The 72,089-nt window shown below is 36.7% G+C and overlaps 4 protein-coding genes across 4 annotated transcripts; 1 reads left to right on the top strand and 3 right to left on the bottom strand.

Moving 5' to 3' along the window:
• Window positions 1-6,770: 6,770 nt before the first annotated feature.
• LOC131953299 (hepatocyte growth factor receptor) lies at window positions 6,771-34,223 on the bottom strand. The gene is made up of 13 exons (XM_059316433.1): window positions 34,134-34,223; window positions 32,906-33,030; window positions 32,235-32,312; window positions 31,926-32,013; window positions 31,230-31,481; window positions 30,300-30,819; window positions 11,954-12,085; window positions 11,417-11,500; window positions 9,763-9,947; window positions 9,223-9,332; window positions 8,829-8,988; window positions 8,413-8,546; window positions 6,771-7,621 (listed from the first exon to the last, which is right to left on the bottom strand). The coding sequence occupies exons 1-13, from the start codon at window positions 34,173-34,175 to the stop codon at window positions 6,988-6,990; spliced, it is 2,544 nt and encodes an 847-aa protein (XP_059172416.1). The 5' UTR covers window positions 34,176-34,223; the 3' UTR covers window positions 6,771-6,987.
• On the bottom strand, window positions 12,792-22,507 carry LOC131953301 (mucin-2-like). The gene is made up of 9 exons (XM_059316434.1): window positions 22,144-22,507; window positions 19,804-19,896; window positions 19,167-19,249; window positions 18,437-18,530; window positions 15,407-15,522; window positions 14,995-15,180; window positions 14,417-14,504; window positions 13,868-14,122; window positions 12,792-13,388 (listed from the first exon to the last, which is right to left on the bottom strand). Exons 2-9 carry the CDS (start codon window positions 19,846-19,848, stop codon window positions 12,828-12,830), a joined length of 1,428 nt encoding a protein of 475 aa, XP_059172417.1. The 5' UTR covers window positions 19,849-19,896; window positions 22,144-22,507; the 3' UTR covers window positions 12,792-12,827.
• Window positions 34,224-38,608: 4,385 nt separating the features above from the next.
• On the bottom strand, window positions 38,609-58,265 carry LOC131953325 (hepatocyte growth factor receptor-like). Its single transcript, XM_059316464.1, has 20 exons — window positions 57,190-58,265; window positions 55,294-55,518; window positions 54,493-54,657; window positions 54,002-54,148; window positions 53,174-53,332; window positions 52,781-52,923; window positions 52,170-52,317; window positions 49,010-49,152; window positions 48,353-48,523; window positions 47,559-47,649; window positions 46,952-47,215; window positions 45,552-45,791; window positions 44,311-44,770; window positions 43,255-43,380; window positions 42,713-42,796; window positions 42,042-42,226; window positions 41,801-41,910; window positions 41,484-41,643; window positions 40,579-40,712; window positions 38,609-39,890 (listed from the first exon to the last, which is right to left on the bottom strand). The coding sequence occupies exons 1-20, from the start codon at window positions 58,087-58,089 to the stop codon at window positions 39,182-39,184; spliced, it is 4,764 nt and encodes a 1,587-aa protein (XP_059172447.1). The 5' UTR covers window positions 58,090-58,265; the 3' UTR covers window positions 38,609-39,181.
• A 5,946-nt stretch (window positions 58,266-64,211) lies between these two features.
• LOC131953303 (pancreatic lipase-related protein 2) lies at window positions 64,212-71,071 on the top strand. The gene is made up of 9 exons (XM_059316436.1): window positions 64,212-64,271; window positions 64,607-64,682; window positions 64,892-65,048; window positions 65,732-65,963; window positions 66,681-66,905; window positions 67,310-67,404; window positions 68,939-69,068; window positions 69,566-69,640; window positions 70,684-71,071. Exons 1-9 carry the CDS (start codon window positions 64,217-64,219, stop codon window positions 70,761-70,763), a joined length of 1,125 nt encoding a protein of 374 aa, XP_059172419.1. The 5' UTR covers window positions 64,212-64,216; the 3' UTR covers window positions 70,764-71,071.
• The last annotated feature ends 1,018 nt before the right edge of the window (window positions 71,072-72,089 follow it).

The following is a 72,089-nucleotide window of genomic DNA, read 5'->3' on the forward strand; positions in this document are numbered from 1 at the left end:
AACTGGTCCCAGATTTCAAAAGGTCTACCTTATATAGGCCTATACCTCTACATTTTATTCCAAGTCACATGTAGATCTAATCTAAAATGTAGGTAAAAAAATAGAATTAATAAGTATTTTCAAGAAATCAAGACAATTCTGAAACTATGAAAACTTCATTAAAGTTTAAAGTCATTAAATTTTAAAAGAATAGTGAAAACTTCTGCACATGTCCAGATAGATTTGTCATTCAATAGGCAATCACTTGCATTTTTAAATTAATCATAGTTTTTAAACAGAATTGAGAATTTGATGTGAGTCAGAATCCTAACTGCATGATTTGCAATGCCAAAGTTGAGCAATTCCAATCTAGCACAGAGAGTCACAGACAAATCTAAGAGAGCACTGGTGTCCATTGAGAGAGTAAAAACTGCTGAATTCAATGTGAATATAGATCTACTAGCCTATCTAAAAGCAGGATTCCATTGTTTATGTCGCCATTTAAGTTTAGTGATAACCAAATTGTTTTGCTTTTTTTAAATTTTTATTTAGATTTAGTTACTGAAAATGTTAAAAACATCGATAATCTTTGTTTACTAGGTGCGAAAAAGTTGCCTCATTGTTAATTAAATATAAGGGCTTTAATAGAATTGTATTTGTGTCAAATATAATATTAGAGATAACTGAATAATTCTCATAAATAAACCAAAATCAATGTCTAAATATATGGGCCCCCTATATATCAATTTTAGGCAAGAAATTAATTTTAAACAGCAGTGTTTGCGAGCAAGATTTGCTATAGGCCTATAACAGTATTATAAACAGATGCCATTTGTAAATTAGAGTGGTTTCCCCTGAATCTCTAACAATAATTTTATTTAAAATGAGTTTGGTTGCATGTGATGAAAACATCGCGTCGTTTACTGAAAAGTTTTAAATTAATACAACTATATTCAACTATATTGTTAAAAGAACAGGTAGGCCTACATTAATCAATAAAACTTTGAAACATTTTGAAACTTTCAAAACTTAAATCCATTCTCCTAAAATGTAAAATAGTTACTAAAATTTAATCATTAATGCGTCAACTTTTTTTCACATTACTAGATCTAGATCTAGACTCACGCTAGTCTCGGCCGATTTTACAATAGATTTACCAAAGAAGCTAGATCTAGATCTAGAATCTAGATCTAGAATGAATATTTCTTTCGGTAAAATCTTAGTTTAGCGTCGTAAATTCCAACGTAGCTAGTAATGTGCGATGAAGGTAACTAATGAATATTTCTTTCATTTGGCCATATTTATGTCATATTTTACATAATATAGAGTAACAGTTAATTGAACAACAAATGACAATCCATGACAAAAAACAATCAATAATATCCTGGAATGAGTTAAGTTAAGTACTAACAGCGGCCATTTTGAAAAACAATATTAGAATAATTTCCCTTGAAATGTCTGTTGTGTTAATTTTGCGGTTTAGGCCTAATATGATTGTTACGTATTGTTTAATTGTAGGCCTATATAGACATTTTCTTATATATATATATATATATATATATATATATATAATATAGTTGAAATGAATAGCTAATACAGTAATAGACCTAATCAGACTTAATAGTGTACATCCAAGACCACAACAATTGTAGAGAGGTCAAAGTTTTGAATACTCCTTTTGCAGTAATCAAATCGCCCATAATTTAAAAAATGACGTCGCTCTTACAGTGGTAAAATTGTTATGGGGTCGTCCATAAATAACGTCACACTCGTAGAGGGGAGAGGGTCCGTAATTTTGTGACGGTGTGTGACGAGGAGGAGCAGAGCCGGCGTTAGGGGGTGGCAAACGGGGCGGTCGCCCTAGGCCCCGCGTTTGAGGGGGCCCCGCGCTTTAGCACTGTCATTGTTATCTGAATTAGTTTGTAAACTTTAAAAAAATGTTTCTGAATTCAATTGGGAAAAACTAAATAGTCAAATGCAGACGTTGTTGATTGTTACAACTGAGGCCACGGTTGATGTTGGTGAGTTATCACCCACCTATCGTGGAACAGGCTGTAATTCGATGCAAAAACAGTGTCAGACCTCCCCTTTGCGTAGGGTACGGTCGCCTGGCATTTGACCTGAGCTCATAAATAAGGTGTAGCTGGCTGTCATTTCCTAATTATAGACATGAACTTTCTCTTGTGAGATCGCGATCATGGCCGGTAATGTTATACGTGGACGCTCTATAAACACAAACCTTCTTTTGAATGACTCCAGTCAGAGATCCATTAACGGAGTACTTGAACTTGGTAACCCTTTTTTTAGGGTATGGCATCCCATAGCCATAGATTTAACTGCACAGTTATCCTTTTAACCCCCCACCCCCACCCCCACACCAACTGCCAACCACCCCAAAGCTCCACACTACTGAGCGTCCATGATAACATTTGAGAATCATTTCTTTTGGATATCCATAAACATAGAGTTTGCTTTCACGATTCGTAACCAGTGTTTATTCACGACTCGAGCAAAGTCGTAAGCTATCAATGTTTTTCTATTTCTTTTTAACTTTAATTACTTTAGTTTTGTTGATATTGTGATTTGTCTAAACTTCTGTGCACTCTCTGTTTTTTAGATACACCTAAAACAATTGACTTTTATATTAACAATTAGTCATTAACAAACAATTTAAACAGCTTTATTTTCCTAATTTTTTGGCACGTGATTGAATTTTCTTAAGTGATTTGATATGGATTACATAACTGTCAAAAGTGATTTAATATCTAAGCAAGGAAAAAAAACAACTAAGAACATTTGGGTAAAAACGTGGGAGAGGTAACCATCCGTTATTAAAGGGAGAAGTTTGGCATTGGCTTATAAACTCCAAAACATGTATGTGTTATTATCTGTGCACGCATATTATATAGGCATATATATATATATATATATATATATATATATATTTATATATGTATATATATATATATATATATATATATATATATATATATATATATATATATATATATATATATATATATATATATATATATATATATATGTATATATATATATATATATATATATATATATATATATATATATATATATATATATATATATATATATATATATATATATAATGGAAAAAAGAGCAGGCCCCGCGCGGATGGTTGGCCACAGGCCCCGCGTATTCCTAACGCCGGCTCTGAGGAGGAGGTTCAGATGGTGTGACGTCACTTTCTTGCATTATAAAAAAAGGAGAGTTTAAAAAAATCCATATATATATATATATATATATATATATATATATATATATATATATATGGCAAGTTAGTAAGTTAGTACACACAAAATTCCGCTGGAAAGTATTTTCATATAACTTTAACTTGCAAGTGTAAATGCAGTGTTATTATAATCCTAGTAAAGTCCTAATATATAAAATTAAAATCCCAACTGCGCTTCTCTCTCACTTTTTTGTCCAAGACTAGGACAGAGACGAAGCGACCCCTTCCGGTGAACTATCTATTTTGCGCCCTACTTTTATGAAAAGTTATTCACGCTCTGGAAAAAACAGACCCCCCTCTTCCATTTGGAAGGTCAGGGGCGCTTTTTACCAGTCACTGTTCCTTACAACTTTTTTTATTTCTGTGTCGCACACTTGACGTAGAAATCAGTTAAATAAGTACTTAAAGCAAACTAGCCTCCTACAGTGTTTCTTCCAGACTTTTTCTCCGCGGGGGGGGGGGGGGGGGGGGGGAGGGGGTGGAGCCTTGAAGAAACACTGGCCTCCGCTGCACTCGAAGTGTTGTATAAAAATGCAGGTTATATATTTTTTGGTCCGATAACACAGTCCACTAAAAACATGACTGCTATTGAAGATTTTCAACTTAATTATTGCGAACCTGGTCAAGAGTTGAAAAAAACTGTAGGCTATACCGCACCGAGTCACTAGTTTTCAAAAGCGTCTGTAAAATGTTAAGTTTAGTATGACAAGCAGAGTTTCTTTCAGGCATTTCTTCAAGTGCCCCCCCCCCCCTACCCTACCCTCTGGAGAAAAGAATGTCTTGAAAAAGCCACTTATAAGACACGTTTCTGATGGTTATTTCTGTACTTTATAAACTTTGACTAGACTAGACTAGAACAACAGAGAATGCATAAACTGGTACGGGTGAAATATGTCGAACTACATCAGCCACACAGATCTGGCGACGACAATAATCTCCTACCCTACAATAATCTCCTACCTTACAGCCAACAGCAGTCACAATTTCTACGACAATAATCTCCTACCTTACAGCCAACAGCAGTCACAATTTCTACGACAATAATCTCCTACCTTACAGCCAACAGCAGTCACAATTTCTACGACAATAATCTCCTACCTTACAGCCAACAGCAGTCACAATTTCTACGACAATAATCTCCTACCTTACAATCAACAGCAGTCACAATTTCTACGACAATAATCTCCTACCTTACAGCCAACAGCAGTCACAATTTCTACGACAAGAATCTCCTACCTTACAGCCAACAGCAGTCACAATTTCTACGACGATAATCTCCTACCTTACAGTCAACAGCAGTCACAATTTCTACGACGATAATCACCTACCTTACAGCCAACAGCAGTCACAATTTCTACGAATATAATCTCCTACCTAACAGCCAACAGCAGTCACAATTTCTACGACAATAATCTCCTACCTTACAGCCAACAGCAGTCACAATTTCTACGACAATAATCTCCTACCTTACAGCCAACAGCAGTCACAATTTCTACGACAATAATCTCCTACCTTACAGTCAACAGCAGTCACAATTTCTACGACAATAATCTCCTACCTTACAGCCAACAGCAGTCACAATTTCTACGACAATAATCTCCTACCCTACAGCCAACAGCAGTCACAATTTCTACGACAAAAATCTCCTACCTTACAGCCAACAGCAGTCACAATTATTTCTACGACAATAATCTCCTACCTTACAGCCAACAGCAGTCACAATTTCTACGACAATAATCTCCTACCTTACAGCCAACAGCAGTCACAATTTCTACGACAATAATCTCCTACCTTACAGCCAACAGCAGTCACAATTTCTACGACAATAATCTCCTACCTTACAGTCAACAGCAGTCACAATTTCTACGACAATAATCTCCTACCTTACAGCCAACAGCAGTCACAATTTCTACGACAATAATCTCCTACCTTACAGCCAACAGCAGTCACAATTTCTACGACGATTATCTCCTACCTTACAGTCAACAGCAGTCACAATTTCTACGACGATAATCACCTACCTTACAGCCAACAGCAGTCACAATTTCTACGACAATAATCTCCTACCCTACAGCCAACAGCAGTCACAATTTCTACGACAAAAATCTCCTACCTTACAGCCAACAGCAGTCACAATTATTTCTACGACAATAATCTCCTACCTTACAGGCAACAGCAGTCACAATTTCTACACTTCTAAACCAGTCACATGTAGGTTCTAAAGAAGTTTTGGCGTGTGGGTTTGTGTAGGGGGGGGGTGATCTTCAGACAGGATGAAGCTCCGCTAAAAGAGTTCCTTTATCAAGCTCTAAGATCTCGCCCCTGTGAAGTCCCTCACGGATATCTTCCTTGAGTGTGTGTGTATGTGCGTATGTGTGTATATATCTGGAGTGTGAGATACCTTCTGTTTTTTATAGTAATGTTGTAGCCCTAGTTTATGTATTAGTTTTTAAGCGAGAGGTGTTCACGGACATTTGATGTGTGTGTTGTGTGTGAGAATAGATGAGTGACAGAGCGTGTTTTAGTGTGTGTCAGTTGGTTGGCGTGTGTGGAATGAGAGACGTGCACGTGTGTTGGGTACTGTAAAATCAAATTTTTGTATTATTTATCGTTATATATTAAACGCCAATTCTGTTATTTAATATCATTATCAGTATTGTCGAATCTATTTTATTGTACTATATATCTTGTGTTATGCATTATCCTCTAGAAGAACCGGACAGCCCCCCCCCCCCCAGGGAGTCCCTCCTTTGAACCTCTGCAGCTTCCGACTAATACGACCTCGTATGATGGAAGTAGGGTGAGGGTTGTAGTTGTTTTTAAAGACATTTTTCCCCGTGGGGTGGGGCACTTTAAACATGGAGAGCGCTTCATACTTCAGGAGCGAGAGATGGCAATTATATGATTGTGTGAAGTAAATATTTCTTTTTGAAATTAAAAAAAAAAATACTTTGCCCCGGGAAAGGGGGGTAGGGGGGGGGGGGGCTACTCATGGGGACATTGCTTCTCTCTCGTAGACGTACCTGATAGAAATACAGGGGAATAAATAAGACGTAGTGAATGTAAACAATTTAATTAATAAATAAATTACACCTAATAGACCCAAGTAGGAATTTTCTGGAATGTCCCATTAAATAGTTCTAAAAACGTGTGCGATGTTCTAAAAATAAATACATGCTTTAACAATAGTATATGTAAAAATATAATCAGTACAAAGAGGCGAAACTATACATTTAAGAACGTTTATTAATTTAAAAAAGGCAATCTTCAAAAATATATATTAAGTAGCAATAATTTAGCTTTCACAAAGTAAACTATCATCAAAAATAGTTTAGTAAGTAAATATAACGCGATAACAAAATAGTTAAAATAACATGATTTTTACCTCAAAAGTATTTTCTATTTCAATTTTGGGTCATGGCTTCAATAGAATACACTTTTTTCCTAGTAGAAAGTGACATTAAATATGGACTAAAAAAACAAACAAATGTTTTAAAAAGTGCATTAATTTGAACACAAAATTATATATATATGATCATAGACAGTTGATGGAATTGTTCTAGTGGTTGAAAACAAATAATGATCTTTTTTCCTATTTTTAACTTTGCAAGAAAATTTCAGTTAGAACACAACTATTATTAGAATATTGTGATTACAAGACGAAATTTTCACAGATAAAAAAAAAAGATAATCAAATTTCTTTTAAAATATAGGTTTGTGATGATTTAAAATTGAGCGACTATTTATTCAGCATGTCTGATTCGTCATCCGTTAACTGCTCGCCCGCGTCAGGCTCTAGAATAAAGTAGGAAGGCTGGTCTACGGGTACCGCACCCACAACAGGGGTGTTCACCGTGCTGATGCAACCCTGTGAGTCTGCTGCATCCGGTTTCGAAATTGCGTTTCCGGTTTCCTGTTTCGAGTGTGTAAAAGATGGCGGAGGCTCGTAATTGTCCACCAGTTGATAAAACGACACTTGCATGCTTTGATCGACATCTTTCTGGGATGCGCACAATGGCATCGTGATGTACACGTTCGCCAGGACCTTGACTTTTGACTCGACCTCTGAACCTGTGACCTTTATACCCGCAGAATCTTCAAGTTTTGTTTCAGTATTTTCACAACTCTTTTCATTCACATAAGAAACCGATTGTTGCAATGGTGCATTGTTTAGGTTGAATGTTAGAAAGGAGATATTGTTGTCCAAAGCGGATGTTCTATCGCCAGAACCGGAAGAGCCTTCGGCGTGATCAGTTACGGAGTTGGTGGTTGTAGATTCTGCTCCGATAAACGACAAAAGTTCTTGGCGGATTTTTTTAAACGTGGGTCTTAGACGCGGGTCTTTGGCCCAGCAGAACATCATTAGCTTGTACCTGTAATCAGAGAGTGTTAATGTTTGAAGCGTTTGAGCAAAAAAGTAAATTGCTGCTGGAGTTAATGAAATCGGTGCTATAACTGTTACTGTGTTGTCTGTTTGCGACTTTGGAAAAAATCGATGTTTCAAAGTTAAAATTAGGGTTAGGGATAATGTTGATCAAATACCGATGTTTCGCTTTTCGGTATGAACCGATCTATTGTTGATATTTACTTATAGAATTACCATTTGTTGGTTTCTTTTTGTTATAAAATAAACTATTTGGTTATAGAATGACCTATTGTTGTTGTTTGGTTATACAATGACCTATAGTTAATTTTTGTTTCACGAAGTTCAAATAGATGTTGGTGTTTGTTATCGACCTATTCCTTATGTGTCGTAGAAACATTCTTGATGTTCATGTTTGGTGGGTATTGATTTAAAGTTGATGTTTTTGTATTGCTGGCTTAATTCTGTTATTTTTTTTGTAGCAGCAAATCTAGCGCTGATGTAGTGTGTAGACTGAAATAATGTTGATGTTTGTGTGATATTGACGGACTTATGTTGATGTTTGTGTGATATTGACGGACTTATGTTGATGTTTGTGTGATATTGACGGACTTATGTTGATGTTTGTGTGATATTGACGGACTTATGTTGATGTTTGTGTGATATTGACGGACTTATGTTGATGTTTGTGTGATATTAACGGACTTATGTTGATGTTTGTGTGATATTAACGGACTTATGTTGATGTTTGTGTGATATAGATGGACTTATGTTGATGGTGTGTGATAGTGATGAACTTACAGCTCGTCTGGGCAGAAGAACGGGGCCGGCAGACGTCGACGTCGTAAAAAGTTGATGATGTCCCAGCCGTCAACACCAGGGTAGGGGGTCATCCCTCGGGTCAACATCTCCCACAGAACCACACCAAGTGACCACTGGAATGGATGACACGTAAAACTACAACAAATGTGAACTAGCTTATTCTAATACTACTAACGATTTATCAATTTACAATGTTCTGTATGCAGTATATGGTAACTATGCTATTCCTATGGTCCTCTGCTTCCATTTAACAATAACAAATAACCATAAAGCGGCTCATTATATCAACATATTTGCTATTTTTTAAATTGAATAAATAAATAAAAAATCCGAGCTAATTTGGTGTGGCAGAACAACCAATCTCATTTTAAAAAAGTGTGTTGTATGTAACCTACCACATCAGACATTGTACTGTAAGCCCCCTTTTCTATACTCTCTATAGCCATCCACCTAATTGGCAGTTGCTTCTTGTTGTCGCTGGTGTAGTAGCCTTTCTCATAGATGTCCCGACACAGACCAAAGTCGGCCACCTTCACACGATTCGAGCTGTCCAGCCTTTGTACAGTACATTACATAACTTTGTTATCAGTATTCTTTTTTAATATACATTATGGAATAACAATTATCAACGAATGGTATTTTTTTAATCTACTATTAAATGTAACTAAAAATAGCATACATGATGTTAAAATAAACTCAAAGTAAATTAAATATTGCAAATTGGAAGACAAGCACAAGTTGAAGCAGATTAAAGTTTTTAAAGCACGAAAAAGTAGAAATGGCACGTACATACAGTTCCTAGCTGCTAGATCGCGATGTACAAACTTCAAAGAACTTAGGTAGTTCATGCCGTCTGCTATGTCGGCTCCAAATTTAATGACGTCATGCAGCGTCAAAACCTGATATTATCAACACCATCAATTAATTTTTTTTCTTTGATAATTAAACTGTAGAAGTAATTTGCTTTAAAATGTACTTGATCTCTGTACCTGCTAATAGTTTTTGCTTTAACATGCATCTTTATTGACGACCATCTAATTATGTATCGTATTTTTTAACAACCAACATAACTCTACATTTAAATAAATCAAAATTACAAATAATTAATTTTTAAAAGCTAGTTAAACTTTATTTGAGAAATCTTTAACTTTATGTTTTCATTTTCCAAATCAACACTTGTTTTTCTTTTCATATTTGCTCCTACTTTATTATCCACTTATTCTGTTACCGCTACTAGCTTACCACGTATTCATTACCAACTTACCACCAGGCTGTCACACTGTTGTCACTTACCACACTAATGTCACTTACCACACTATTGTCACTTACCATGCTATTGTCACGGATGTAGGTCAGCAGATCTCCCCGGTCCATAAAAGGCAACACGACGTACAGGTTCCCTGGCTCCTTCTCCGACAGGCCGATTAGACCCAGCACATTTGGGTGCTTGAATTTTCGCATGAACAACGCTTCTTGGACAAACGATTTCAAGTCTTGGCTGCTGGACATTGGGTCTGTGGAGATGTAGACCATTAGCAGTGGACATTGGGTGTGTGGAGATGTAGAGCATTAGTGCTGGACATTGGGTGTGTGGAGATGTAGACCATTAGCAGTGGACATTGGGTGTGTGGAGATGTAGAGCATTAGTGCTGGACATTGGGTCTGTGGAGATGTAGACCATTAGCAGTGGACATTGGGTGTGTGGAGATGTAGAGCATTAGTGCTGGACATTGGGTGTGTGGAGATGTAGAGCATTAGTGCTGGACATTGGGTGTGTGGAGATGTAGACCATTAGCAGTGGACATTGGGTGTTTGGACATGTAGAGCATTAGTGCTGGACATTGGGTGTGTGGAGATGTAGACCATTAGCAGTGGACATTGGGTGTTTGGACATGTAGAGCATTAGTGCTGGACATTGGGTGTGTGGAGATGTAGACCATTAGCAGTGGACATTGGGTGTGTGGAGATGTAGAGCATTAGTGCTGGACATTGGGTGTGTGGAGATGTAGACCATTAGCATTGGACATTGGGTGTTTGGACATGTAGAGCATTAGTGCTGGACATTGGGTGTGTGGAGATGTAGACCATTAGCAGTGGACATTGGGTGTTTGGACATGTAGAGCATTAGTGCTGGACATTGGGTGTGTGGAGATGTAGACCATTAGCAGTGGACATTGGGTGTTTGGACATGTAGAGCATTAGTGCTGGACATTGGGTGTTTGGACATGTAGAGCATTAGTGCTGGACATTGGGTGTGTGGAGATGTAGACCATTAGCAGTGGACATTGGGTGTTTGGACATGTAGAGCATTAGTGCTGGACATTGGGTGTGTGGAGATGTAGACCATTAGCAGTGGACATTGGGTGTTTGGACATGTAGAGCATTAGTGCTGGACATTGGGTGTGTGGAGATGTAGACCATTAGCAGTGGACATTGGGTGTTTGGACATGTAGAGCATTAGTGCTGGACATTGGGTGTGTGGAGATGTAGACCATTAGCAGTGGACATTGGGTGTGTGGAGATGTAGACCATTAGTGCTGGACATTGGGTGTGTGGAGATGTAGACCATTAGTGCTGGACATTGGGTGTGTGGAGATATAGACCATTAGCAGTGGACATTGGGTCTTTTGGATATTAGACGTTTTGGTAATAATACATCTGATGAAGATAAAGGAGTACCCAAATAAATAGCACCATTTTGATCACAAGATATTTAAACTTATACGACTTATATGACTGAATCTAAAGCAATTGAGAAGTGTGCTGGCCACAGGATCACCCTGCATGCTGAGGTCTCTGAAGCAGATGTACTCTACTTCATCTGCCCCATGTGTCGTGGGAATGAACGGGAATACATGATAATGATTCACTAAAGACGACATTTAAAAAAAAACATTGAGTATAAGTTTAAGTTTAAAATTACTTTAAAAATTATATATGAAATGTGTATTTCTTTTTGCTTCAAGAATAAACAAGGCCCCACCTTGGAGAGTCTTTAGAGCAACTTTAGAGCCACATGTCATATTCCCGTCATCAAATATCCCTTCGTACACACGGCCAAAGTTTCCTAAGTAAAAGATGAAGAAAGGGTTTAAGGCCACAGCGGTTGTAAGCCTTAGTTAATGTAAGGGGATTTGATATGCACAACATAAACATTAATGGACTAGTTTGTTATCATCACCATTAGCCACAGGATGTTAATTTTAACACTAGTGGTAGAGACCTAGACTGCTAAACCGAGAGTCTCGAGTTCGAATCCAGGTTCAAATCAGTGGAAGGTCCCTGAGTGCACCCAGCTCTGAAGGGTGCCTAACTTACGTTACGGAAACAAAGGCGGCTGACCACACTATCCCTTCATATTCCGAGCACAATGAATATATATATATATATATATATATATATATATATATATATATATATATATATATATGTATATATATATATATATATATATATATATATATATATATATATATATATATATGGGCTAAGTACGGCTACAAAATGCACTTGTACGAACCTTCTCCTATAGCCTGCCCCACGGTCAAGCGGTCAAGACTGATGATTAGCTTGTCCATGTCATCTTTCTTGTCCGGCTCTATGACAGTATCCAGTACCTGCTTCAGGGTAGGCAACACGTTCTCCCCGCTACCTACAGGCATCGATATGTAGAGAATACATTAACTAATTTTTTTAAAAGTATTATTGATAAAATATGTCACGAGTATGCACCCCCAAGCAGATGAGGCTGGATAGCTGGGGACAACAACACATCAAGGTGGGAAGACTACTAACTCAGAAAAACGTTTGCTTTTTAGTTTATTTTTGGATAACAAAGGCTATGGAAGAAAATCTAGAATTAGAAGCAGACTGAAATGTACGTAACGTATAGTTATGTTGGAGGAAATCTTATTCAACATTACAATTAAGAAAGAAGAAATAATCGATTTGCCTATAGCTATTACTAGACTGGATACTAAACTTCTTCAATTGGATAAAACATTTTGATGATAAAAGTTGCTTTTAAATTTAAATTAAAATGCATTATAAAATAGATTTTCTATTATTTATTTTCCAAAAAAATTGTTTTATCATGGATATAGAAATCATTAAAACAGATCACTTTTGCTTTTCGAATTCTATTAGACACATCTTTTTTTCTAATAAGGTGAAGTGTAATATTAAGTAACAAATTACAATTAGAAATATATCTAGATTTTAAGACAGCCATCTCTAACTAAATCTGTAGTCCACAAACAATACACGTCAAAGAAATTAACTAGATAGAATATATCATGTCGGATGGTGTTAAAGTTTTTAAAAAGCTAGCTAGATAAACAAATTTGGAGGTAATAGTTTTTAAAAAGGTAGCCAGATAAAAAGCACCTTGATGGTTAGTGTTCAAGTTTTGAAATAGATAGCAAGATAAAAAAAATACCTTGTTGAGTACTGTTGCGCCCATTCATCTCTTTCTTGGCTTTAGACTTCGATCGCAGAATGACCAGCAAGCAAACAGCTAACAAAACAGCCGAGGAACAGCCGCCGACAGCAGCAAATATAGACAGCATGGGGTCGCCGACATTCACCTGGTGCCAATGTAGAGTAACCGTGTGGTTATCCTTGAAGTTGCCCAGTGTGATGGAAACATTCACGTAAAGCGGTTCATTCGACGTCTCGTTGTTTAGAAATCTGGATAAATTAGCGCTGAGTTTTTTCAGTGCCTTGGTAAGTGCTTGTTTAGTACCATCAGCAACTGCATTTAGCTGGGAGTCAGTGACCAATTTCGGTGATTGTATCACATGATCAGTGTTAGGGTTATACTTTTGGTTGTGTAGGTTGACTTCCTGACTACTGCAAATTAAATCTGTTGCGCTTGCCTCAAAAACTTCGCAGTTTAAATCTTCAATTTCTATTTTTATATCTTCCATCTGCAACCATGATGGAATTCTATTGCCCTGGTTTTAGAATTATAAACATTACACAAAAGCTTATACATAATTTTTACGTGTAGAAGATTTGAATTAATATATTAGAGACAGTTTTATGTTTTAAAATATAAGTTTGTACAAGCATTAAAGACAACAACGTTTCAATATAACATCCAGTATTAACCTACTAGTTGATAATTTATCCAGTGAAAACGCAAAACTAGATAATTTGTGATAAGAAAAAAAAGCAATTCGACATTAGTTTTCAGAATATAAGACTTCACTTCCCGTAACAATTCGTAAAACGAAAGAGATGCTCTATGTAACAATAAACAAAATATAGGTATGCGCATAGATCTGTAAAAATACAATTACAAATAAATCCTTCAGTGATGATAAAATTAAATTAAATATGCACTCCACATAAAATATATTTTGGAGTAAAAATATTTCTTTTCGTTTGACATAAAAGCAATATGTCAGCAAAAATAGTTTGAATATCCTACCCTTAAAATAAACACAACAAACGTGTCATTGTACTGGAAAACTTTAATTCCGTGTACAAGAAGCTGGTGAAAACTGGGGTTTGGGTGGATCTCGAATGTGACGGTGTGCTTCTCTTGACCGTCGGGCTGAATGACTAGAGGGTAGGTCACAAAACCTTTGGGGGTGAAAAGGTTTTGTGTGATCGACCCAGCAAGGTTGGGAGATCGACATAGTATTTCTGTTGTATCAGCTGGTGAGTTACATTCAAATGTCGTCTGCAAGAGAGAAGGTATAAGTTCAAACACTACAGTAAACAAAATAGTTATAAAATAATCTCTTTATTCCTTGGTGAGCAGAGTGAATATACAATTAGTATAATGCATGTTTTATATCGCAATACATAGAGTATATGTCAATATGTAAACCAGGCATCAAAGAAACTTTAAAATATCATACTACGTGTTCAAAGTCGATTGTAGTTATTTAGATGTTAGAAAATGGATTTTTGTTGGATAAAAATAAAAGACCATACTACGAATGAAATATATGAAACAAAATGTTTCTCTTACGTTGGTTGTGGGTTCATAGCTGACATCCAGATATACAACAGTTCTGCTGGTGAGAGATTGACCTGTGATGTTGATCCACGTACCGCCACTGTTGGGAGAAGGGTAGAGAGAAAACAAAGTGTTCTTTAATACCGAGGTTGTGATAATAATTTTAAAGTTATCTAAATAGATCATGGTTACTGAAGTATACAAATAATATTTTATAGCATTATGTTTTTATAATGTCTTTGTCGCAAACAATTCACTTTGTTTATCAAGATTTTACTATGAAGAACTTATCTTCACTATACCTGCATTCTGTACCTGCATCTCAATTTTATAGAAACTCATTTACAGTTTACCAGCACTATCACAACGCACTTTATTATTAAATCTTTCCTTAACAAAACAGCTTAACTTACCATTAGTTTACCTTTCTATCACAGCTTACCTTAATATCACAGCTACTGCTAACATACCATTACAACGTACCTTAATATCAAATTTAACTTACCATAACAACCAACCTTACCATTACAGTTTACCTTATCTTCACAGCTTAACTTAACATCAAATCCTACCTTAACATCACAGCTTACCTGATCAAACTTTTGTTGGGAGATACAAAAAATGGCGACTGCTGTGTGTTGGTGTTCATTGTGGTGCTGCTAGTCGTGGTGCTGCTGGTATTAGTGCTTCTAGTCGTGGCGCTGGTACTTTTTGTGCTTCTAGTCGTGGCGCTGGTACTTTTTGTGCTTCTAGTCGTGGTGCTGCTAGTGGTGGTGCTGTATAAATACAATAAAACAGTATGATATCAGTTTTGGAATCGTATACAAACCTGTATACACATAAAAAAACCATATACACGCTGCAAAAGCATGTAATCACTAGAAACGTACACACGCTACACGTATCTATACACGGTAAAACATGAATACACCCAACAAACGTGTATGCAGATTACAAACGTGTACACATTGCAAACATATGCACAGGCTATAGTGTATCAACCTTTCTGTATTCCTTTGATCATGTGTTTGTGTGTCGCGTTCCGGTGCTATCGTGATTTGAAGTTCCCCATCGTTTTCATTCGGAGTCCCGTTTCCTATTGCAGGTATTTGGGTTTCCTGTAAATGAAACTTAACTTTTGTCATTACAGACATTGAAGAGCTATTATTAATAGAGTTGCATAGACAGTACGCGCTAACACAAACATTCTTAAAATTTTCGGAGGTGGCGGTGGGGGGGGGGGGGGGCGAACTAAAATTTTCGGGGGGTACGGACGGGACAGACACTGGAAAAAGTATATATATATTTCTATATAAATTCTATCTCGTTAAGGGAGGGGGGGGAGCAGTAGATGTTTTTCGGGGTGGTAGGTGGAGACCCCCGACGAGGTGCCTGGAAGAAACTCACCTTGAGACACATCAGCATAAAAGTCCGCCCCAACCCACCCCTTATTCCCAGAAGTGTGACGTAACTACGGATGGTCTGTAGCTAATGTTTGTTGAGACGATAAATCACAATATGTTTCACATAATGTTTCACATTTTGCACCGACATTTTCTCACATAGAAAAAGAACTTAAGTACAGCTTTCCATTCTTTATATTAAGTGGCGAAGTCAAGTTCTGGCTAATGGAAATTTATTTAAATTAGCGAAGCTGACGTTTAAATTGGTGTTCCTTGCTTCTAAAAGAATCGTCTCTTATATATAAAATAACTATTTAGAATTTTACAACCTCTTCTTTTTATACATACACTAGCGTACCCGACCCCGCGCGTTGCCGCGGGGATAGAAGAAAGTTTGACGCGTGACCTTCTTTTCTAAAAATGAGTTATTTAAATGTAAACAATGCCTGTTCTTGGATCATAAATATCAGGACACGGGTTTACCTACACTACCGCATGAAAACCTTGAGTGTACATTAATCACTAACCCAAATAATATGGTGCAACACACTTCGGTGACCGACTCTGTGTCAGAGACGTAGAGGGGCGCTCTAAAGGCCCCCCCCCCGATTACACTACTGCATTGGCGCTGCGTTCGACCCCTGACTCCTTAAAACTAACAGGCGCCATCGTGCCAAATAGTTTCCTGTTAATAATGATGTCGATTTCGTCATTCGCTTAAGTGACACAAATGAACAGGATTTTACTGATGCAATATGCTAGCGTTACTAATGGTCTATTATTAGACGCTTGATCTCAATTTCTGACTGAATTGTCTAACAATAGATGCTTATTGCATCATTCGCAAAGTGACGAAACTCTACAGTAGGCTCCTCATATTCAAAATTTATTTTTTCATCTTTCTCAAGGTGACGAAACTGTACAGAAGGATTTCCTCGCGTTACAAAGTTATTTTTAGAAGCCTGTTGTAGTTTTACCGCTGAATATAGTAGTACCCCTTACTCGCTATGCAGGACGCTCGATTAACGGATGCCAAGTTCCAACTAAATCGCTCTAAAACTCTGGGTGCCAAACCGTGTATTGACGAAAGTTGTACCCTATATGGCGCCGCCCGTAAGAAACTTTGGTTTTCTTTTTCGCAGAAATATTCTCGGGAGTATTCTCATCTACTCCCTAAAGTTTCATGGCACTCGGATGAACCGCATCCGAGTTTTATTTTTTATATACCGTGTATAGAGAAAAAAAATCGCCCCCCCCCTTCCGGTGGTGCGCCGCCCTTGCAATATAAAACAATATTTTTTGCAGAACCCTACCATTGAGTGATCTAATCATCTCCCCAAAGTTTCATGGTACACGGATGAACGGTGTGAAAACGAAATTTTATATACCGTATATAGAGAAAAATCTCACCCTCCCGTGGCGCCGCCCTTGCGAAATAAAAAATTGTTTTTTTACATAACCCTTTCCTAGAGGGTTATAACGAACTACCCAAAGTTTCATGCCTATCGGATAAACGGTGTCACTGCAATTCACTTTTATTTTTTTATATACCGTAAAAAGAGAGAAATTGGACCCTCCCCTGGCGCCGCCCTTGCGAAATTAAAAATTTGTTCTTTTACAGAAACCTTCCCTAAATTGTTCTAATCATCTCCCTCAAAGTCTCATGGCTATCGGATAACGGTGTCATACCAAAATCGACTTTTATTTTTATATACCGTATATAGAGAAAAATCGCACCCTGCCGTGGCGCCGCCCTTGCAAAATTAAAAATGATTTTTACAGAACCCTTTCCTAGAGTTTTATAATGAACTCCCCAAAGTTTCATGGCGATCGTGTGAACGGTGTCACCGCAATTCACTTTTTTTTATATAACGTATATAGAGAAAAATCGCACCCTACTGTGGCGCCGCCCTTGCGAAATTAAATATGATTTTTTTTACAGAACCCTTCCCCAGAGTGTCCTAATCAACACCCCCAAAGTTTCATGCCTATAGGACGAATGGTGTCACTGCAATTCACTTTTATTATTTTTATATACCGTATATAGAGAAAAATCGGACCCTCCCGTGGCGCCGCCCTTGCGAAATTAAAAATTATTTTTTTACAGAACCCTTCCCTAGAGTGGTATAATGAACTCCCCAAAGTCTCATGGATGAACGATGCCAAACCAAAATCGACTTTTATTTTTATATACCGTATATAGAAAAAAACAAATCGCGCGAATTTGAAATATTTTTTTTCGCAGAAACCTCCCCAGGAATATTCTCAACAACTTCCCAAAGTTTCACGGCGATGTGATCAGAGGTGTAGTAATGCATAAAGGACACACAAACACACAAACACACAAACACACATTGCTTTTTATATATATAGATACATACGTATATATATATATATATATATATATATATATATATATATATATATATATATATATATATATATATATATATATATATATATATATATATCAAATATGTGACTGTGGGAAAAACTACCATCACCCCAGATTAGGTTGTTGTTCCATATTAAAAGTGCTGGCTCAAAGGTTATTAAACGGATTAAAAAACAACACGAAATTGTTATGAACCAGGAACACATCACTAATTAGAAAAGAAAATTGTCTTACATTGTGTGAGACTAGCGAGTTGTCTTTCAACTGGTCAGTTGCTTGTGTCTCTGTGTGAGGTGACACCGTCGTGTTAGTGTGGAGAGTGGTGGGGCTGCGATGGTTGGGGCAGCGAGAGGGGAACAATAGAAAAAAGAACAAGTTTGAAGCAAATAGAGATACAGTTTATCTGTGTGAAATCGGACGTCACTATAATCTCTGCTAGTAAAGGTGACAAGTTAGGAACGATGTATAGAAGTAACCTCGGCATATGAAGAGATAGTGTGGCCAGCACTATGCCCAGCCGCCTTTACTTTCCCTAACGAGAGTAAGGTACCCATTAGAGCTGGGTGGACTCCTGGATGTTCTGAGGACTTAAACCCTGATTCGAACTCTACACTTTCGAATCAGCAGTCGTATGTTCTAGCATTCGACCATACCGTCCCATAAGCTGGTATGGCAGCTATTCAAAAAAATGCTTGAAATTTTCTATGCGATAATGAAGCACGGGATAGCTAAAGATGTATATAATTAATCTCGCTTTTAATTGGTGAATAAAATCAACTTCAATTCAATTTCTGCCAAGATTAGATTTTACAAATATTTTCAGTTGACTCGGTTTTTTAAAAATATTTTTCTAATGTCCGTGTTTTAACTTGATGAGAACCATTACAAGATTTTGTTGGTAGTCTAATACCATTTTCACAATTAAAATTATCTGTTGATGAATAAGCAAGGGGAAGTAACATACCTCTCACTAGACAACGGGTTACTTGTTAGTGTTGAGTTATTAGCTGGTAGTGTGGTATTTGCTTTTGTGGCCACTAACGATGTCTGTATATAAACATTAGAAACAGTTGTGTAAATAACCGTTACTTCAGTGGATTAATATGTTTACTTTATGTCTAGGCTAAAAAAATGAAGTGTTTTAAACTAATAGTGAAGTCAAATTATGTATTATTATAATTATGATTATAAAATAATATTAAAATAATGTATTAGTGAAGTCAAATCATGTAGTTTTTCCGTAAGGTGTTATAAAATAAAAATGTTATTGAAATTGATATTTTTACAATCATATTAAAATAACGTATTCGATTAAATAGAAAACTAAAGTAATTATTTTAATTGGAAGCTAGTCCGCTAACTAAACTTGTCGTATTGTCTTATCAACTTATGCCATGTAAACTGCTTGAGCTTCTAAGCTAGTTTGCTAACTAAACTTGTCGTATTGTCTTATCAACTTATGCCATGTAAACTGCTTGAGCTTCTAAGCTAGTCCGCTAACTAAACTTGTCGTATTGTCTTATCAACATGCCATGTAAACTGCTTGAGCTTCTACCTAGCCACTCAACCCCCCCCCCCCCCCTCCACCCTCCGCCACTTACCAGTGTTAAATAAACGAGAAGATAAAACCTGAAGCTCTTCATCATGTTTGTGTCACGTGATACATAACTCGTATTTAGCTCAAGTGTCCTCAGCTATAGAAAAAAGATTAGAATCCATGCATTTATTTTATATATATATATATATATATATATATATATATATATATATATATTTTGTATATATGTATATGTTTATATATATATATATATACATATATATATATATATATATATATATATATATATATATATATATATATATATATATATATATATATACATATATATATATATATATATACATATATATATATATATATATATATATATATATATATATATATATATATATATGTTTGTATATATGTATATGTTTGTATATATATATATATATATATATATATATATATATATATATATATATATATATATATATATATGTATATATATATATATATATATATATATATATATATATATATATATATATATATATATATATATATATATATATATATATATATATATATATATATATATATATATATATATATATATATATATATATATATATATATATATATATATATATATATATATATATATATATATATAAACACACAAGTAACGGTCCTTTACAGATAGGTTTTTCACTGGCCGGGACCCCAAGTAATAAACAAATGGTATTTTATACAATATGAATGTATTGCGAGAACATACAGAGGCAGAAAGTCCATTTCATCTTTATATATATAAAATGTGACCAATTGTGACCAACGGTGAGGTTAATAAGTAAGAAAAAGTATACAAGTAGCACAAATGTATAGATTTTTATCCTTTTTTTGCCTTATTGGTTATTGTATAGCTTTGCTACATGCTTCATTTGTTCAGGCATTACCTCCACTCGTTTACGCTTTGTCCAAATAGTTTAATACAAGTAATATAGTTTTGGTTCAAGTGCATCACTTATAAAATTTTAGGGTGCTAGTTATTAATAACACGAAGAGCAACTAGTTTGCATAGTGACGCCCTTAGTTTTTTTTCTATCTTATTTTTAGTGTTGGAAGAGATTCCCTCCAACTCAATTAAGTATACGTGTCAACTGGTTTTGTGCTATTTAGGCCGTTGACTCCGATTTCAGCCAGCTCTTCGTTTTGGGTTTGCTTCCATAGCCTTAGTCCAAACAAGAACAAACTACAAGACAGCAGTTGTTTGATTTTGGAGTTGTCTTTGATAGAAGAAACTCGTGACTTATCGGTTTAGCATACATGAGCTTTACCACTCGACCACGCTGACACTCTACGCCCTTAGCAATTCGTGTAGTTTCAACATACATATTCCTATTCTTACATTTTTTAAAAGATTTGACCAATCATTGTCTGCAATTATTTTAGTTTTTTGAAAGATGTGTAGCAAGTTGTTAGCGAAATGAAAAAGCTAAATTATAACTATATAATGTCATTTCTTGTCAAACCGACAGTTTAAAGATTGTTAAGGAAAGCGTTCATTATTGTAATCTATTTCAAGTGGCGGATTTGATGATCTATCCGGTCACTTTAGTCTATCTCTTCCAAGTTTATTTTAATGAATAAATGGCGTCTTTAAGTTGGGTTTTCGAAACTCCATACAACCTTTTGCAATTATTTCGACAACAAGCACTTTTTTCTGTACGACAGTATCAGCAGGGTAGAATGAAAACAGACGTCAATCACACTCGAGACGTCAGTTAGATGGGTGCATGGACGTCAGTCAGAGTCGTTAGCTACGTGGACACATGGACTTCAGGCTCGAGTTAGATATGTAACTCTAGTTTTTAGAGAAAATTTAGCACTCTGCACGCTTGAGAAATCACCGACCTAACTCTTAATCTTACATTTCATCAATGATGAGCAACACGACTAGAGTATAATTTTAAAGTTAAATACACGCAATGGCCTTACACGTAAGACGTAAGAAAACAAATCTCCAAAAAAAGGAAAGAGCGAACCAAAATCGAGTATTGAAAAAAAAATCCCGATTAGCATGATTCAAATGTAAGTCATGATCATACAGTTATGATAAAATCTGCAACAATTAAACCTGGCCAAAACTAATTTCTAAACAAGAATAAACTAAAAACTGTAAACATTTTCAAGCTAAAAATAATGTGTAACAAAAGACAACGTTTTTAGATACGTTTTAGGTAACCTGAGGTCAAACTCTGAAACTCATAAAGATAACATAGGTATGAATATTGTCAAAATTAGTGCTCACCGTCAAGATAATACAACTATAAAAACTGTTCAAATATGCGGCTCACCATTTGGATTGCATATACACAAAAAAAGTTATACAACTCACCACAAACCATTTCTGTAGTTGCTTATTAACATCTGAACCAACCAGTATGAAACACGTTGCCGGTATCTTTCACTATATCCTCCAGCATAAGTTGAAAATCTTCTCTTATATGATGTATTTTAATGTATAAAAAACGCAATATAAATTTTTAATTTCATTTATACAATATCTGAAAAGTATACCCAGTGATATAGCACAATATATAATCCATAAATATATTGTTTTCGACTTTAAACGTTTTCGACACAACAATAACACCCTGAATACACAACTATAACAACAATGTCACTGTGGAGTAGGATGTAAAATAACACATGCCACCATCACGTCACTACTCATCCGCTGACCGGCAACATCACGAACTCTGAAGTGTGGGCCCTCAACTGTCAACTTGATGACTATAGTGTACACAATGTTTTAACAGTTAACTGCGTGGTGAACTTCGCTCGTTAGAAATAGCTCCTCTGGTATTTCCTTAGGATGTTTTCACTGTCTACTCAGGAAAATGTACATCTTACTCTTAAGCACTGTTTCTTGATAACATTTTTTCCCGTGTCGGGCGTTGGGGGCGCGGGGAGGGGGGAGGGGGGGGCTTGAAACTTTCGGGAGGGGATGGCGAACTTAAATTTTAGAAGCGGGTGTGTGTACACTGGATACAAAGTTTATAATTGTCTATTAAAAATATGATATCTATTTCGCTCGTGGTGGGAGGCAATAGACATGCTTCGGCATAATACAATGTTTTACTGAAATTGTTGATGCTAGTTCGGATAACCAGTACTCATAATCAACTCAACACGTCTTTCACTGAATTATTATTCATAGAAGTCTAAGCCAGGAGCCAGCCAGAACGATGGGCTGCCCCATTTTCAGCAAAAGTTTGGTTCGAAATAGATCCTTACAAGTTAGATACGTTCATTGGATTTTAGCTCTTTAATTAGTTAAATTATGCTGGTGGAATCATTCAGTGGGGAGGGGTGGTATTCGTTAACCAAGATATCATTCGTATAATATATATATATATATATATATATATATATATATATATATATATATATATATATATATATATATATATATATATATATATATATATATATATATATATATATATATATATATATATATATATATATATATCTTGTTGAATTACTTCGAATCACCAACGCGCGCCAACAACGCTGACAACACACAGGGAAGTGAATCAAACTGTGAATGAATATCCGGGTTGTTAACGTTAGTTCAAAGAATGGTTCATTATGCGAGTTACGCCTAAAGTTAGAAGTGGTAAGTGGTAAATGACGTTTTGGAATCCGCCATTTTACTAGGTCCAGTGGGACAACAACGTGTTGTATGTAAAGGCAATGCGCATAATTGTTTGCATAACTGGTATACTTTGGTTGTTTTGTTTCGCCCTACGAAACCCATGATCACGATCTGTTAAAAGCGCCTACTACTGTATCTCTCATTGTGTGTATAGATTGGGGGGAGGGGGGTAAATATCAGTATGTTTGTAATACTAAGAATTTTTTAGAGCGAACCCCGTTTAAAAATCAATCATCTTTCCGGGTATTAAAATACTAATTTTCAAAGTCGTTTTATAGGAATTGTTGTTTCATGTCATCTAGATGTTAATTTTAATAAATAATCAGACTGGCTAGAATTATTGATTTGATCTGTATAGAACATGGGTTCCCAACCTGGGGGTCGCGACCCCCTTGGGGGTCGCGACCCCCTTGGGGGTCGCGAAGGGCTTTCTGGGGGGTCGCCAACTGGTAGACTAAACTCTAGCAATAAATAAAAAACATGAATATTTAGAAAAATATTTAAAATTCGGCATTACTAACATCACTGGAAATGGAATAGAGAATAAACAATTTGTAGTGTGCAAAGTTGTTCTTAGTCAGGAGTCTATGAAAACTTCCAATCGTCAATTTGAGACGAGTCATTTGAACACACCAAAAAAAAGATATGTAGTTCTTTTGTCGGCATGAAGCTAGTTGCAAACGTCAGAGACTTGATCGAACAGAACGTTTTTACCAAGAAAACACAGCATTAGTGCAAGCATCATGTGAAGTAGTATTAGAAATTGCTAAGCAAAAAACCTCTCACACAAAGGAGAAAATCTCATCAAACCATGTATGCTGAAGATGGTCAAATTAATTCTTGGGGATTCCAGTGCAGTAAAGATGCAACAAATATCTCTGTTTAATAATACTATGCAGCGGCTTATGTTAAAAGACAAATTTAGAATGAAATCAAGCTTGCACCATTGTTTGATTTTCAAGTTGACGAATCGACAGAGGTGAGTTCGTGTTCGCAGTTGCTTGTCTTTGTGAAATATATTCATTCAGATGTTAGCAAATAAGAGCTGATGTTTTGTGAAGATATCATGGAGAAAATAAATACGTTTTTTTGAAACTGAGGGATTAAAATGGGAAAACGGCTGTGGGGTTTGTACGGATGGTGCGTCGTGTTTCAGTACGCTGGCTGTCAATAGGAAATGTCAATCGTGTTTTTGAATTGAAAGATGAAATCAAGATGTTCTTGGAAGTGTAAGGAAACAAGACCTTTTGATATACTTTAACGACATGATGTGGTTGGAGAGAGTATCATACCTAGCAGATATATTCGAACATCAACATAAGCTTAACCTGATAAAGGAACGAATATTATCTCTTTTCATGATAATCTCTTGGCATATTTATCAAAGCTGCAAAATTGGCGAGGAAAAATAAATATTTGAAATACTGCCATGTTTGAGAAACTCTGCAGTGTGGTGTGACAGATAAAAAATTTAAAGGATTCTGTGCATCTTGAACCTCTTGACGAACTGCGGAGTTATTTTCCCCGAGCTGAAAGAAGAAGAATCTGCATTGTCACCCATTCTCTGCTTTCCTTGATGTTACCAGCATTGCCGATGAATAACAAGATGAATTCTTAAATTTGCAAAATTTAATTGTTAATGCTAGTTAATGCTTGTTAATAGCATGTAATTTTGCTTATCGTATTAAAACAGTTATCAAGAATAATTCATATTGAAAGTCTACTAGAAAATATTAATTTAGTGCTTATTATTTTCTTTACTAATTTCGACTTGTTAATTATATGGGGGTCGCGGGTCACTTACGTTTTATGAAAGGGGGTCACCACTCGAAAAAGGTTGGGAACCACTGGTATAGAAGATTGGAGTGTTTGCTATTAAAGGATCCCCGCTCGATTAAATGGTCTAGTAATTGGCTACTAAACAGATGACTAATGTGGTGGTTGTATCCAAGTACAAAGTTTAACAACGGGAAATATGTAATGTTTTTATTTGTACTTTGGTGAACCTTTTTTTTTTTAAAATTACATTTTATGAATTAATGGCCATCTGTGTATGTGGTCCTCGCTCTACTTACCCCGTCATTATTTCATGTTGCTAAAAATGTTGTTTTAATTCTTTTTTTTTTGTTTCGGTATATTTTGTTATTAATTTAAAAATTATAGATAAATACTGTGAATATTGACCGAGCTCAGTTTCTATTTCACTAAAAACGAATAACTATAAATAAAGCGGGAATTATCGCCTCCGAATTTTCTCGTATGTTAATTTTTACTTTCTTCATAACCGAGTGTAGAGAATGCATTGTAATCGTGTATAAAAAGCTGATAATTTAAACTGGCTTATTTCCTTGATAGAGCAATGTACCACTTCCGGTTACCGGAAATTGTACTAATGTTGAAATGAACCTTCGCATAAAATCTAATAGTTATGGGGCCCTATTTGCAAGTTTGTCTACCTAGCTTTAATGGTACTCGAGATATTAGCATTTGATAGACCGTAAGTAGAGTACGTATACTTTCCGGCTACCGGAAATTACTTAAAAAATTGAAATAAAACTCCAAATATGATTTAATACTCACACATTAAATTAAATCAAAATTAGTGCAACGGAAATCAAATTATCTCGATTTAGATTTTTGCACGATTACAATGCATCCTTTATACATCGCAAACGATAGAGTGGGGACACGTAAAACGGCGAAAAAACTATTAAAATATCATTACATTTTGTAGCACGATTACAACACTTTCGGTTTACTCTGTATACAAGAAAGTGAAACGAATAATTTAAGCATAAATTTACAAGAAAGTGAAACGAATAATTTAAGCATAAATTATTTGGACATGCTAAAATAAATAATGAAATCATTTAAACACCATAATTTTAAATCTTCATTTATTTGGCTAACATAAAAAATAGCAAAATACATTTCATAGAGACTAACACTATATGCACCGTTGAAGAATATATTTTGATAAGCTGAAATTCCACAACAGAATGGTGAAATACACACACTTTTTAAATCGTAACAATACTCTAATAATGTATTTGTGTATGTTATGGAAAGACTTCTTCATAGTTATCAATCACATCGTGATAGACCCTGTCTGCTTTGTCTGTAGTGGGCACGTCTTGGTGAGGTAGATAATGAATATAGTCGTAACCATCTATGGCCTGAATGTAATCCATGTCTAAGGCTGAAGGCGAAGCTTGAGAGTTTGTGCCTTCATCAGCAGCTCCACAGAGGAATCTGCATTCTGGTATGGTCATCACCACGTCGAGATGTTTCTTAACAGTACATGTGTCATTAGTGTAAAAATGTGACTTTCCTTCTGTCTGTATGTTGCCGCAGTTCACGTGAGTTACGTTACTGTCCGTATTTGCTGTCTGGGTTAGGTTTTCTCCTTGCCTGTTATCTGTTTGGTTCAAGCTTTCATCGTTGACCTGACCAATGATTCTCAAAAAAGACCGTAGAAGCTCCTCGAGAGATTGAAAATTTGGCCTGAGACCTGTATCAACTTGCCAGCAGGACCACATGACCTCGTATCTTAAGTAGACAGAAAAAGTCTAATTAGTTTGAGTCTTACCTGATCATAAACGTCACATAAATATTTCAAACATTAAAGCTTGTCCATAAAACCCTCATCCTTTTTTCTACGTTATGCAGTGATTGGGCAAGTTTAACAAAAGTTCATAGCAAAACGTATGTAAAATACGTATACTTACAGCCTGACTGGGCAGAAGTACGGCCTAGCCAGACGACTCTGCTGCAGATGGCCGTGGACTTCAGAGTTCTGTAGACCAGGGTAGGGGATCAGCCCACGGGTCAACAACTCCCACATTACGACACCAAATGACCACTTTAAAATATAGAGAATAATTATTTCTTTCAACATTTAAAACAACACTTATGGACAAATTAAAGTAAATCTGTTTTCATAAATATAAGGATGAACCAAGCTATGATCATTTTTGTTTAGTAAATACAGTACAAAATGACTCACGACGTCCGACTTAGTAGAGTAGCAGCCAACCTCAATACTTTCTGGAGCCATCCAACGTATGGGTAACATTGTTTTGTTGGTGCTGGTGTAGTAGCTAGAGCCGTACACTGATCGGCACAGGCCAAAGTCTCCAATCTTTACACGAAGACGGTCGTCTAGACTATGTCAACACATTACAAAAAATGTTTCTTTAGATATACATACAACTTTGTAAAAAACAACTATTGGAATACACGTTTTCTAGATTTGAAATTTGAAAGTGGTAAGAAAAAACTAACAATAACTAAGTATAACTGTCTACATACTGAAAGCTATAACAAAATCTTACAGACAGTTTCTGGCAGCCAGATCTCTATGAACAAAGTCCCTGATACTGAGGTACGCCATGCCGCTAGCGATATCTGCCCCATACTTCAGGACATCAGAGAACTTTAGAGTCTAGATGTAGGAAATGTGCTTTTCATTTTTTTAAACTTTCAGTTGGATTTAAATTGTATAAATGTAATATATGCACGTGAGCGGTCATAAAAAACGCGTTTAACTTGTAGTGTCGCCTATAGTTTAGAATAGTATAGTTTTATTTGACATAACTGTATGTAACGCCGTGTTCTTTTAAAAATACTACCAATATTCAATAGTTTAATTATCGTCTAAAAACCCTGAATTTCTTAGTAGACACACCTTACGTTCTAAGTTCTCATGTTTTTCACATCATCTGGTTGGTTATTTTTGCATGGGAAAAGTTATATATTTGTGTGATGACAGCTGTGTGAATTTAAGATTTAATGGATTGAATTCTCACTTTCGCTTGTCATTGTCCCCATGTAGATTCATACTTTCACCTACGAACCATGCTCGTTTCAGTTAAGCACCCGCTCTTAATTCTCGCCATGTATCCGGAAGAGGGAGACCGGGCCAGACGGTCAAAAGGGCACCTGAGTCTGTGTCTTCGGCAAATGGAGCGAATGTGTGGTCAGTTCTTTACATAGCCCATTTTACATTCGCAAGTGCCCATGGGTAACCATTAGACTTTTCTGGACTTTGAGGATCAAAACTACAGCCCCAGCAAAGAATATATAAGCATTCGAAAGAAGGCCTTACATGGAGCGATAGAAAGATTTAATAAAATGGGGGTTTCCAAGGGATGCATTAAATTTCTACATAATTACAGACTGGGAAACGTGAATTTGTAGAATAAGCTTCTTCTATTCAGAAGATTTCATAACACTAAACCTAACACTATCTTACCCTAGTGTTCGGACTAAGTTTATGCTCAATTTGTAAGCAAATCAGTTAAGGAATATCTTATTCCGCTATTTGACAAGCGTATGATGTATACGTATGATTATTGACCGTAGTTAGGATGATGTCCTTTCCTCATTGTGAGTGAGACAATCAAAAAAGGTGACAACTGGTATTTTGTGACGATAAGTGACGATATATAAAAAATCCTTACCACAGACTTGTCGCGAATTAGTGTGAGAAGCGCCCCATTTGACATGTATGGTAGAACCACGTAAAGATTGCCTGGTCCATTTTGTGCCAGCCCTACAAGGCCGAGAACTCTTGGGTGTTGAAAGTCTTTCATCACCAAAGCTTCTTGAATATATTGCTTCGGGTTTTCAAAATGGGACTGAGTATCTGTATTTCAATCGGTAAAAAAGCTATAATTTGGTATAAACCAAGCTATTATAATTATTAAACGTATAAAGTCAGTTAACTTTTACCTATCATTGTTTTTATTGCAACTCTAATTGCTTCGGTTTCCGAGTCCTTTGCCAGTAGTCCTTCATATACTCGTCCAAAGTTGCCTTAAAACGTTTATAAAACATTTCTTTTTATAAACACACACACACACATATATATATATATATATATATATATATATATATATATATATATATATATATATATATATATATATATATATATAGATCATTCGAAAGGCAATAGAGACTTATTCGATTGAGTAATACATGTTTTCAGAGCATTTTGAAATTTCAATAAGAATGTATTTCAATAAAAAATGGCATCATGTGTAAGAAAACTCCGAGGCATGTATTTGCCTATGCGCCAACAACTCGTTAAAAAATTGTGTTTTCGACGCGAAGTTAGTTTGATAAAGATAAAGCAGATTGAACGCCGTGAGCAACGCTTGAATTTGTACTGTTCTGTTGTAAGTATTGAAGAGGTTAGAACATCACTGGGAGACGTGCATAGATCTAAAATCAAATTATGACAAGAAATATACAATTCTGTGAAGAAAAAAAACAAGTTTTATTGGCAGATGCCATACTTTTCAGACAGAGCTCGATATAACACATAGTACCTCCACCTCAGAGATGATGTCATACTAACCTTCTCCTATGGCCTTCCCCACTGTCAAGCGGTCAAGAGTGATGATTAGCTTGTCTATGTCATCTTTCTTGTCCGGCTCTATGAAAGAGTCCAGTACCTGCTTCAGGGTAGGCAACACGTTCTCCCGGCTACCTGCATCAATCGATACGTATATAGGCTATGTATAAAGTCAAAGAAGAGTTGATACATAATTTTTAAATAATAATGACGACTTCTCACACAGGCGAGTGGTTTTCGTGTTTTATTATTTTACCCAATTAAAAATGTGTCCATATATATCTATCAAAATAATTTAAACAGCTTGAAGTAGATATTGAATTTTGATAGTCATTTCATTTATTTTGTTGAATTGTGTGCAACATAACTATAAGCAACCTTTAAAATAAGATAACATTAGTAGAAATAGGATTAAATGTAGGACAAATATTACCAGCAGTGATTTAACCTCTACGCCAAATAAAAGTACCTTGTCGGGCAATGTTAAGACCATACACAACTTTCTTGGCTTTAGACTTTGATACTCGCAGAATGACCAGCAAGCAAACAGCTAACAAAACAGCGGAGGAACAGCCGCCGACAGCAGCAAATATAGCCATCATGGGGTCGCTGACATTCACCTGGTGCCAATGTAGAGTAACCGTGTGGTTCACCTGGAAGTTGCCCAGTGTGATGGAAACATTCACGTAAAGCGTTTCATTCGACGTCTCGTTGTTTAGAAATTTGGATAAATTAGCGCTGAGTTTTTTTAGTGCCTTGGTAGGTGCTTGTGTAGTACCATCAGCAACTGAATTTAGCTGGGCTTCAGTGACCAATTTCGGTGATTGTCTCCCATGTTCAGTGTTAGGGTTATACTTTTGGTTGTGTAGGTTGACTTCCTGACTACTGCAAATTAATTCTCTTGTGCTTGTCTCAAGAACTTCGCAGTTCAAATCTTCAACTTCTATTTTTATATCTTCCATCTTCATCCATGTGGGAATTCTATTGCCCTGTTTTTAAAATAAGAAAATTAGATTGTGCAAGCAAAATGCTAAAACAATATTAAAAAGAGTAGAACTGACCCACTAACTCATAAATGACCTAATAACGAAACAAGAACAGATTAAATGCGCTAGAAACTGAGCTAATGTGGGCATGTCACACGAACTAATTGCCAGTCCAGAACAAGAATGCAGGTCACTGTGTCAATACATAGAAAAGCTGAGGGAAAATACGTCATTTGATAGAAGATGTCTAAAATTGGACTAGTCTACCAACATCGGAATAACAGCAGCAAAGCACGAAGACGGCGGAAAATTATGAGAAAATCATCTGCTGTACCGTAACGACTCCAATAAGTGTTAAGGGATGATTGATCAATAGGTAATTATAGGAAGTGAAAAGATTTTGAATATCCTACCCTTAAAATAAATGTAACGAACATGTCATTGAGCAGAAGAACGTTTATCCCGTGGTCCATGAGCTGGTGAAAGCTGGGGTTTGGGTGGATCTCGAATGTGACGGTGTAGTTCTCCTGACCGTCGGGCTGAATGACTAGAGGGTAGGTCACAAAACCTTTGGGGGTGAAAAGGTTTTGTGTGATCGACCCAGCAAGGTTTGGAGATCGACATAGTATTTCTGTTGTATCAGCTGGTGAGTTACATTCTAATGTCTGCAAGAGAGGTTGTATGACTTTAAGTTTAAAATTTACAATATTTAGATAAACACATATTTCATCAGGTAAATAGTAAACATTTTGTGTATTCCTAACTACCGATTAACAAGACATCAATCAATAGTTTAAATTTCTGATCTGTACTTTAGCTATTGTTTTTTATAAATTTTTATTCATTAAAAACTGTCAGCCTTCTCAACGCGATTCAAGGAAACAATCAATAGCCTTAGTGGTGTACAATGGAAAATAAATAAACCGGAAGTTTAAACCAGAAAATTAGATCTTTTTGAGGTGTAAAACGATGAAAAGTGTCAAAATTTCATGCGAATTTTGTGCACAATTACAATACTTCCTCTATACTCTATACGAGAAAGTAAAAACAAAACACTAAACTGAACAATCAATAGATATAACATAAGAGAAAAATGTCTTTTCTCTTACTTTGGTTGTAGGTACAGAGCTGACATCCAGATATACAGCGTTCCTGTTGGTGACAAATGGACCTGTGACGTTGATCCACGTACCGCCACTGTTCAATAATATTTTATACTAGGGTATAAAAGTAATTTTAAATATTATCAAAGTCTATATAAGTTTCAATCACCGTAAAACATTGAATAGCATTAGTTTATCTGTTGCATTGAGTCCCACACAAACAATACTGAGGCATGAACTATTTTCAGTTTTAACATTTGACCTGAAGTATTTCAATACACAAATTACCGCAAGCTTTCTGTCTCCGCATCTTACCTTATCAAAGTCTTGTTGGGAGAAACAAACAATGGCGTCTGAAGTGTGTGGCTGAATATAGCGTAGGTAACCGTGGTGCTTAAGAAATGAATATAATCATACAATTTAGAATTGGTCACATTGAGCATTAAAGGTAACGTGTTTGTTTATTTATTTATTTTAATTTATTATTAAATTAAAAATCTAAAGCTGTCTTTGAACCAACCCTTTATACGTAAATCTCAAACTTCACGTTACATTTAAAAAACCGTATGGATGGTATCAGAATTTAGGTTATATCTTTTTTCATGTTTCATTTGTGTATATTGAACTGTCTTTAAATATATAATAAAGAACCTGGACCCACAAAAATAAATGACTAGTGATTTGTTCTGTTCGGGGCCTTCATAAATCGATGAAAGGGCAATTTTGGGCAAACATTCATGTTTAGTTCCCGAGTTCGTATCAGTGAAGTAATTGCGTCTAGCATCGTTAATAGTCACCTGAGCTGTCATGAATTGTGACTTGTTAATGATAGTCACCTGACTCACACAGGTAGTCACCTGCTATAACACTAACCTCATATACAGGAGGATTACAATAAACAAAAACTGACCAATTAACACGACCTTTAGTTAACTGTGTGATCAAACTACAGACATAAATACACGACTTAGAAATATACTATTAACCTTTTAGTAAGTTCCTGGTAAGATCTCTGTGTTGTGTGTCGTTTAGGTATTGTGGCGTATGTTACTTTTGGCGCTGGTCTTCTTTTTTGTTTAGCCTTATTTTTATCCGCAGCTATTTGTGTTGTCTAAATAAAATTCAACATTAATCATTACAAGATATTGGAGAATGTGTTAACAAGATATGCATTATGATGGCTTTAAGTGTTTTCTTCTTATTTCTTCTTCGTTTTTAAATTTAGTATTGGTAGGGATTCTCTACAACACAATTATGTATTACGTGTTAACTTGTTATGCGTCATATAGACCATTGACTCCTATTTCAGCCTGCTTTTCTTTTTTGGATTTGCTTCCAAAGCCTTTGACCAACCAAGAACAAACTTCAAGGCAGCAGTTGTTTGATGTTGGAGTTGTCTCTCCTAGAAGAGTTGCTGTCCCCAGCTAGCGAGCCTCATCTTCACGGGGCGCTTGTCTTGAAAGAGCAGCTTTAGGGTTACAAAGTTACAGTGTTAATTCAACGCCCTAATAAAACTAATCTCCAATAATTCCCATGCTATTACAGTGCAGAATGGAGTCTAAAACAACAGCTACACTTCCGTGTTGATGCTCGCCCTCTTGATGAGAGTGTCTTTAAACCGGCATAATCTCCACGCTAGCAAAAAAATATTGACCATTACAGTTAACGCTCTCTTGACCGAAGGATTAACATGCTGACCACGCGACAGCCTGTTTATTCAAATAATGTGTTAGCTAGTAAAGTTATTTTACTACCCTTAGTGCCCATCAATAACAAAATATTATTGAGGCACAGTGCAATGGTTGAACATATGCAGGCTACTTGAATGGGTAGTAACTTGGCTAAAGGGTCTTCTATAAATGAAGAAAAGAATGTTGTTGTTAACCCCTCATATCATATATCATCAAACATAGTCAGACACACTCTGATGAATTCACATTTGATCAACCATCCTTACCTAAATGCCTGTTTTTACTTTTTTAAAACAGCTATTTTAAAAAAATCTATTTACCTTGTCCAAGATTTTTATAACAATTTGCAAAAAATATTTTAAAAATGCAAAATGACTTCAAATTTAAGTTAAAAACTGAAGGGCCCCCTCCCCTTCCCCCTGGCCGATCCATCTTTGATTCTCATGTTCATTCTACTACAACCCCTTGCACACACATATACATACACACACACACACACATACACACACACACACACACTTACCAGTGTTAAATAAACCAGAAGACAAAAACTGAAGCTCTTCATCGTGTCTGCCTAACGTTTTCATACATGTCTCTTGTGTTTAGCTCGTATTTAGTTTAAGTCTAGTCTGAAAACTTGCTGTTGAAAACTCACTGTAATCTCTGTATTTACATCGCTTTAAAAAATGCCGCTATATATATTATAAAGAAATCATATATATATATATATATATATATATATATATATATATATATATATATATATATATATATATATATATATATATATATATATATATATATATATATATATATATATATGAATTTGCTTGGTGACTCATTCCAGTGCTCGGGGCGGAATTCAATTTGACCCCCCTTCCTTTTTAAATTTACCAGGCTTTACACCTTGCTTTGTTTAGGTTTTCGAAAAGAATCTGTTACCCTATATATTTAACTATACTAATACTAATTAGTTCTAAACTTAATACTTTTTCTAATTAATCACGAAAACGTTTCAATTGAAAACAAAACTGTGTTCGCTAAAAAGCAAGTCTTCTCTCTTATTTTGCTAGCTTTGATTACCTGAGCGAGTAAAAACGTGTCGGTGCCAAGGCCTGGATCGGGTGGAGGGGAGGGGGTAAGCACTCGACTGCTGTCCCAAAAGTATCGAGTTCGGATACCGGACCCAAGCATGTGGGTCGTACCTCAACCCGTTCAGCCCCGCGGGTAACTATTAAGTTACGGAAAGCAAAAGCTGCTGATCATAGAACTTATCACATTATGTCTTTCATACCGAGAACAAATAAATAGATAAACTCTACTTCACCTGCTCTATGAACACAATCAACTAAGGAGCAAACGTTAGAACTCACCGGCAAAATTTAATTTAGTTTTATCATCAATCAATCTTGTATATTATTCGAAATATCACACAATTGAAAATTGAATATGCTTTTTTTAGTAAGCAATATATGACCATTAAACCCAGTGTTATAACATTTAAAAAAAACATGCACTTTGTGTTCTGAATTACTTTGTTTCAGTAATTTTGTTTTAGACACGACCATACCCCGAGTACACAACTATAACAACAATTGTTGAGAAGTAGGATGTTAAACAACCCATGCGACCTGCACATCGATACGCCACTCATTCAAATGTAGGCCAGTGGTTCTTAACCTTTTCCAGGGTACCGAACCCCACCAGCTTCAAATGCGCAAACACTCAACCTTTCTTAATAATTGTATCGTCCGCAATGACGAAATCCGATAGCCAATTTGAGTCGGGTGCATACGTTGTTTTTAACCGAACACGTGAGACTCACCGAATCTCTGGGGTTTGATCGAACTCAGGCTTAGACCCACTGGTGTAGACCCTCAACTATGTTCTAGTATGTTGGGTGGAGCGTACAAAAAAAGTTCACTGCTATTTGAACTTTGCCTGTTAGATACCGCTACTTAGACATTGCTTTGTTGCTGTTTTTTTGTTTCTACTCACGAAAATAAGCATCCGTGTGTATTTCTCATATATATTTTTCTACGTGGAAGGGCGGGGGGGGGGGGGTGATTTTACATTCCAGGGCATGGGCAGATTCTAGTTAAAGTAAATATTTTTAAGGCGGACGAAACAATTTTATCAAAAATTCAAACAATTTCTTTTGCTGATTGTTTTAACAAGAAGTGATTTTGTATCAATGTTTTAGTCGGTGTTAGCGACGCCCAACGCTGTTTGGGGACTTAAGAGTCAGCTCCCCTTGTTCTATTCTTAGCTGTTTGGCAACTCGTTAGAATCTCTTCTTCTGTGACTTCGTGTGCATTTTCTGTAGGATATGGAGCAGAGCTTTGTCCCAGTGTTGATTATTAATGCTTTTTGATGTTCTTGGCATCAGCTACCTCGGATGCCTAGTGTTCATAATCACCTCAACAGACACACACACACACACACACTCACACACACACACACACACACACACACACACATATATATATATATATATATATATATATATATATATATATATATATATATATATATATATCTTGTTGAATTACTTCGAATCACCAATGCGCGCCAACAACGCTGACACCACTCAGGGAAGTAAATCAAACTGTGAATGAATATCCGGGTTTTTAACGTCATTTCGAAGAATGGTTCATTAGGCGAGTTACGCCTAAAGTTAGAAGTGGTAAGTGGTAAATGACGTGTTGGAATCCGCTATTTTACTAGGTCAAGAGGGACAACAAAAATATATTATGTGTAAAGACAATGCGCAAAGTTGTTTATATAACTGCTGTAGGCCTTCTTTAGTTATGTCTTGTTTTGGCGCAATTTTCGGTTTTTGTTTTGTTGTAGACGCAAATGAAATTCAATAAAAATACATAAGGAAAACGTTATCGCCTTCTATCAACATCGTTGTCTCAGACTTCATCAAGATAGATTAATGAATGAACACTGGTAATAATAATGTTGCCCATGTATCAGACCCCCCACTCACCCAGATGTTGCCCATGTATCAGACCCCCAACTCACCCAGATGTTGCCCATGTATCAGACCCCCAACTCACCCAGATGTTGCCCATGTATCAGAACCCCCCCCCCACTCCCCCACATGTTGCCCATGTATCAGACCCCTCCCCAGATGTTGTCCATGTATCAGACCCCCTCACCCAGATGTTGCCCATGTATCAGACCCCCTCACCCAGATGTTGCCCATGTATCAGACCCCCTCCCCCACATGTTGCCCATGTATCAGACCCCCAACTCACCCAGATGTTGCCCATGTATCAGAACCCCCCCCCCCTCCCCCACATGTTGCCCATGTATCAGACCCCTCCCCAGATGTTGCCCATGTATCAGACCCCCTCCCCCAGATGTTGCCATGTATCAGACCCCCTCCCCAGATGTTGGCCTTGGTGTGCTTAAAGGTGTCTTGGGATTTTAAGGATGGCCCGGAAAATACTTTTAATGGATCCTCGTATATAAGAGTCTATACAACAAAAACCCTATGTACCAACCGACACACTCAACGATAGCCTACGCCTCTTGGATATGCAAATGGAACATATCTTAAATAGGGAAGATTTGTCACCACATGACAAAGTGAAACAATATCTAAAGACACTACAGCTCTACACGACGCAACTTAGTGATTATAGAAACAAGTCACTAGGAATAGCCGATGTGAAACCACCCACCGTGAATACCCCAACGACCGAGGTTGAAAAACCACAAGAAAACATAACGGAACCTAAAAAAGAAACGATAGACATAACAGACTCTGAAACTAAAACAAAATCCGTCTCGCCTGACTCTAAAATTCACCCCTCGAAGAAAAAGAAGACACACGTAGAAAAAACAACACCCTCGAAACGTACCAGAAGTAAGAAAAATAAAACAAGCACTACCAAATGGGACGAGTGGGAAAAAACCAAACACTAAAAATAAACTGGGAGCGATCTCCCCTAAACTTTCTCGAATATTCATATATAAAACAACAGGGGATGGGAACTCGGGCTATAAAATAAAAACTTCGCTGGTAGTCGAAATTCTTTGATGTGTGGAATAATTTGAAAGAGGTGTAGTTAATGGTTGTTGGGAGCCGACATAAAGAACTTTCTATTTTTGTACACGTTCGTTGTGGTGGAGTATTTTAAAATTAAAAAAAAAACAATTAAATAAACAACAAATAAACAAATAAACAAATTTAAAATTAATTCAAATTAATTCAAATTAAAAAATAAAAATTTAAAAATTTAAAAATTTTAAATTTAAAAATTAAAAAAATCAAAATCGAATTAATTAAAATTTAAAAAATCAAACTAATTAAAAAATAAAATTTAAATTAAAAAATAATAATTAAACTAATTAAAAACAAAATAAAATTTAAAAATTTAAATTTAAAAAAAAATTTAAATTTAAATTTAAAAAATTAAAAAATTAAAGTAATTAAAAATTTATAAAATTACAAAATTAAAAAGAAAATAAATTAAAAATTCAAACTAATTAAAAACTAATTTAAAAAATAATTAAAAAACAAACAATTAAAAATTCAAACTAATTAAAAACTAATTTAAAAAATAATTAAAAAACAAACAAATAATCAAATTACGTAACTAGTTACTAAATATTACAAAATTAAAGACAAAATAAATAAAAAATTCAAACTAATTAAAAATTAAACTAATTAAAAAATAATTAAAAACAAACTAATTAAAAACAACAAACAAATTAATTAAAAACAAAGAAACAAATTACGTAACTAGGTCACGGGTGGTGATTACGTCACAAAGTCACCCCCTCACCTGACCTACTGACCTACTGACCGACTCCCCCTCTCCCCCCCCCCCCCTGCTCCTGCGCCTCCTCCCCCTCCGCATCCCCCTCCGCATCCCTCTCCGCATCCCCCTCTGCATCCCTCTCCCCCTCCGGAGTATTTTACTATATCTCATTGTTCCTGTGCTTGGAGTATTTTACTATATGTCATTGTCCCTGCGGCTCCCCTCCCCCTCCCGAGTATTTTACTATATATCTTTGTCCCTGCGGCGCCTGCGCCTGCGCCTACGACCCAAAAGTGACCTAATATACTACTATCAGGCCCCCCTCTCTCCCAGATGTTGCCCGTGTATCAGACCCCCTCTCTCTGCTAGGTTGACCAGATAATGACCATATAACTGCTAGGCTGACCAGATACTGACCACATAACTGCTAGGCTGACCAGATACTGACCACATAACTGCTAGACTGACCAGATACTGACCACATAACTAACTAGACAATGACGACATAACTGCACTTTTATTTTTACGAAAACATTCAGACAGCAACAACCACTTTCCGTGTTATACATACATCAAACACCATACTGTCTGTACAGAAGGAAGTTATTAAAAACCATAAGGAAGAGAATTAATTACTTAGATCGACTTTTAACTTGACAAGGAAGAAACTTGTATTGTCAACATTAAAAAAAAACTTTAGCGTTGAATATAAACATATTTTCAACACTGAACATGTAATAAATTTACAATTCAACACTGAACATCTTTTAAACTTATACATCAACACTAACATCTAACCGCTTGAATCTTTAGCCATGTTTTGAAGTTCATAGTATCTGGCATCGCGATCTAATACCACTTTATGTTCACCCGAAACTTCCATGGAGTGTGTTTCCGAAAGTTCCATTGAGTGTATTTCCGAAAGTTCCATTGAATGTGTTTCCGAAAGTTCCATTGAGTGTGTTTTAGCTTTCTGTTTTGAGGGCTTGGAATGAGATTTCTTTTTGGTTAACTTGGCAAGTTCGTTCGAGAATACGGGTGCTGACTCGTAGTTGTCCACCAGTTGTAGGTATAGCTCTGCCGCGTTTTTCGTGACCTCACGATGCGAGTAGCAGACGGGAATGATGATGGCACAGTTCCTGACGACACTCCTTGCAGTCTCCGCCCCCACCTTTACTTCATCACCATCGAAAGAAGCGCCGCCGGTTTTTCTGTCTGAAGATGGTTTTGTTTTTCTGGATTTCGGTACGGGTTTCGTGATTTCGTTTCTCTTCTGCGAGTCGCCCGTGGAGAGGTTCATGTAAGGTTGGAAGGTGAAGAGGGTGGGGGTCGCAGGGGCGGGGTCGTCGGTGTTTTGGCTTGTCTTCCTGGCGTTGTTGAGGTAGGTAGTGGGCGAGTCCGGAGAGGTTTGACCTATCATGGCAAGAAGTTCACAGTGCAGGGCCTTGAAGGAGGGTCTCAAGTTAGGGTCCTTGGCCCAGCACTGCATCATTAGATTGTACCTGGGGAAATAAGGGTGTATTACATGTTTATAAAACATACAAAGCAATGATACAGTAATACTGTCATTATTATTTTTTTGGTAAAGCTATTTTTTTTATTTTACTCAACAAACAACACACCTATAGAGGATTATATAGAAGAGTAAGGGTGGTATGTTAAGTTTATTGTAGATATCATTAGTTTTTTTTTTAAGAAATGCAAGCGTAAAATTATATTTTAAGACTCTTCTTAACATAAATGATCTTTCCTTAAAGCTGTTGTTAGATCAGGATCAGAGTTATTTGGGCTGAAACAAACGTTGCATTGATTTATAATAAAAGCGGAGGTCGTAATGTTTATACTATGATCAAACGGGCTGCAGAATGGTGAGATAAAAACAAGTCGTTAGCGAAAGCCACCAATGTTGTGTACTCGCTGCGTCTTCCGAATCTTGAGGAATTTCGTGAGTCTGTTCTAGCAAAAATATTGTTCAAAAAACACTAGAACGAACATTTATTACTTCCCTTTTTTAAAAAATATCATCGTTTACTAATGTTACGCTTAGAATTCAAATTAAGCCATTGTTCAAAAATCAAAGTTGTGTGGTAACTAAAATATCTTTGAACGCAACCCAAAAAAGCTAAGTCTATATGTTAATTGTAAATTATTTCAGATATAACAAATGACACAAGCTGAAAGGTGTCTTACAATTCCTCTGGGCAGAAGTGGGGCGGTGGCAGACGACGCTGACGTAAGAAGTTGATGACGTCCCAGCCGTCAACACCAGGGTATGGAGTTACTCCCCTTGTCAGCATCTCCCACAGGACCACACCAAACGACCACTGTGGTAAACCAACATCATTAAAGGTTAAATCAAATCCACACGATTTTACAGGTAAAAAAAATTTAGGTAATTTTATTTCAAATCAAAATGGTATTATTTATATTTAAAAATACTGTTTTTAATAATGTAATTTTCAATAAATAAGTTTAGTGAAGGGTAGATTGCACAACGTTTGAGTGTTGGCGAATTGTTATTATTTTGTTATTGTTCATACAAAACTAGATAAAAAAAATTGAGGCGAAGTTCTTTTATACTTTATAGCTAATTGTACATAATCTATCTCACAGTATTTGTAAATAAACAAGGCTCGACAACTATTGACAACTAAAAAGTTTCAACTCTGTTTTAGCATGACAAGTGCCATGAAGCCTAGAGGTACTTATTTCATGCTATAACCTTTGGACACAATACAACATCTTACTTGGTACTGTAACCCCCATATTTACAACACCTGACTTAGTACCGTAAGCCCCCATACTTACAATATCTAACTTGGTAGTGTAAGCCCCATACTTACGACATCTAACTTGGTACTGTAAGCTCCATATTTACAACATCAGAATTAGTACTGTAAGCCCCAAACTTACAACATCAGAATTGGTACTGTAAGCCCTAAACTTACAACATCTGACCTGGTACTGTAAGCCCCATACTTACAACATCTGACATTGTACTGTTAGCCCCATACTTACAACATCTGACATTGTACTGTAAGCCCCATGTTCTATACTTACAACATCTGACTTAGTACCGTAAGCCCCATACTTACAACATCTGACTTGGTACTGTAAGCCCCATGTTCTATACTCTCTATAGCCATCCACCTAATGGGCAGTTTTTTCTTGTTGTCGCTGGTGTAGTAGCCCTTCTCATAGATGTCCCGACACAGACCAAAGTCGGCCACTTTAGCACGATGGACACTGTCCAGCCTGTTACAGGTATGCACAAAAAGGCAACATTAAACTCTAATGTTGGAATGATGCTGGTCACAGGTCTAGAAATCACATCATAAAGACTTTCGGTCTACTAGAGCTATGTGAAATGTCAACTGAGCTTGGCTCCGCCCACAAACTAACGGCTACTCACATGCAGTTCCTGGCAGCCAGGTCTCTATGGACGAACTTTAGTGAACTCAGGTACGACATGCCGTCTGCTATATCGGCGCCAAACTTGATGACGTCATGCAATGTTAACGTCTGAATTATAGATAGCGTGTCAGTGTGTAGCACAGTGTACGTAATACAATATCATTTTCAGAATTTGTATGTCATGTTTATATTTGTAAAAAAATGTTGATTGTCACGTGGTGTTTACTACGTCTACATACCACGGCGGAGTCCCGGACGTAGGTCAAGAGGTCACCGTTCTCCATAAAAGGCAGCACAACGTAGGGCACGCCCCGCTCTTTCTCTGACAAACCAACCAGTCCCAGGACGTTGGGGTGTTGGAACTCTCGCATCATCACGGCCTCTTGGACAAAACCCTTCAGGTCGATGCTGTGGGACATCGAGTCTGGTTCATGTAAACAAACGCGTCTGGTCATTCACAATTGTCAAACGGACATTAGATTTGTGTTGGGGCTAAGCTGAATATCTAGAAAATGTGGTTCCGGTTTAACTGACTGCGCTGGTTGACTTTGCTGACGTGTATTTTGCTATCGGGCGTTAAAAACACACAATGTTTTTAGAGCCAATATTCCAAACTACTCACACTATCCTATCAGGTAAGGTAAAATAATAATTACAAAATAATCGTAGATCTATATAGATCTAGATTACTTTATTTTCAGTATGCTTAGTTTTGAGTTTTCTGGGCATAAAATATAAACATAAAAACTCCAACCATTTATTATCGTTCAGAGATTCTTTGCTAATTTAACTATCATGCGTCCCTCAAAATAAAGGAGGTTGTAATGGTATTATTTAAACATTATGTCCGCGATTTGTTGGCCAAAGGGCTGGTTCATATACATACGAACAAAGTTGTTGTGTTACAAACCTTGCAAGGTTTTGATGGCGACCTTTAAGGCCGGAGTTGCTGGTCCAACATCCAACAGACCCTCAAACACGCAGCCAAAGTTTCCTGTCAACAAAACATGACGGGAATATAACTAGGACAACTAAATTACTACATTTCTGATATTCGCTTTAGCCTGTTACAAGTTTCATCACTATTTTGTAGCTCTATGGATAATATTGGATGGAGACTATGAGCAGTACTGTTACATACATCTCATTTTCCAAATGTTTGATAATATTGTCTGATCCATTTCCGTGCTAGGAGTACGATTCAAAAATAATCGTTGATAAATTTGGATTCTACATAACATATACAACACATACAATAGATAAGACAGATGCTACATTGAATATATATATATATATATATATATATATATATATATATATATATATATATATATATATATATATATATATATATATATATATATATATATATATATATATATATATATATATATATCACATACAATGTATGACAGCCAACAACTCACAACAAATTAAAACCCATCAACTGACCTGATCCTATTGATTTTCCAACAGTTAATCGATCAAGGCCGATGATCAGCTGGCTGATTTCCCCCAACTTCTCTGGCTCTATCACAGACTCCAGAATCTCCTGAAGGGTAGGTACGGGAGCCGCATCTGGTCGTTAGAGTTTTAGATTTGATTCAATCGTTTGGGAAATAGAAAATACATTTGCTTTACAAGTTTAAATTTAAAAGTTTTTTTTTTTTTTATTTCATGAATTATTAGAACAGCAGATCTGTCTTACAATTTAAGTTAAAGAGTAAACATAAATATAAAGATTTATTTAAAACTAACAAAATACTTTGCTATTTCTTGAGAAAAACATGATAGGTAAAATAGATGGGAGTGAAGCATGTTGCCAACATGAACGGGAAATTGTAAACAGATAATTGGGCGAACAGATATAAAGATGTGATCTGGAGATAATATCAGGAATTTGATCTACAAAGATGATCTACAGTCATGAGACATCTTGAAGAAAATTTGAAGCCACCCATACAGATCGTGATATATGTTTAGGTGGAGCCAAATAAACATGAGACAATCAAGTTACACAGCTACCTGGATAACGCCGTGATACCCAATAAAAGATGAATAAATATATACAACTATATGGAAAAGGCAAATAATTTAAACAACTACCTGGAGAAGGCCGATCAATCTACACAACTACCTGGAGAAGGCCGATCAATCTACACAACTACATGGAGAAGGCCGATCAATCTACACAACTACCTGGAGAAGGCCGATCAATCTACACAACTACCTGGAGAAGGCCGATCAATCTACACAACTACCTGGAGAAGGCCGATCAATCTATACAACTACCTGGAGAAGGCCGATCAATCTACACAACTACCTGGAGAAGGCCGATCAATCTACACAACTACCTGGAGAAGGCCGATCAATCTACACAACTACCTAGAGAAGGCCTATCAATCTAAACAACTACCCGGAGAAGGCTGATAAATCTACACAACTACCTGAAAAAGTCTGATCAATCTAAACAACTACTTCTAAAAGGCGGATATTCTACACAACTACCTTTAGAAGGCCGATCAAAATAACGTCGACTCTTCTGTAAAGCTTTGGCCTTTGACCTCCTGACGAAGCAGAACGTGGCGGCCACAACAATGGCAGCCACAGCCACGGCGCTTATGCTAGCCAGGATAATTTTCATGGATGCTGGCATCGTGGTAGGTTCTGTCTTAGAGCTGGAGGATTCGAACCTCATGTGGCCCAGTGGGTAGTGTATGTTCCCGACCTGTAGGCTCACGTTAAACCTGAAGAAGTTGTTGTCCTGGGTGTAGCATTCTTTGATTGTCATCGGCGGAGTTGTCGGACGTGATGGGGGAAGTCTAGTAGGAGTTGTCGGACGTGATGGGGTAACTCGGGAAGCGGTTGTTGGACTTTGTGAAGGCTGGGTTGTTGATTGCGATAGGGGCAGTGTAGAAGGAGTTGTCGGCCCTTCTTGTAAAGACATTGCGTTTTTTATAGTACTAGTCTGTGGAAAATAGATTGGAATTAAAGTCAAATTAACGGTTTTATATGGTTTTCAAATGTATAGATGGTACTTCTTCATTATGCGAATTTTATTGTAGTTACATTTTTTATAAGTAACTTTCAACTGAATTATAGCTTTGCCGCGTAAATCGTGTGTGAGTTATTTAATCTTGTCGATAGTTAAATATAAACGAACATATTATAACCATTACACAACATAAGAAAATAGACGTAATATAGTTATTAGGATTTGACACTTTGTACCATAAAACCCACCCATAGTTACCGCCCCACTTAACTATATAACACACCCACTCTGGTTACCTCACCACTCTATTTACCTCACCACTCTATTTACCTCACCATTCATAAAATGACTTCAAAATTTACCTCACATTTCCAGATTTACAATGTCATCTGTCTCACCATACTTGTCACTTTTCTCCATTAAAATACTTAACCCCCCCCCCCACCTCCCCACACACACAGCCACTTTAAGCTCACTATCCTGCTCTCCCTTATATCATAAGCTTATCATAAATCCCTCCCCTTAAAGACAATCTCTCCCTTATATCATAAACGTATCATAATTCCCTCCCCTTAAAGGCATTCTCTCCCTTACACTATAAACTAATCAAAATTCTTTCTTGTTAAAGACATTCTCTCCCTTACACTATAAACTAATCAAAATTCTTTCTTGTTAAAGACATTTTCTCCCTTACACTATTAGCTAATCATAATTCCCTCCCGTTCAAGAGTTCTAACACTCTACACACACTCGCCTCATTAAAAAATATGAAGGGCTGTGTCGTCAACTCCTTGTCTACAAAAGTGCTTGTTTCCGTTGGACTTGGAGTTGTCTGTAGCTTTTTCATTTGTAGAACGCAAAGGCTCATCTTAGTGGCCATCTCAGAGCCGTTGCACGTGATGGTGGTGGTGTTGATGTGGGTCACGGGGCATCTGGTCAGCCCCAGGGTCACCTCGATCTCTTGCTTGTCAAGCCAGGTGGGGATGTTCTCACCCTGTCGACATACGTTGATGGGGTTAAAACATGGTACACTCGCTACTTGGATGCCTGTGAGGTTAAATCATTGGCTACAGGGCCACCTAACTGTTAGTTAAAGGCTACTGAATGCAGAGTTACCTGACAGTTGGGTCAATTTTACAGGTTACTAGGCTACATGTTTGTAAGGTCTAGTTGCTACTAGGTTACCTGATTGTAAGGTCTAGTTGCTACTAGACTACGTGATTGTAGGGTCTAGTTGCTACTAGGCTACCTGATTGTAAGGTCTAGTTGCTACTAGGCTACCTGATTGTAAGGTCTAGTTGCTACTAGGCTAAATGATTGTAAGGTCTAGTTGTTACTAGGCTAAATGATTGTAAGGTCTAGTTGCTACTAGGCTCCATGATTGTAGGGTCTACCAGTTGTGTAGCCACTTTGACCGGGTGGTGCCTTAGAATAGAAGATTTTCTGTCCAGGCACTACTGCACTAGGCGAGGTTACCTTTAGCTTTGGCTAACGACACACTTTAATTTATCTAAATTAATCATGTATATCGTTCGGTACTAGCCCGAGGGTCTCGAGTTCGGATCTCGGTCCGGACTTGTGACTGTAGGACGTTCTTGAGTTCACCCAGCTCGCATAGGTACCTGTCTCACGTAGGGGAAAGTAAATGCGGCTGGACAACGCCATCACTTCATATGCAGAGGTCAACAAACATTTGAGCTCTACTTCATCTGCCCAATGAATTTTTACGTCTGAAAAAGGCGTTTTTTAGGGTAGTCAGTGGCGTAGCGAGGGGGGAGGGGGGCGGGGGTGCGGACCGCACTGGGTGACACCATTTAGGGGGGTGACACCAAGGCAAAAGATAGCAAAATATATAGAGAAAAATTGATAATTCCACTTGATTAAGTGATTAATTCGAGTGTTAAATAGTCTTTTAAGAGGTGCAAATCGAAAGTTTGAGGGGTGGAGGGGTGCAAATCGAAAATTGTATGTTTGTCCCCGCGAAGGGTCGCTACGCCTCATGGGGGTGACACCATTAAGTGCCGCACCGGGTGACACCCGACCTCGCTACGCCACTGAGGGTTGTGTATAACTTAATTCATATAATATGCTTCTATTTCAATGATTAAAAAATTGGCAACATTGTTGCCTTTTTTTTTAATGCAGCTAGCTCACCTTTAAAACTATTTGAGAGTGTGCGACCGTTAAAGGTTTGGAAAAATCGTTGAACGATCTGATGTATGGGTCCTTGTGGATCACAAACGCTGTGCTGTTGCGTGTGGTGTTGTAGTTGTCCATTGAAACGACCAGGTAGGTTTTGTTAAACTTTCCCTGGTGAAAATTGCTGTCTTGGTCCAGAGCGGTCGTCTTAAGATTGGGACTTTTGCAGATCATTTGAGACCCGTTGTTGAAGAGCGTGCAATTTGTGAATGGCATTTCCTGAAAAATGAGTATTTTTATGAGTTTTAATTATTTAAAAAAAAATATGAAACTCTAGATTTAACTATGTAGCGTGAACGTGAATCTGGACAGAAAACAGACCACAGCATTGTTTCATGTCTTTCTCTTAAAAAGTGTGAACTCTATTTCACCTGCGCTATTGATCGCAAATGACAATTATTTTAAAAAATAGTTCTTCTATTTTTAAAAAAAAATAGTTCTGGCATAAAACGTAGCAAACAATCTGGAACAAATTAGTTAGTGTTACTAAATAGAAAATTCACATATATACACACATGCACACACACCTACAAACTCACTCTCAAACACACACACAACTCACCAAGACAGATGTAAGCCTGATCCCGAGAATCAGCTGTGGACGTTGAACACTGTCAAGGCTGGAGCCGCTAATTGTGACCTTTGAACCGCCGCTGGGTAATTATATATATATATATATATATATATATATATATATATATATATATATATATATATATATATATGTGTGTGTGTGTGTGTGTGTGTGTGTGTAGTATATGGCGAGGTAATCTAATAAAAGTCCAACATTACAGTTGAGACCTTGCCAGAAACACATATGTCACAGGATGTGACTGATCCTGGGGGGTATCTGAAGTTGTATTTGTAGGATGTCTAGATATCAGAGTGAGGATCTGTATGAGAGAGATGTCTGAGTCGAGAAATGAGAACCGCTGAGCGTATAGAGATGATTTTTAGTGGGAGAGAAGCATGTTAGTTTTAGGCTGATTTTGATTAGAACAAATAATGGAGAAGTTGTCATAAAAACATTGCTGTATGTCCTCTGTTATAGTTTGTGTTGAAAATATTGTTTCACTTATTCAAGTTTCCGGGTTTCTTCTCTTTCAAGATTTTAAATATAAAGCTGAAATGCACAGATAAGTTTATCTCAAAAGCCAGGGCAGGGCCTGGCCGGTACGGTTAGTGTAGATTAAACAAAACACCAAACCAGCTCATAAGAGTATCCACACAGGCAGTGGTTTATCTATTGCTTACATTCAATAATCAAACAATCTCTACAGTTGGATATCTCAAAGTCTTGTCACAATTCGTGTACAAATATGTTAGTGTACCAACCACAATAACAAATTTAATTACCTAATGAAGGAGTTTTTGGGCGAGATACTGTAGACCACTGGATCAGGCAGGAAATGGAACTGTGTTCTGTTGAACGTTTCCGTGAAGGCGTCAATGGTCAAACTGATGTTGGCGGGATTGTGTCGTGTTGGTGATGAGGAGTTGGAGATCCAACATTTGGCTTCGTTGGTGCTGGTGGACGTGACACAAGTTAGTAAACACGCCAGGAAAACGGGGAATAAAATAATAGTTCCATAGTGTGGATAATGTCAACTATTACAGTGTTGTGTGATTAGCACTATGGTCAGCTGTCTTTACTTTCCCCAACTCAAGTCAGGTACTTATTAAAGCTGGGTTGGCCTGAGCCGTGCCACAGACCAATACTTAAGAATTTATCAGAGAAGGATTTGTAACAGGCAATTATTGTACAGCAAAACCAAGCGCTATTTCTTTTGACACGCGTCCTATATACAAGCGATTTAATCACAAAATATACTGAATGTCATCTCTTAACTGGTCCAAATAACCGTACATGTGATAATGAATGTCACCTCTTACCTTATCCAAATGACATGTCCTACTAAATGTTATCTCTTACCTTATCCAAATGACATGTCCTACTGAATGTCATATCTGACCTTGTCCAAATGACATGTGACACTTAATGTCATCTCTTACCTTGTCTCAATGACCGTACATGTCCTATCAGCTAGCGAAATTGTCCTGTTGCTCCCAGAATTCAGAAATCTGCCTCTGACAGTTAAAACTGTCCCCCCAGAAATGGGCCCTTTTGTTGGTAGAACGGACTCAACCACAGGCACCTGAAAAAACGTCAGCCATGATTGTTTAACAAATAGATCCTACATCAAGCAAATAAAACTGCTGTAATAGTCAGTAGCTTAGACCAGTTCTTTCTTCAGCTGGGTAGAGTTTTAAGTAATTTCTCAGGATTGCTGGGCGTTTCTGAGTCCACCCAGCTCGTACCACACAATTCCTTCACATACCGATGTCAAGAAACATATGTCAAGAAACATATGTCAAGAAACATATGTCAAGAAACATTTCAAGAAACATATGTCAAGAAACATATGTCTAGAAACATATGTCTAGAAACATATGTCTAGAAACATATGTCAAGAAACATATGTTAAGAAACATATGTTAAGAAACATGCCAAGAAACATATGTCTAGAAACATATGTCTAGAAACATATGTCAAGAAACATATGTCAAGAAACATATGTCAAGAAACATATGTCAAGAAACATATGTCAAGAAACATATGTCAAGAAACATATGTCAAGAAACATATGTCAAGAAACATATGTCAAGAAACATATGTCAAGAAACATATGTCAAGAAACATATGTCAAGAAACATATGTCAAGAAACATATGTCAAGAAACATATGTCAAGAAACATATCAAGAAACATATGTCAAGAAACATGTCAAGAAACATATGTCAAGAAATATGTCAAGAAACATATGTCAAGAAACATGTCAAGAAACATATGTCAAGAAACATGTCAAGAAACATATGTCAAGAAACATATCTATTTCATATACCACATATACCGAAAGGTCTGTAAAGGGAAGTAACTTATTTTTCTTTACTAAAGTGATGTTCAAGTAGGCTACATTCTTTTCTAAGAAGACTTTGACAATTAAAGCTTTTCCACTCAGAAATGTAATTGATAGCGTCAGTTTGTCTTGCCATGGTCTCTTACGTGTTACAGTTTTCATCATCGGTTTGTGAGGGCTGATACAGATTGACAATAGTAATGATTGACAATTAAAACCATTATTGTTGTCCTTAAAAAGATATATAGTTAAAAATGTAGATGAGTAAGTCGCTTAAAAAATAAACAATTTATTATAATCATTTAAGTAATTATTGATCACGGAAATCGCAAATTAAACCAAATTAAAATATATACTTTTGCAATTAACACGAATCTGTAAATGAACGAAAACGAGGATTGGTCTTTTCGCAGATGTATTTTCCATGGTGACGGCTCATAAGTAGAGTCAAGAAAATTATTTCCCTTATAATTAGCAAAAGGTGGTGATTTTTTTTGTGTTTCTCTTTTTTGTTGAGTAAATAATATTGACATGTCTGTCATAGATCTATTAAATATATCATCATCATCTAATTTAGTTAATTTAGTTAAAACAATCATAAAAATCGTTTTAATAACAAGCGTTTATGTAATAATGCACTAAAAAGGAGAAAATAAATTATACACTACTATTTAAATTACTATATAGAAAACGTGGGTCACTTTATTATCTATTGGATCACTTTAACAATATTTAGGAAGAGATTCACGCTTCTCTGTATAGTTATTTAAATAGTAGTGTATAATTTATTTTCTCCTTTTTAGTGCATCTAATATATAAAGCTCAGTTCTGTATGTAATGCATTTGTATATCGTTGGAATTGTACGAATTTAAGTGTTAGAAAATTATCGTGCGCATTTGTCTAAATTTATGAGCTAAAAAATTACCATTGAAAGTGTTGGGAAATAATTTTCATTTTTCAAATTACAGTAATAATTGTCGGCATGTTCATTAAACACAAGTTTTAAAAAAAATATCATCTTTTACAAAAATTCTAATTATGTCTTTATTTAGTCCTATAGCACTTACTTCCCTTTGATAAATTAGGAAAAACACAATTACTTCCCTTTATAAAATCATTGCATTAGTCGAAAATAATTTACTTTTTAATTACTTTGTTTTGGTGTTGGGAAAAAAAAAAATTACATAATTAGCGGGGATTGATCAAGTGCAAATGTTGTAGGTATTTTACGGATAAGCTTGGAGTATTAAAATTGTTCATCAAATTGAAACAGGCGCGTTCGTTTAAGTGAGTGCAAAAGACTATGAATAAGTTGGGGTACTATAGTCGTTCATTAAGCTAAAACAGGTGATTCCGCCCCGGGCGTTTATGTTCGCGTTAGTGTTTTCTTTGTGTTTAGGTGGGTTTGCGTTAGTGGTTGCGTTTTGATTTGGTTCGTTTTTGTTCTTTCTTTTTTCGTTTTTGTTTGTGTTTTTTTTTTTTTTGGGTTTGTATTTGTGTTTTTGGTTGGTTTTGCGTTTGAATTTGGTTTGTTTTCGTTTGCTTTTTCGTTGTTTTTTTTTTTTTTTTTTTGATGGTATTGGTGTTTGTGGTTGGGTTTGTTGTTAGGTTTTTGTTTTCGTTTGCTTTTTTGTTTGTTTTTTCTTTGTGTTTGTATTGGTGTTTGTGGTTGTGGTTGGGTTTGTTGTTAGGTTTTTGTTTTCGTTTGTATTTGTAATTGTGTTAGCGTTATGTTTGCGTTTTGTTGTTTTGGTTTTGGTTGGTTGTGGTTTGGGTGGGCAATGCCGGGTTTATGATGATTACTAAACACACAGGTAATGGTCTTTAACAGGAAGGTTTTTCACAGAAGCCAGAGCAGGGCCTGGCCGGGACGGCTAGTTATTACATAAAAGCTTGTTATCAAAACGTTTTTATGCAATTTTTTTAGTGCTTTACATGTTTTTATTTACAATAAAGTTACATGACTAAAAACCATTGCGCACCTATTGAACGTGATGACTCGTGTGGAGTAGTTGGATAGGACTGCCTACTACTTTGGTCAAATTTTTAATTAATTCATAAAAAATTAATTAGGCAACTAATTAAGTCAAATTGAAAATCATGATGCATTGTCTTCATGTCTTGACCCACGTACCAATTACGAACCGTGTCTGTCAGTTAGAAGTGCCTGCATTTTCACTTGGGCGTTTCGATCTAGACAGACAGACTGACGACTGACGAGGAAGTGAGTTAAATAAAAGCTTGTAATTACAAACCACGTATTGCAGCCTCGGTTTGCCAGACATCTGGTCAGTGGAAGCGTTCCCGTAGCTCTGGTTTGAGTTTGTGGCCCGTAAATCAATTTTGATGGTGCAGTTGGATAAACACCTTTGACACCTGGCAGGCACAGAGCATCTGATGAACCTGGGGGACAGAATGGGGAGGGGCTAGTACTGGTGTAGGTTGTTTTATCGTCTTAGGTTTATTTACTAAGAGCAGTATTACCGCCTCTAAATGAATAACTCAAGTTTTGAATTTTTAAAACGTATTTTGAACTTGATGCACGCCTAATTCTAAAATAGCAAAAAGTAAAAGCATTATTTAAATATTTTTTTCTTACAAAACTTAAAAACATAGAAATTCTAGCAATTCAAGTTTGACTCTGCGGAAGCCGCTCATACTATCCTTCAAATGGTTCTGAAGATATATTTTTTTTAAATAGCCAAATAGGCATTCCAAGTAGGTCTATGTGTTTGTTTGTTTTTTTTTTTTTTTTTTTTTTTTTTTTTTTGTAGCGGTAGAAAACTACGGTAGTTAACAACTGGCTAATTTCTACGGAACAGGTGAATGTGACTTTATTATACGAGTGTCACACACATCGACTTACGTGTTGTTGACCACTGTCACATTGTCACATGGAATGTCACACACAGACACGTGAGCCCTCGTTTGACTATCAGGGGTGCTGAACTGCTCACCTCGTAGGGTCAAGATTGAGCCGCCCTTTGATGGCACTTGCTGGGGGCTAAACTATCAGGATATACAGGCAAATATATATATATATATATATATATATATATATATATATATATATATATATATATATATATATAAAGATTTTTTTAAATAACTTACGGTAGAAATATTTCTATTAGTATTCCACCAAACTGACATTTATTGAAAAATATTCTCATCAAATTATCAACATAACCTAAACAGTTTAGCGGCCAAATCAACACAAAATCAACTTAAGTCAAACCTAAAGATAGAAAAAACAAACCCTCGAAATGACAGGGGGACAACGTATCCGTTCATTGCCGTATGGTGGTTTTTTGATGCAGGTTTTTCTTGCCAGTATCCAGTAGCACTCGTTCCCTTGGGCGTGGCACTCTGTGCATGTGTTGAACTGCTTGCAGAAGTTGGTGCTCATATTTGTCAGCTGTGGAACATAGTCAGTCATCTCATGTTGACCGAATAGAACATAGTCAGTCATCTCATTTTGACCGAATACAATCAGTCATTTCATGTTGACCGAATAGAACATAGTCAGTCATCTCATGTTGACCGAATACAACATAGTCAGTCATCTCATGTTGACCGAATACAATCAGTCATCTCATGTTGACCGAATACAATCAGTCATCTCATGTTGACCGAATAGAACACAGTCAGTCATCTCATGTTGACCGAATAGAACACTTTCAGTCATCTCATGTTGACCGAACTACACTGTTTGTTTTAGGGCTCAAGTCTGTATAATGTTCTTGTGCCAATCAAGCTCTGATGGGTACCTGACTCACGTCAAGGAAACAAAGGCGGCTGGGCATAGTGCCGACCACTTTATCTCCTTATTGTAGAGGTCATTGAAACAGATAAACTCTACTTCATCTGCCCCGTGTGTCTTGGACAATAAAGGGAAAATATTATGATGGTACTTGCTCCTTACATTTCCAAGCTGCAGTTATCCAAACATCTACCAGACTATGGAAACATTCATTTTATATAGATCGTCACTGCAGTACATGTATATATAGGCTAGATAGTTTCGGCACAGTGTTACATCTAAGTAATATCGTGATTGTGGTCGATAGATCAACAAGGATCTTACCTTATCTCCTGTAGCAAGATATAAGACTTGATTCGATTGGTCAAGTGACCCAATTGCAGTTTTTTGCCCGACCGTCTCTGATTCTGTCCAGGATTTAATGATTGTGTCATTGAGAACGGCGACAAGTAACACATCAGACACGCTAATCTGGAATAAATAATGTGTCTTTAGTAGAAAGTAGTAATCTAAACAGGGTTGCCGCACTGAATCAGAGTTCGATTGGAATGGAATCCTCAAAGAGAGCTACATAGAATGCAGAAAACAAAAGTGAAATAATAAACATAAGAGTTAGACTGTTGCGATACAGTTTAAGTTGATGATTTTGTTTTAGTGTGCCTATAGCATGACTAAATATTATGTAAGATGATGATAAGTCTGTTTGGTTGCGAACTCCTGACGTTCGTGTTAGCCACATCGTATTCCACCTCTAGACCATGTCGACTCATATTAAACATACAACAAGATATATATCAACTGCTGTGTGTCCCTACCCTCTCGATTCTGTTGGAGTCCCCTAGCATCAAAACTTGAACATCAGTCTCCGCGTCAAGTGTGTGGATGCCTCGTATGGTTGAGTTGGATGTGAACATAGGCTCTTTTCTAATTGCTGACTTGAGGCGAAAGTACAGACCACTTCGTTCCGAGGGTACCAAATGCTGGGGAAATAACAAGGCATCGAACTCTAAGATCTTTTACATTGAAATTTTATTTAGTGTGGTGTTAGAAAATAAAGCATTTTTTCAATGAAATCTGTTTTTGTTTTAAATAATAATATATTTAAGGAGTTTCATAGCACAGTTAGTTTAGAAAAATACAGAACAGAAATGTATAATCATGTGTTTTGAGTAATAGTACAAACACAATTTGTAAATTTAACCAGATTTCAGTAATGGGTGGTTTTTTAAAAGTGTTGTTCCCGTTTTCTGCATATCCTTAAATAAGATTAGCAGATTATCTATTTTAAAAGAAAATAGAACGACCGTGAGATAGGTCATCATTGGATTTAGAACTCGATTCAATTTTAGACGTTCAAAACAACATTAGCACAATACAGCACACTAAAGCACTGAACCGTGACGGGAAAGTAACATTAGTTCATGACAACAATACACTGAATCATGAAGTTTAATGTAATACTAGTACAAAACATGAACTTACTGATGCGTGGTTTTATGTAAGATTGGTACACAATAAGAACTTACTGACGCGTGAAGCGTTATGTAACAGGTCAAAAACAAGAACTTACTGAAGCGTGAAGTTTTATGTAACATTGGTACAAAACAAGAACTTACTGATGCGTGGACCCAAGGTACCAGCTCTCCTAAATTCTGAATGTCTATGGCAACAAAAGCTATTTCTTGGTCGTTCATTGTCTTCAGTTCATAGGAACATAAAATGTCCGCCTCTTTTCCATCAGCGGTACCAAACGCCACAAACAAAATAGGATAGCGGTCGGCACTAGGAAATGTTGTTGTCCCAATCAAGCCTAAAGAAGCAGCCTTTAATATGTTGTACATCTAAAAACGAAAATAGATTGTTTTATACTACAACACATAAAGAATAACGATTTTAATCATTTTCTTCCATGAGTCTTTTAATTTTAGAGCAACATTTCTAAAGTTTAAAACATTTTTTTAAACATATGTTAAAAAAAAAAGATTTTAATAATTTTGTTCTAATAGCCAAAATTTAAAATAAGATATCTAGATTTAATTTTTTAAAAGGGCTTATGTTACATTTTTGTTGGTTGAATGCTATTAAAGTAAATCGTCTCTAAAGAATGAAATGACTTTTGTTCAATTTGATATGAATCAATATAGGGATGGTTATGCAGATAAGAGGACGCGTCGCAGGGAGAGGTTTGAACCAGGAACTAACAAAATTCAGATCTATCGCTGCACACAACTAGGCCACTTCAACCACCACACGAGCTGTTGTAGTGGTACAAACCGCTGGTCGTCACGGGAGTGGTTCGTCGTGTAGCACCACTTTAAGTGGCTGACAGAAGGGGAGCAATGGTGGTTAGAACAAGATAACAAGTGTATGTCACGAGGATATATATATATATATATATATATATATATATATATATATATATATATATATATATATATATATATATATATATATATATAATTCTCTTCTGTGAGCCGTTAGAAAACAAGCTGCAAGCGCGCCTTACAGTCCCCTCTCTTCCTCCCTATCGCTACCACCCCCACCCCCTCACATGGTCTGGTGAGCTGTGGTTCACGCTGTTTACATTTTACAATCATAGAGACGGGTTTGGTTACGGCTATTAGGGGCAGATAATTTAGTTTGAAACGATTTTAAACTTAGAGGAGGCAACTAAGAGGAGGCTGCTTTCACGTGGGGGGGGGGGAGGGGTTTTAGTGTTTTTAAGTAAATATTTTCAGTGGCAGCATTGGTACTGTCGAATTCACAAATTTTAAATCACTGAAAAGTAGAAAAAAAAACAACTAAATAGCGGCGTATGATACGCAGCGGGTCGGCTCGTATATATATAATTCTCTTCTGGGAGCCGTTAGAAAACAAGCTGCAAGCGCGCGCCTTGCAGTCCCCTCTCTTCCTCTCTATCGCTACCATAAATTTGGGAATAAATTTGGGATCGATGAGGGGGAGTGGGCTTATAACCAGAGCTGAAATGGAGTGGGCTTATAACCAGAGCTGAGGGGGAGTGGGCTTATAACAAGAGCTGAGGGGGAGTGGGCTTATAACCAGAGCTGAGGTGGGTGGGCTTGTAACAACCAGAGCTGAACGGGAGTGGGCTTATAACCAGAGCTGAGGTGGGTGGGCTTATAACCAGAGCTGAGGTGGGTGGGCTTATAACCACAGCTGAGGTAGGTGGGTTTATAACCAGAGCTGAGGGGGAGTGGGCTTATAACCAGAGCTGAGGTGGGTGGGCTTATAACAACCAGAACTGAGAGGGAGTGGGCTTATAACCAGAGCTGAGGTGGGTGGGCTTATAACCACAGCTGAGGTGGGTGGGCTTATAACCAGAGCTGAGAGGGAGTGGGCTTATAACCAGAGCTGAGGTGGGTGGGCTTATAACCAGAGCTGAGGTGGGTGGGCTTATAACCAGAGCTGAGGGGGAGTGGGCTTATAACCAGAGCTGAAATAAATGTGGGAGATACTCATATTTAATTATTTATGTAGTTAAAATAGACTACCTCGTCTCTACATTCCAAGACAATCTCCACTAAGGATAAAACGTTGCCAGTTTCCACTCGACTAAGAACGACAACTTTCGCCTCATTGCGAACTTGTGTTGAAATGAGGTAGGAGTATTCGCCCCAAGTAAAAGACAGCTTGAAGTCTATGTTGAACTTTGACCTCTCTGTAGCGTTGATGTAGACACCTTTTGGTGTGGACTGGCCGTCCAGAAGATGGCTGATGACGTACATGTCGTTGACGTAGGTGATTTGTCTCAGTGAGATGATCATGGGATCCGAACCTGCGCTGTCCATGTCTCCTCTAGCTACGATGGCCACTGAGGCCATAGTCGTATCCTTCAATGGGCTTGAATTATGTATCACAGGATCAAATGAGTTAAATGTAAACCTGTCCCCATTGCAATTTGCTTGAGAGAAATTGAATGATTGGGAAAGTAAGTTATTGTTATTTACAGGGGGCAGGAATTTAAAAACTGTCGTATGGGTGACGTCCCCTGCTAAAATGTCTGCCCCATTGTCTCCATACAGACACCGCCAGACTGTAATGTCAGACAGACTGTGCAGTGTACACGTCCCTCTGTAGGCTGTACCACAGACAACCAGCCAGCCCAGATTGGCGTCTATCTCCATCACCATCACCTGGTTGTCACACGGTACGGTTTGTGGCCGGCAATCTTCGTCTTTTAAAACCGGTCCAATGGTCAGATTAAATAGAACCACATCCAACGGTTTGGTCAGCTGGGCTACAAAGTTCACTCCCCCTACGTAGACGTACTCATCACTCACGGCTAGTTTTGTTATGGTGGCACCCAGATTTAAGGTCGTGTCCTTTTCTTCTTGACCACCACATAACAAAACCCACTCACACACAAGAACAAAGTACAGAAATAGCTCCATAGTCTTTGTATGAAACGTCAACACTCCTTGTAACACAATTTTTTTAAAAATAATTTTAAAAACATATTAATTCGTCAAAGGTTAAGGCAAAGTGTTGAGGTTCTTCTTTCAAAACTGACAAGAATCTCCATGTAAGCTTTGATCCTCTTAGCTAGTCTACCGTTGCAAGGATGGTTCTTGCCTATATCTTAGAATGCCTTCAGTCTAACTACTTAATCCTATAATGTTCAGTTTAAAAACACATAAAGAATATCCAGGTTATGTTGTATATCCATGAGATAAAAGAAATAAAACACAACATATAAAAATTATGTCCCCGTGTTAGGTCACATAGAACATAACTGACACACGACAGTCCCTCCTTCGCGTGTGTGCTGTAGTCTACTCACCACTAAAGATGGGTGTAAAAAAACAAGATTTAGAGGAGTGTGTCGGTTGTCCACTTAAGATTTAATCACGTGTGTACAGTTCATGCCCACTTAGTGTCGGTGGTTATGTGTGTACAGGTCAAGTCTAGTTTGGATTGGTGTGTACAGGTCAAGTCTAGTTTGGATTGGTGTGTACAGGTCAATTCTAGTGTTGTACATGTGTACAGGTCAAGTCTAGTTTGGATTGGTGTGTACAGGTCAAGTCTAGTTTGGATTGGTGTGTACAGGTCAATTCTAGTGTTGTACATGTGTACAGGTCAAGTCTAGTTTGGATTGGTGTGTACAGGTCAAGTCTAGTTTGGATTGGTGTGTACAGGTCAATTCTAGTGTTGTACATGTGTACAGGTCAAGTCTAGTGTTGTACATGTGTACAGGTTAAGTCTAGTGTTGTACATGTATACAGGTCAAGTCTAGTTTGTATTGGTGTGTACAGGTCAAGTGTAGTGTTGTACATGTGTACAGGTCAAGTCTAGTGTTGTACATGTGTACAGGTCAAGTCTAGTGTTGTACATGTGTACAGGTTAAGTCTAGTGTTGTACATGTATACAGGTCTAGTCTAGTGTTGTACATGTGTACAGGTCAAGTCCTGTGTTGTACATGTGTACAGGTCAAGTCTAGTGATGTACAGGTCAAGTCTAGTGTTGTAAATGTGTACAGGTTAAGTCTAGTGTTGTAAATGTGTACAGGTCAAGTCTAGTGTTGTAAATGTGTACAGGTTAAGTCTAGTGTTGTAAATGTGTACAGGTTAAGTCTAGTGTTGTAAATGTGTACAGGTCAAGTCTAGTGTTGTAAATGTGTACAGGTTAAGTCTAGTGTTGTAAATGTGTACAGGTTAAGTCTAGTGTTGTAAATGTGTACAGGTCAAGTCTAGTGTTGTAAATGTGTACAGGTCAAGTCTAGTGTTGTAAATGTGTACAGGTTAAGTCTAGTGTTTTAAATGTGTACAGGTCAAGTCTAGTGTTGTACATGTGTACAAGTCTTCTTTAATTTGGTGTGTACATGTCAAGCCTACTTGAGTTAGTGTGTACATGTGTACAGGTCAAGTCTATTTAGAATCGGTGTGCATGTGTGTTTAGCTAAATTGCTGTGTTGATGTGTTTTAAAAAACCTATTTCAGGCACATCAAATAAAATGTATATTTTTATTTACAATAAAACTACAAGGATACTTGATTGCAACGTTGTTTAATCGTTGCTTTAATTTCAAATGTTATTAAATACATTGCTTAATATATATATATATATATATATATATATATATATATATATATATATATATATATATATATATATATATATATATATATACCGCAAGCAATATTGAGCTTAGCCAAAAGTGCGTAGTAGATTTCTGTTTGTGAGACGATTATAGTGGGATCTTTAAACGAAAGAAACGGCTAAAGATAATATTAATTTGTTAGTATCCGTGTAATGGACGTTTAAGGCCGTATGTAGTGGGGTGCTTAGGGCCGTATGTAGTGGGGCGTTTAGGGCCGTATGTAGTGGGGCGTTCAGGGCCGTATGAAGGGGGGCGTTTAGGGTCGTATGTGGTGGGGTGCTTAGGGCCGTATGTAGTGGGGCGTTTAGGGCCGTATGTGGTGGTGCGTTTAGGGCCGTATGTAGTGGGGCGTTTAGGGCCGTATGTAGTGGGGCGTTTAGGGTCGTATGTAGTGCGGTGTTTAGGGTCGTATGTAGTGGGGCGTTTAGGGCCGTATATAGTGGGGAGTTTAGGGCTGTATGTAGTGGGGAGTTTAGGGCTGTATGTAGTGGGGCGTTTAGGGCCGTATGTAGTAGGGCGTTTAGGGCCGTATGTGGTGGGGCGTTTAGGGCCGTATGTGGTGGTGCGTTTAGGGCCGTATGTAGTGGGGCGTTTAGGGTCGTATGTAGTGGGGAGTTTAGGGCTGTATGTAGTGGGGCGTTTAAGGCCGTATATAGTGGGGAGTTTAGGGCTGTATGTAGTGGGGAGTTTAGGGCTGTATGTAGTGGGGCGTTTAGGGCCGTATGTAGTAGGGCGTTTAGGGCCGTATGTGGTGGGGCGTTTAGGGCCGTATGTGGTGGGGCGTTTAGGGCCGTATGTGGTTGGGCGTTTAGGATGGGCAGATATTAGGGCGTTTTGGGGGCTATTGGTAGAAGTGCGTTTAGAGCTAAAAGTAGTGGATGTTTAGGGTTGCATGTGTTCTCTTGCGGAGGACTGTAGCATATACATCTGTGCCTATAGTTTACTAGTTTGACACTAGGATAAAACAAAATCCCTGTAATTTTACCTAGACAATAAACCATCAAGTCCAAATTTATTCGTGGCAAGAAAATTTCACAGTGAGTTCAGAACAGGCTGGCAGTGGTTGCCTTTACCGTGTAATTGACAACTCCCTTTTTAAATTTTCTTCTTTATTAGTTTCTACAAAAATTGGCATCATACTTTTACTTTCTTTACTTTAACTTAACAAGATCTTTAGTCTCAACTCAAGGTCTTCTATTTTTGAGTTTTTACTTTCTCGTATATACGAAGTACAGAGAAAGTCTTGTAATCGTGCAAAAAAAATCGAGATTTTTACAAAATAATAATAAAAAATAATAATAATAAAAAAACATAATTTTGCAATCTTGTCCGTATGTCTGTGTGTCTGTCTGTCTGTCTGTCTGTCTGTCTGTCAGTGTGTAAACACGATAACTTGAGTACCGTTACAGCTAGGTTGATGAAATTTCATATATAAGTATTTTATCAAAATCGTAGATCCGTATCAACTTTTGAGCGATTTCCAATAACCGGAAGTGGTACTTTTCCTACTTTGAATTTTTCAAAAGCCTATAAGTTGAGTACTATTTCAGATAGATAAATGAAATGTCACATGTAAGTAAAAGATCTAATTCTCTACCTTCTGTTAAATTTTGAGTAATTTCCGTTGACTGGAAGTAGTAATTTACGCTACTTCCGATTTCTCAAAAAACTAATGTAAATTTTAAAAGTACTAATAATATTGCGCACTATTATGCGCTTTTTTATTTGGCGTTCACTTGGTGTGCAATTAATTTGTCTACGAGATTTTATTCTATTTTTAAAACTTTAAGTATTTAAAATGGTTTAAAAATCATGCCTATAGCCCGAGTTCCCATCCCCTGTTATTTTATATAAGAATATTCGAGAAAGTTTAGGGGGGATCACTCCCGGTTTATTAATTGTTTATATTTTGAATACAGGACACCCCCCACTCCCTCCCCGCAGGTGAAATATTTGCCCTGTCCTAAAATTGATAAAATAATATCAAACAAAAAATATTCATTAACACATCCAAAAAAAATGTTATTTTATAACAAAAAACATATGCCAGATAGGAATGCTATACGAAATATCTGTTTCATTAATCCTACTTTTTTTTAGAAAAACAAAAAACTACTGTGTTGCATAATGAACTGTTATAATATTTCCCCCCCCCCTCCCCCCCCCCCCCCTCTCCACTGCCACCGGCCCGTCCATGCTCACACAACCAACACCGTCTGCTGTCGTTAGCAATCAATTATTACACGCATGCTCTCCCCTAGCGCAAGTATACCGGATGCTGAATTGGTTAGTTCCCCTTTCAGACGAATGTTGAAAACATCTCTCTGTTTAAAGTGTGTTGGGTTGGGTGCAGCGTTAGCAGTAAAAAAAAAATTGTGCCTAGATTACTTTGGTATTTTCTAGTTTATTTTTTTAATTAGGTAAGTAGAGATAATTATGACGATAATTATTAAGCTAAGGCTTAAGACACGTGTGAATATAATTAATTTGATGTATGAATATTTGCTTTTGTTTATGTTGGGAAAAAAAATTAAATTTAAGAAGAACTGCCCCTTTATAAACTTTGAACTTTGAATTCTATAACGTAGACATTATAATTGACTCTGACCCAGTTTATTTTTAAGTTAATGTTTTTGTTCTACAGAGTTCTTTCCCATTTTTTCAACTAATTTTTTTTAATTATTTAAATAGGTTATGTCCCCTGTTAAATCTAAACTCTGCTTGACCCAGAGTTAAGCCCCATGTTTACTCCCACGTGAAGCGCTCCCCTCGTAATTCACGTGTAGTGACGCGGTGGGGGGGGGGGGGTGTTCCACATCCGAGCACAGTTAGCCTGTTCATTCGCTCACATCACGTGCAAGCAGGTGAGTAGTGGTTTATTTTTTTACCTCGCTCTCTCTGAGCTACCTGTGTTGTGATATAAGAACACAGTTTGTTTTTGTTTTGTTTATATTTTTAAAAACATATAAATGTTAAAGCACTACAAGAAATGTTTATTGTTGAATATCTTTTATTTATATATTATAATTCAAATTATATAATTTTATAACTGTTAAATTGATGTTGTAGTTAGTTATTATTAGATTATTACGTAGTATACGAAACAGTGTAAAAATCACAAAATGCTGCGACAAGCAGTTCACTGGGCAGCCATATTGGTCATTTATTCCCTTATCGATCGAAAGGGCACATCTAAAAATAGCGTGGCGTCGAGCGGGTTACAAAATTTGTGGGAATTCTCTCCCCTTGCATAGGTCAGGGTAACTGGTCTGCTGGGAATTCTCTCCCCTTGCATAGGTCAGGGTAATTGGTATGCCATACAACAATATTATAATAGCGGATTTTTTTTTTTCCGATTATTTTGTTGTAATTGCCGAAACGGTCTAGTGAAGAATTGGCAGTGGTTTGTATGGATGTAATTATTTGATAACGATACTTTAATGCAATAGCAGGAGTCGGATATCGTGTTGTTTCCACAGGCGAATCCATGTAATCGATATGCTATTGTTTAACTTCAGCGATACTTTACACATTATAGTTGTGCTAGAGTTAGGATTAAAGCTCAGCTTAATTTTAGGATTTAGGTTAAAATATACTTGTAGATGATTTTAATACAAGCTCATAAGGAAAAAGCCTCGTAAGGAAAAATAAACAGGGAGTGATATCCCCTAAACTTTCTCGAATATTCTTAATTCACACTATGGGGGAACGGCAACTCGGGATATAGACAATATTTTAAATCCATTTTTATTTACTTAAACTTTTTAACATAGAATAGAATCTCTTAGTTCTGTGTTTATGTGTGTCCAGTGGCGTAGGCAGGGGGGGTTAGGGGGGGTCATAACCCCCTCTCGGTATATATATAAAAAGTATGAGGGGGAGGGGGTGCAAATCGTAAGTTTGAGGGGGGGGGGTGCAAATCGAAAGTTTGATGGGGGGGGGGGGGGGAATCGAAAGTTTGTCCCCGGGTAAAAATTGGAACCCCCCCCCCCCCCTTGAGACGATCCTGGCTACGCCACTGTGTGTGTCTGTAAACACGATTTCTCAAAAAACGTATGTGAATTAATAAATTACTATTAATATTCCGCACTGTTATACACATATTATTTAGCGTTCACTTGGTGTGCAATTTTTTTTTCTACGAGATTCTATTCTATTTTTTAAATTTTAAGTAATTAAAAATGGATAAAAAATATTGTCTATGTCCTGAGTTGCCAGTCCCAGTAGTATTATATAAGAAGATTCGAAAAAGTTTAGGGGAGATCACTCCCGGTTTCTATATACTTTGTATACGAGAAAGTAAGAAAGGAGTGTGTTAATTATAGTTTAATCCTAACGATCGTCATGCTCGTACCGAAATCGTTAGATTGTTGAGCGTGAGTAACAAATTTATTGAACTGTTTTTGTCAACAGGTGTAAGGATGTATTACGTCGTGTTCGTTGTCCTGTTCTTCAGTACGTCAACGGTAGGAACAGGTAAACACAGGGTGTAAATATTGGGGGGGGGGGGGGGCGTGTTTAAGGACATCTGCAGTGAGCAGGTTTATAGACATTTCAGAGTTCTTAGAAGCTGGTTGCTGAAGGTGTCGTTTTAAGCATTGGGAGGTGATTTCTTAACATTTAGGGATGATTGGGAGGGACTGTATAAACAGTAGTAGCTGTAGATATAATTTATATATACATATATATATATATATATATATATATATATATATATATATATATATATATATATATATATATATATATATATATCTGTATATGAATATGTGTGTATAATAATACGTTTATTATTGCCCTCTATTGGACAGATGAAGATAAAGTGAAGGATAATGTGAGTAAAAGAGAATCGTTACAACAACTTATCCATTTGCACCTGTTCACAAGGTAGGTCAGACATAACATGTTCACATTAGAATATTGTACATCATTAAGAGCGATATAGGCGTTCGCTGATTATATTGAAGCTTAAGGATTAATCTGAGAACTGTTTTTATACTAGAAGTCACAAGACATAGATTTAATTATCTGTTTACTGTATATGTGCGAGATTTACCTAAAGCCTGTTCAATAAAAAATGTACCACCACTACACAGAAAAAACGTGAACACTAGTGTGGTGTTGACCAAGGTGAAGGCTTTAAACACCACCCAGTTCAACCCGAGGCTGAAGACCGTATTCATCTTTCACGGATTCGCCTCGTCCATGCAGAACTCTTGGGTGCTGAAGATGAAGAATGAGCTCCTTATCAAGGTCAGATATGTCGTCTAGTCAAGGTCAGATATGTCTTAGCCTATCGTTTAGTCAAGGTCAAATATGTCTTAGCCTATCGTTTAGTCAAGGTCAGATATGTCGTCTGGTCAAGGTCAAAAATGTCTTTGCCTATCCTTTAGTCAAGGTAAGATATGTCGTCTGGTCAAGGTCAAAAATGTCTTAGCCTATCGTTTAGTCAAGGTCAGATATGTCGTCTGGTCAAGGCCAAATATGTCTTAGCATGCCGTTTAGTCAAGGTCAGATATATTGTCTGGCCAAGGTCAAATATGTCTTAGCCTATCGTTTAGTCAAGGTCAGATTTCTTAGTTTGTCATATTCTCAAGGTCAAATATGTCCTAGTCTATGGTGCAGTCAAGGTCAGATAAGAAAATATGATACAAAATGTGATACTAGAAATGAAATTAGGTAAAACTCAGTTATTTCTAACGCTTGTATTTACCCTTGAAGATATGAACGTGTGTGTCTTGAAATGTTCATTTTCCCCAGGAAGATTTGAACGTGTCTTATATGTAACCAGGAATGTTCATACTTCCCCTTGAGGACATAACATGTGTGTTTTAAAATGTGCATAGTTCCCCCTGGAATGTTTGAACGTGTGTTTTAAAGTTCATATCTCCCCAGTAAGATTTGAACGTGTGTCTTGGAATGTTCATATTCCCCAGGAAGATTTGAACGTGTGTGTTCTAGACTGGGCCCACGCCGTCCATCCACCCGACTACGTCACGGCCGTCCTTAACATTCCTGTCGTCGGGAAGATGATGATGCAACAAATTTCACGCATGAAAGAACTTGGCCTGCACCTAGATGACCTTCACCTGATTGGTCACTCTCTGGGCGCCCACTTGGCTGGAGATATTGGCAGAAGATTTAACGGCAGCGTCGGGCGTATAACAGGTGTCGGGAAACTTTTCACGTTCTTTGACAAAATAAACAACTAGATGAGAAATAATGGTTGACTATTTGATATTTTCCCGTTTAACTTTTGACTCATCCAGGTCGCTCGTTAGAACATAATTAACGTATTGACAGATAATTTTAAAAATATAAACTTCTTTTTCGGTTGATCATGTAGTATAGTGGGGGAGGGGAACAGAAAACTTTCAAAGACAGGGGGGGGAGTGGTTAAAGAATATATTTTTCTATACAATTTTTTTTTTACTTGGTGCCAGGAGGCACAGGGGCTTTTAACACTAGGTCAAAGAGCGTTTTTCTTCAACCTGTTAAGTTTTTGAGTGCCAACATGTTATGAAAGAACTGGTTGTGTGTGCCAGTATCGCCCTACTGAGTACACACCCCTGTTTTCACGGCAAGTTAAAGCGATCCTTGCCTTATCTTAAACATCCTGTAACATATCTATAACAGATCATAGGTCGCAAGGGGATTGTCCATACATGACTTCAAGCAGTTGGTGAGGGAATGGAGGGGGGGGGGTAAGGTTAGGCTAACAGGGTCAATATCTGCGGTTTTATCGTTACAAAACAGTGTGTTATAATATTTTTCGAGAAGTTGTTCCATTTGTTTTATATGTTTAAAGTACAATCAAAATTTGGATTTGGATCCAAAATTTTTATCATAACATGTACCTTCATAATATCATGGTTTACTTCATAGGTCTCGACCCTGCAGCCCATTTGTTTGAAGAACAATCCAAGAACGAGCGTTTGGATCCATCAGACGCCGAGTTTGTGGATGTGATCCACTCGGATGTTGCGAGGGTAACTCTACCGTTTGGGGGGTTCGGCATCTTGCAGCCTCTGGGTCACGTTGACTTTTACCCCAACGGTGGGCTAGTACAACCCGGGTGTAATGACAAGTACACGGGTGTATTCCCCACAGGTAACGGGATTGTCCTTATAATCTAATCCATAGGTGTAAAATCCTTACAGGTCACACGTGTTAAACTGAGATGTACACATTTGGAATTATAAGCGCTCGAGGTAACGATTATAATGACCGGTAAAATACTTGAAAATTCATGAAGTAGGTGAAGTAGAGTTCATTTGACTTTCTTTTTTTTTTACCCATGATGCTTTTTATTTGTCGAATTTATTAAAAAATAATTTACCAACAGCAATAATAGTTTTATCAAATATTTTAACTGATGTCACAAGTTTTTTTTTTCAAATGTCACATTGTGAACAAATGCCACATTTTAGATGAAACTAGCTGATTATGTTTACTACATAGGTGGCGTATTTTATTTGACCAATAAATAAACGTAGGTGTTGTGTATTTACCAGGTGGAGTAGAGTGCAGCCACAGAAGAGCGGCAGAGTATTTCATGAATTCCATCAACACGATGTCCCCGTGTCTATCTCAGGGATGTACTGGATATGTAAGTACTGGCACACATAGTTACAACTTTATAGCTGACATACATAGTTACAACTTTATAGCTTGCATTTATAGTTACAACTTTATAGCTTGCATTTATAGTTACAACTTTATAGCTTGCATTTATAGTTACAACTTTATAGCTGGCACACACAGTTACAACTTTATAGCTGGCATGCATAGTTACAACTTTATAGCTTGCATTTATAGTTACAACTTTATTGCTGGCATTCATAGTTACAACTTTATAGCTGGCATTTATTGTTACAACTTTATAGCTGGCATTCATAGTTACAAATTTATTGCTGGCATTTATAGTTACAATTTTATTGCTGGCATTTATAGTTACAAATTTATTGCTATCATTTATAGTTACAACTTTATTGCTGGCATTTATAGTTACAAATTTATTGCTAGCATTTATAGTTACAAATTTATTGCTAGCATTTATAGTTACAACTTTATTGCTGGCATTTATAGTTACAAATTTATTGCTGGCATTTATAGTTACAACTTTATTGCTGGCATTTATAGTTACAAATTTATTGCTAGCATTTATAGTTACAAATTTATTGCTAGCATTTATAGTTACAACTTTATTGCTGTCATTTATAGTTACAAATTTATTTCTAGCATTCATAGTTACAACTTTATAGCTTGCATTTATAGTTACAACTTTATAGCTGGCATTTATAGTTACAGATTTATAGTTGGCCTTCAAAGTTACAACTTTATAGCTTGCATTTATAGTTACAACTTTATAGCTTGCATTTATAGTTACAACTTTATAGCTGGCATTCATAATTACAACTTTATAGCTTGCATTTATAGTTACAACTTTATAGCTTGCATTTATAGTTACAACTTAATAGCTTGCATTTATAGTTACAACTTTATAGCTGTCATTTATAGTTACAACTTTATAGCTTGCATTTATAGTTACAACTTTATAGCTGGCATTTATAGTTACAACTTTATCGCTGGCATTTATAGTTACAACTTTATAGCTGGCATTTATAGTTACAACTTTATAGCTGTCATTTATAGTTACAACTTTATAGCTGGCATTTATAGTTACAGCTTTATAGCTGGCATTCATAGTTACAACTTTATAGCTTGCATTTATAGTTACAACTTTATAGCTTTCATTTATAGTTACAACTTTATAGCTTGCATTTATAGTTACAACTTTATAGCTGGCATTTATAGTTACAACTTTATAGCTGGCATTTATAGTTACAACTTTATAGCTGGCATTTATAGTTACAAATTTATTGCTAGCATTTATAGTTACAAATTTATTGCTGGCATTTACAGTTACAACTTTAAGGCTGGCATTTATTGTTACAGTTTTATACCTAGCATTCATATTTACAAGTTTATCGGTTACATTTCTAGTTACAACATAATCGGTTGCATTTATAGTGTTCTATTAGGTTGGTTTGGTGATTCATAGATACAATAATTCTACTGTTGTCACGTGGTTCATGCTCACATTTTCTTGTGTTCAACTCTTCAATCTATACTTATTTCAGAAATCGTTCCTCAACCACCAATGCTCCCAATGTTCCAACACATCCTGTAACGTCATGGGGTACCTGGCCAGTCCACTCAAAGGTTTGGGCCGGATGTACCTGCAGACCAGATCGAAACCCCCATACTGTGGTACGGTATTATATATGTATGTGTGTGTGCGTGTCTGTGTGTGTGTGCGTGCGTGCGTGCGTGTGTATGTTTTTTCTTCACCCCCTGGTAGATGAGGCTCATTAGGTGCGGATAGTAGCCCCTCTATGGTAGAGAGAACTCGGAAATCAAGCCAGAATGAAGCCTTTTGTGCGTTAGAATTACTAACTCAGGTTTCCATTCCGCAGTTGCTAAGACACAGAGGTAATATCTCTACCTTAAGAACATCAGCTGTGTGGAGTGGTGGGGTTCAATACTTGCACAACTTACTGCTCAGACTTTGCGCCTTGATTTTCGAGGCAAAATAATCAAGTCGCCTCTCAGAATAAGCAGGCATTTATTAACTTGGAATTTTTTTTGTTAACAACAGGGAAATAGAAAATTGAGTGTTTGTTTTCGTCAGTGTATCATCCCCAATGAAAATGGAAACTAATTTTGCATTACAAATAATATTTTGTTTTTTTTTAAATTCTCTCCAGATTTTTACAACAGAAATTTGACCGAGTGCAGGATGTGTCCACCGGTTTTTGACCCAAAAGAAATAGGACATGCACGTTCGTACAGGTTTCATTGTGTCTGTGTGTGTCTTACTCTGTGTCTTCCTCTGTGTCTGTGTGTCTTCATCTGTGACTGTCTGTGTGTCTTCCACTGTGTCTGTGTGTCTGTCTGTGTGTCTGTCTGTGTCTTACTCTGTGTCTTCCTCTGTGTCTGTGTGTCTTCATCTGTGACTGTCTGTGTGTCTTCCACTGTGTCTGTGTGTCTGTCTGTGTGTCTGTCTGTGTCTTACTCTGTGTTTTCCTCGGTGTCTGTGTGTCTTCATCTGTGTCTGTCTGTGTGTCTTCCTCTGTTTACACCTCTATCCATTTAACTAATCAATTACGAGATTGCATTTAGAAAACACTGATTGGTTGCTTGTTGAATTACAAGAAAGAAAAATAAGATAATGGTGTTAGCTGATGCAAATAGTTCACTTTTCGAACCTGGCTGTCCATATAAGCAAGTGCAGTAGAGTTCACTTGTTTCTGTGGCCTCGGCACTTGAAGAGACAGTGTAATCCTCACAATGCCCAGCCACCTTTACTTTCACTAATATAAATTACGAGCTCAGTAGGGTTTGGTGGACACATGGAGGTTCTACTGACTTGAACCTGGATTCAAACTCGAGACTTTCGGGTTATCGGCCAAACCCTCTACCACTAGGCCACGCCGTGTCACAATTACCCTTGAAAATAGCAAAAAAATGTATATTTGACTTATAATACACTATATAATAAAATAATAAAACTACCTCCTACCCCCTCAAGGTATACAATAATTACTAAATTCCTTTCATATCTTCTGGTGTAAACCATTCAGCAGTTCTACCTTTTCATACGACATAGAATAAAACAATTAATAACATCTGAACAGATTTATATATTCATCAAAATTTGAATCACAAGTTAACCCAAAGGACAATTTCATTTATTAAATCCTTAATATATTTTTGACTTGGATTTTATTATATACGCCCCCCCCCCCCCACACACACACATCAATCCTCGTGATAAACCAATGCCAATTATTTTTTAACATTTTAAATGTGCTTTGTTTTACAGCATACGGTCAGGGTGTTTCGTGGACATCACAGTCCTTCTTGATACTTCTGTGTTGTGTCCTCTCGGTATTCATTCGATGACAACAACTTCGTGCCAATATTTAAGTATTATATGGTCCCCATTTTCAAAGAGAGTGTGGTATATTGATGAATATCTCAGATAAAATACCACCATGGCAAATTTCTGTTTTGGTAACCGAATTGTGGAAATCAAAAAGCGAGCTTTAATATTGTATTTTTGTATGATTAATGACGGATATTTTTCTGCTTTGATGTTTTGTATTTAATGCTTTTAATGTATTTCATATATTGGTTAGTATTGCTGTTTATCAATGTATTTTAAAAACTTTAAATTTAATATTTTTAATAATAAAGATGTTACATGTGTGGATTTTTTTTTCGGAATTCATTTGTCGTTTTGATAAAAGGGCAATAACTGTGGTACTAAAAAACAGAGCTGGAACTAAGAAAACGTTGCGGGGCCTTGGTTGCTAAACTGTTTAGTAATACAAATAAACCGGGAGTGATCTCCCCTAAACTTTCTCGAATATTCTTATATAAAACAACAGGGGATGGGAACTCGGGCTATAGACATGATTTTTAATCAATTTTAAATACGTAAAGTTTTAAAAATAGAATAAAATCTCGTAGACAAAATAATTGCACACCAAGTGAATGCCAAATAAAAAAGTGCATAATAGTGCGCAATATTATTAGTACTTTAAAAATTTACATTAGTTTTTTGAGAAATCGGAAGTAGCGTAAATTACTACTTCCGGTCAACGGAAATTATTCAAAATTTAACAGAAGGTAGAGAATTACATCTTTTACTTACATGTGAAATTTCATTTATCTATCTGAAATAGTACTCAAGTTATGGGCTTTTGAAAAATTCTAAGTAGAAAAAATACCACTTCCGGTTATCGGGAATCGCTCAAAAGTTGATACGGATCTACGATTGTGATAAAATACCTATATATGAAATTTCATCAACCTAGCTGTAACGGTACTCAAGTTATCGTGTTTACACACGGACAGACAGACAGACACACAGACATACGGACAGAATTGCAAAGCCCAGTTTTTCAGACAGGATTAAGCATAAAACTTCTTAATTTTGATAAATCTGGATTGGTAATTTTTGACCGATTAAAATAAGTCCTCTATACTTCGGATGTGATGAAGGACTGAGGTGTAATACGGTGAAAATTGTTAAAATTTCAAGTGATTTTTGTGCACGATTACAATACTTTCTCTATACTTCGTATATACGAGAAAGTAAAAACGCAAACTTGCCTGAGCGTCGACTACGGACTAAGAAGGGGGAAATAATTGTCTTTTAAATATTGTAAGCAACTTATATTTTAAAGCTAATAATTTTAGTTACATGTGGGGACAGCTTCCTTT

The sequence above is a fragment of the Physella acuta genome, unplaced genomic scaffold, assembly GCF_028476545.2.
Source record: "Physella acuta isolate Inbredline_101_S28 unplaced genomic scaffold, ASM2847654v3 ptg000916l, whole genome shotgun sequence".
Classification (NCBI taxonomy): domain Eukaryota; kingdom Metazoa; phylum Mollusca; class Gastropoda; family Physidae; genus Physella; species Physella acuta.

Bases quoted from the DNA above. Each gene is read 5' to 3' on its own strand.
- LOC131953299 (XM_059316433.1), bottom strand. From the start codon at position 34,175: ATGAAGAGCTTCAGTTTTTGTCTTCTGGTTTATTTAACACTG. The intron at 32,313-32,905 runs GTTAATAGTATA...TCATTTCTTAAG, and splicing joins TACCAGGAACTTACTAAAAG to CACCACGGTTACCTACGCTA. The intron at 11,501-11,953 runs GTTCGTACAAGT...TCTTTTACTTAG, and splicing joins GGGGCAGGCTATAGGAGAAG to GAAACTTTGGCCGTGTGTAC.
- LOC131953325 (XM_059316464.1), bottom strand. From the start codon at position 58,089: ATGGAGCTATTTCTGTACTTTGTTCTTGTGTGTGAGTGGGTTTTGTTA. The intron at 55,519-57,189 runs GTAGTCTATTTT...TTTCGTTTTTAG, and splicing joins TCTTGGAATGTAGAGACGAG to ATGTACAACATATTAAAGGC. The intron at 54,149-54,492 runs GTAGGGACACAC...TATTTATTCCAG, and splicing joins ACTCCAACAGAATCGAGAGG to ATTAGCGTGTCTGATGTGTT.
- LOC131953303 (XM_059316436.1), top strand. From the start codon at position 64,217: ATGTATTACGTCGTGTTCGTTGTCCTGTTCTTCAGTACGTCAACGGTA. The intron at 64,683-64,891 runs GTAGGTCAGACA...ACCACTACACAG, and splicing joins CATTTGCACCTGTTCACAAG to AAAAAACGTGAACACTAGTG. The intron at 69,641-70,683 runs GTTCGTACAGGT...TTTGTTTTACAG, and splicing joins AAAAGAAATAGGACATGCAC to CATACGGTCAGGGTGTTTCG.
- LOC131953301 (XM_059316434.1), bottom strand. From the start codon at position 19,848: ATGATGAAGAGCTTCAGGTTTTATCTTCTCGTTTATTTAACACTG. The intron at 19,250-19,803 runs GTAAGTGGCGGA...GTTTATATACAG, and splicing joins TTCTCGTTTATTTAACACTG to ACATCGTTAGTGGCCACAAA. The intron at 13,389-13,867 runs GTAGGATATTCA...TTCTAAAACCAG, and splicing joins TTGTTGTGTTTATTTTAAGG to GGCAATAGAATTCCATCATG.